We start from the raw sequence: 71,635 nt of genomic DNA, 5'->3' as shown, positions 1-71,635 counted from the left end.
TGCACATCATGCCAGAGGCATCTTCAACATGGAGGTGGACTGACTGAGCCACCAGGACCTCGACCATGCTGTGTGAAGCCAGTTCCAAGACATCTTCAGAAAGATTCTCAATTTCTTTGCATCACCTGTCAATGTGAAGCTCCTTTGGTTCTTCTTTTGCTTTTTGACTGAGGAGACAGAGGTTATGGACACTCTGATAGTTCCTTGGCCCAACTAATTGCTCTATGCCTTTCCTCCAATTCTAGTCCTGGGACACCTTCTTTGAAGGATTAGACTCCTTTGCACCAATGTCCTTCTAATCAGTCTGTATTGGTCTCGCCACCCTTGGTTTTCAGAGCTCCTCCATCTCACAAAGACACCGCCATGGCCTCTTCCCACCATGCAGATCTCCTCTCCCAGCTTCCTTTTCACCATCAAAATGCAGAATGGCTTCAATTAGCTGCATGAAGGCTGAACATCATCTCCCAGGCTCCATTGGTTACTCTCCAATTGTCCTCAACACCATCCTGGCATCCTGTAGGCCAGCTGCCAACAGAATCTGTAATGCAGTCTGGAGAGCATTTCCCAGATGGTATCAGAGGTCAAAGACAGGACTTTCTTCAGTAGCTTTAGAGGAACTGCTGGTCTTGGGAGAGGAGAGCTGGTCTTGTGGTAGCAAGCATGACTTGTCCCCTTATCTAAGCAGGGTCTGCCCTGTTGAATATGAATGGGAAACTACAAGTGTGAGCACTGCAAGGTATTCCCCTTATGGGATGGGGCCACTCTGAGAAGAGCAGAAGGTTTCAAGTTCCCTCCCTGGCAACATCTCCAAAATAGGGCTGAGAGAGATTCCTGCCTGCAACCTTGGAGAAGCCGCTGCCTGTCTGTGAAGACAAACTGAGCTTGATAAACCAATGGTCTGACTCAGTATACGGCAGCTTCCTATGTCTTCCTCCAAGCGGCTCTAAATCAATGTTTGAAGCCAAAGATCCTGAAGCAACGGGTATCACTGCCATGCTGTCCAAACCCAGCAAGAAACCCTTGAGTTTGCAGCCACATCTTCAATGTTTCCTAAGGAGGGCAACTCTTCTCAGATCACCCACACTTTCCAACTGGGAACTGCATAAGGTTTTTAGGGTTCTTCGTGCTCCTCCTTTGGAAGGAATCAAGGTTCTTCCCTTAAGGTTACTTTCCTACAAACTGGCTTTTCATATCCCTGTCCTGTCCGCTAGACCAGGGCTGCTCAACCTTCAACCGTTTAAGGGGAGGGGTTCTTAGTGGTTTGTAGCAGAGAGCTGTGTGGCTCCCATTGCAGCACCCAGCTGTGGGGAAATGGGCTAGGCTCCCTTAGCCCGCTTTCCTGTGGTCGTGAGAATAGCCTCTAGGTAGGTTTTCAGTTTTTTCCAGGTCCTACTCTCATGCTTTTAACAGCAGCCTCACCCACAGATATGTAGCATGAAAAACATATTTCCCATGTTTTGTAGTAGTAGGAGATGAGCAATTATTTAGAAGAGCTTCAGGCATGGATAAGAGAGGAGAACTTCTCATTCTCCCCATTAGTCAAACATCCAACAATCTGTGGCCACTTGGAAATTGAATGCACCTTATCTGTCCAAGGTCATGGTGGATTGAAGGTGATATTGATTATATCCAGTGCTGCTGCAACATTTACTCACTCACTACAGCCAGTGTGTGTGTGTGTGTGTGTGTGTAGATATAGATATATATTTAGATATAGATATTTACACTATGGTGCCAGAGAGATTCAGTAACTGAGTTGGTATGAACAAAAGACTACTGCAATTTATCTTTTTAATGTGTAATATCACATCTTATTAACCATGATCCCCACCGCCCATTAAGATCATCCGGAGAGGTCCATCTACAGTTACCAGCTCATCTGGTGGCTACTCGGGGACAGTCCTTCTCCATTTGTTCCCCGAGGCTTTGGAGTACGCTCCCTGTTGAAATAAGTGTCACCCCATCTCTAACAACTTTTAAAAAGCCAGTCAAGACGCATCTGTTCCCCCAGGCTTTTAATTAGATTTACAGTTTTAATTGTTGTTAAACTTTTAATATGTCTTAATTTTAAATTGCTTTAATGTTTTGTTTTGTTTTAATTGTATTTTATTGGAAACCACCCAGAGACGTAAGTTTGGGGCGGTATAGAAATTTGTTAAATAAATAGATAGGTAGATGATATAAGCAGTTTATTTGTAAATCACATTTTAATTGTAATGGCTTTTGGCTACAAACAAATTATTAGTATGATGATTCAACAGCCCCCAATGCCTCGCAAGTTTTGGTTGCATTATTAACATTAACAATCAGAACTGAAGCATGCAATAAGATTCTAAAATTTGTTGGATGCTCTTTGTCAATTCAGAGAAAATAAAAATATGTCTCAGTTCTTTAGAGACTTCATAATAAAATGAGTAAGAAAGTCAGCTTTAGGCTAGATTTGACTCAAAGCAAACATGGGAAATGGTGCCTTTGTTAACATGCCCCTTGTGACAACCCACGAGATGGGATGGCGAATGTGTAATTACCTATTTTATCTGTATGTGAGCTGTCAACATAAGCAGGTGGTAAAACAAGAACCACCCAGAGAACAAGAGACCATACCAATGAAAATGATATTTATTATCATTAAAAATAGCAGCTTTATAGGATGGGGCACTATAACCTCTGAGCAGCTGCCAAAGGATATAAAGATCAGAATTATTGTAGAATTCCCCAAGAGGAAATACACTCTCAGCTTTAGAACAGAACGATTTGGTGAAACAAAAATAAATGGATTCTGTTCTGCATTAGAATAATGTTCTGCATTAAGATAAGAATTTGGTTTTCAGCTTCTGCGGGGGGAAATTAATCTGTCCTAATAAAACAGAAGTGAGAACTCAACAGCTCAGTGAGAGATATCATTTTGAAAATATCATTTAATAATTAAAAATTGAATATTAGAATAATATTTAAAATCATGCAATCACTCTAAGCTTTGCCAGAGAGAGTTCCTTCATTACTGTTTATGAGGACATTAAGAATAGTCCCCCTAGTCCCACTTTCACTCAGAAGGGGGAAACACTGGATGGAAGATGGATTGCATGAAAAATAGTATATCCAGGGTGGGCAACCTTCAGATGTTCCGGAGTCTATATAGATGCCTGTCAGACTCCCTGGGGACGGGGTGGGCTCCTAGCCCTTCTTGGACTCCAGAATGACTGGGTAAGCACCAAAAAAAGGTCAGCCTCAGGAACAGCCAGGGGAGCTGGTCTTGTGGTAGCAAGCATGACTTATCCCCTTAGCTAAGCAGGTTCCACCATGGTTCCATATGAATGGGAGACTAGAAGTGTGAGCACTGTAAGATATTCCCCTCAGGGGATAGAGCCGCTCTGGGAAGAGCAGAAAGTTTCAAGTTCCCTCCCTGGCATCTCCAAGATAGGGCTGAGAGAGATTCCTGCCTGCAACTGTTGTAAATATGTTGGCACGGCTGACCCCACAGGATTTATGGTCCCTCTAGCTCCACTTTGGTGAGTCAAGATAGAAATTCTGTAGACAAGAAAGTAGCAGCTTACCTGCATAGATGCAAGTGAAGGATGACTCTCAAAGATAAAGTAGTAGTAACCAAAATAAAGTCCCCTTGAAACTAAACTAGGTATCTCCCTCAATGATATATGAGCAATAACTGAAATAAAGGAGCAAGGAAGGAACAGAACAAGGACAGGCTGAAACAAGAAATGTTGCACAATTATAAGCACGGGGTACACTGTCTCCGGTAGGCAACGTTGCTGACAGTACCATCTCAGGAACAGCGTTTGCTTGATATAGGGCTCAAGATAACCGGCAGCCAATCAGGCTGTCCTGACTCAGCATTTCTATTCCCTCTCCTGCAAGATCTTACACCTGTGTGTCTCCCACTGAGCCTTTCTCTTGAGACGTCTTAACACAAGTGAAATTCCAGCTTCCTTCTGATCAGTCTCCTCAGCCCTAATCTCTGCCAGCTGTTCAGATTCCCCTGTCTGCTGCCGTTCCATCTCAGCTTCAGAATCTGTTCTCACAGCCAAATCCTCCTGCTGTGCTTCTGAGCCTGCTCTCCCAACCAAGTCCTCCCGTTCCTCCTCTGACTCTTCTAACTCAGAGGTCTGGGCCATTACACCAACCTTGGAGAAGCTGCTGCTAGTCTGTGAAGACAATACTGAGCTAGATGGAGCAATGGTCTGACTCAGTCTATGGCAGCTTCCTATGTTCCTATGATATAGCATGGAAACTACCTTGCTTCCACACAATCACTTCTACTCATGTTTCCTCTTACCTTGTTTCCACACAATCGAAAACTGGGAGCACACACAGCTTCCAAACCCATGTAGAGCACAGTTATTGATTTTGTGAATGACCTCAGATTTTGATTGTGTGAATGACCTCAGTGCATTGACTAAATACTGAGCCTCTTTTCACAATCCATGAGGAGGGCTCTGGGGAGGTCTGTGGGGAGAGCAGGTTACATAGATGATCTAATCCCCTTCCTTGGGCAGATGGATCGCCCACCCAGATGACTAGCCGCTGCTCCTAGCAGCTCCAAGGGTCAGAGTGCCAGTATGTGCCACCGCATGTTGCCCCACTCCCCAGAGTTCCGATAATGCACCACATGAGTGCACATTGCATTATGGGGATCCTCCATCCCCGAGTGTGCCAGTCGCAGCAACAAGCAGCCGCGGCTGGCACACAAACAAACACTCTCTCCCTTAACCTCGTTTAGTAGGGTGGCCACTGATCCCGATCCTGTTGGTTCACAAGCGTGTACAAAACCTGGCTGGGTTCCTTTAGCTCAGTTTTGCATGTGCATGTGAATAGCCTCAATTTCTATGAGAGTCAAAATAAAACTGGTTACTCCTGGTTTTTCAGTGTAGGGTGTTCTTCACTGACCCATGTAATCCACCTTTACTCCCAGTCCTTACGATGCTGAAGTACCTCCCTGGGAGGAAGTAGAAGTGACACGGTCACAGAGGACAGCTCACTCCACTTGTAAAAGCAGTACCCCCATCTACACTTCATCACCATCTTACTACCTTATTGATGCATGTTTGACATCATTGGTCCCAATGGGATGGAAAAGGAAGAGTTGGTCGGACCAAACTGTCAGCCTTCCCAGTCCAGGGAGTAACCACACAGCCCCAGGAGCAGGTAGAATGCAGTGCATGATGGGACATCTGCCACAAAACATGAAGATTTCACTTAGCTATCACTGCTAATGACACTCATAGATCTGTCCTCCACATCCCCCCAAATCTCCATATGAGAATTTTAGGAAGAGAGCATTTCCTAGATGCCTCGAAATGGCTTCTGCATGATCTGATAAATATTTCACTAGAATAAATAATACTTCCTTTGCCCTTTCGGTTCCAATGTTCCAAGTCTCCATTTACAACCTACATAAATATTATTGCATAGAAGTACCACAGGTGGGTCCTATTTGTGGTTCACTCTTTGGGTTTATTTTGAGCATGACTTGCCTAGATGTATTTCTTTCTTCCTTTTTTAAAAAGACAAAGCATACTTCTCCTGCAGCTCGGATCCCCCATCGACACTCTCAGCTAAAAAGCACAGCTTGAAGTCCTGAATTTTTAATCGGCTTAAGAGAAACGACATGTAATGCATATGGACTCAAAGCAGAATTACTGTATTGCAGGGCCATTGATGCAGCTGTGTTGTTTTGCTCTTTGTGCTGCTTCTGGCAGATTCACTAGCTCCCTCCAGCTGGCAACTGCAAGAATATGTTACCAAGATATGTATGCACCCATCCAGCAGGGAGTGAGACAGGGATGCATTTTGGCCCCCTCCTCTTCATTTTTTATATAAACTCATTGACACACTCTCTATTAGAGTCAGATTTCCATCCTCTGAAATTAGGACAGCAGCCAGTTCCAGCGCTGTTGTATGCAGATGACGCAACAATTCTCTTCTTCGCAGGGCGCAGAGCCCTTTGAAAACTTGTGACATCCTGCCAAGAGGAAGAACTAGAAATTAACTCTCTGAAGTTAATTTCAGATCCCGCTCAGGTTGAATTAGGAAGGCCCCACTCTGAATACATCTGCACACACAATGCCTTGATACTGCCACCCAGAACAAAACATTCTACATAGAGATGAAAAAAAATTGAGGGACCACTGATTCTGACATATGTAAACTTGACTGCTCTGGTCCAAATGTTATGGTAGAGTTGGTGGCCCTGTGAGACATCTGCATGGGCCTTCCAATGCAGCCCAGGTCACCCAAGAAGCACACAGGACTGCAACTGCCTTCATTAGATTTTTCTTTTCTAAAGGAGATAAATATATACCTGCAGTGATTAAGGTTTTCAAGGGTAAGGTAATGTCTCAATTAATGTATGGTGCTCAAATTTACATACATTCTAATTTTTGATCTCTGGAAGCAGTATATTAGATCATTTTCTTGGTGTTCTTAGATCATCTCTTACATACATACATCTTAGATCATTACTTGGTGTTCCACGCTGTACCTCAAATGCCACACTAAGAATTGGAATGGGTTTAATTTCAATAGAGGCTTGTATTTGGCTTCTTATTCTTCGTTATTGGATTAACCTAAACGATAGCTCTTTTGGTTTGGCACCTAATGGATAATTTCTCCTCTAAGTGGAAACATGCAGTGGAAGAGAAACTTCCAAGCTATGGTTTTCTGATCCTGGATCCGGTCCATTTAGGCCTTTTGAAGTTCAAAGAAAGAATTTGTCAGTGTGTACGGGATATTGCGTTCCAAAATGATAGATCCCGAATCACGCACTGTATGGCTGTGGGGAACACTAGACAGATCCTCTCTCTGGCTAATTATTTTTATAACTTTACTCTCCCTAAGCTTCAGCGCATATTTACTCTGGCCTGACTAAATGTGCTACCTTCGGCACCTTTGGAAGGAAGATTTAGCCATACGCCACACTCTCAGTGACTTTGCCCCTGTCATTCGGGAATGATTGAATCAGTCAAGCATGTGTTATTTTATTGCTTATTTTACAAAGATATACACTCCTCTTTTACAGGTCCAAGAAATATGCTGCAGAATAGCACTTGGTAGGGTTGCAATGAAAGCCTTGGAAAAGATATTTAGATGCCATGATGTGTCTATATAACTACTAGAAAGATTAGAATCGTTCTGACCATGGTTTTTCCCGTGACACTCTATGAATGCAAAAGCTGGACTTTGAAGAAGCAACATAGGAAAAGGATTGATGCTTTTGAACTTGGGTGCTGGAGAACATTTTTGAGGATAACATAGACAGCCAGAAAAACAAACAAATGGATCATAGAACATATCGATCCAGAATTTTCACTCGAGGCACAAATGACCAGACGCAAACTATCATATTTCAGACACATTATGTGAAAACTCAGCTCCCTTGAGAAATCCATATTCCATAATGTTGGGAAAAGTTGAAGGAAAGAGAAGGAGAGGACAACCAGCAGCCAGGTGGATGGACTCAATCATGACAGCAATGAATGCACCACTGAGAGACCTCAAAGGCCAAGTTGAAGACAGATCATCCGGGAGAGAATCTATCTATGTGGTCGCTAAGAGTCGACACTGACTTGACGGCACTTAATCAATCAATCCAGGCAGACCGGATGATTTTTATGTGACTCTTCTCTCTGATGCAGATTCTGAGCTTACCTATTGCTTGGCTAGATTTTGTACCACAGCCTGTATTATCAGAAAGCAATTGGTTAATGTTCCTGTTGGTATGTCCTTCCGAGGTCGGTAAAATGAGTACCCAGAATGTTGGGGGCAATATGCTAAATCATTGTAAACCGCTTAGAGAGCTCCGGCTATAGAGCGGTATATAAATGTAAGTGCTATTGCTATTGCTATTGCTATAAGTTATTTTGGTGCTGGGTTGGTATAGTTTAGCAACATTATTATTTGAACATTTTCAAGTTGGTACTGCTGGAACTTATTTTGTTGTATGTTCTGTTTGGTCTTGAGCCGTAATAAAGGAATTCTGAATGTCAGGGTAACCCATTAAAAGTGTACTACTTAATTTTTGAGACATTCATTATTTTAAATACTGAGTTATAATCTGTGGGGGAAGCTTTATCTACTTCCAATTGTTGATGAAATGTGGTGGGAAGCTACAGCAGGAGGCTCCGTATTAGTCCCTACAATGGAAAGGTGGATTTTCTAAACAAGTAAGTGTTCCCTTTATAAAAATTAAAAGCTTTCCACATTATAACAATAACAGTTTGTACCAAAATCATTTCTAAGCTCTTTTCTGAGATTTGCCTCTAGACTAAGCGATGTGTATGAAGTCTCAGAGCTTGGTTTCTACCATTACTATTCCATTATGATTTGCCTTCAGCATTGTCCTTTTATTAGTAAGTTATGCCAAGGACACTTCAAAGCATTATTTAAATGAAATTTTTATTTTTTTAAACACACACATAACCTCAAAATATTTTATGGACTTATGCAAGCAGGCCCTTATTTTCACACCATTTTCATGATCATTTTTAGTTGAGGAAATTTTTAAGGAACAAAATAAACCACTCTTTGGGTTTCTTATTCATTATTATTACTAATCATGACTCATTGATGTTAGTGGGGCCAGAACAATTTATTTTATTTTATTTTATTTTAATTAAATTTATACTCCGCCCAAACTTACTTTATTACAAGTCTTTGAAGCATGTTTGATGTAGAATCTTTCTTTCATTGGGTTAATGGGAGTTATATTTCCCCTCCTTCCTCTAGAGCAAGAATAGCCAACTTTGCATTCTTGGGATCTACTCTATTCTCTTTATGGCTGGTCTTGGGGCTGCAAGTCTCTTTCTAAATACAAACTGGACATGAATCATCCCCTCATTCGTGGTGAGGCTCCCTACTAAAGTTGCTAAATTTCCCCAATACATGGCATGACATACAGTAAGCTAGTGTTAGGCTGCGTGTATGAAGAAGCGCTGGGAGGGAGGTCGCTCCTGGTGCTGCACACGCGGAAGCGCCACTTTCAAATCTGACATTTAGTCAAGGGTAAAGCAAACCTGTGGTTTGCTTAAACTCGGCCAGCGACTGGGCAATGGCTGCCATGTGAGCTACAGGGAAGGAGGAGCCACACTGAGTGTGGCAGCTGCACTCATGCCTTGGGGTGGGGACATCCTGGGATGTGGGAGGGTGGAATGTGGGAGGGTGGAGTCCTACCGCTCCCAGCATCCCCCACCGCTGCTTGTGCGGTGTGGCAGCTGCTCGTCTGTTGGGCAAGGCAGGCAAGCATCTGCCTTCCCTGCAGCCCACACCCCCTCCGGTGAGGGTAGGTGAGCCCACCCTGCCTCCCCTTCCCTGCAGCCCACCCGCCTTCCCCTGTACACTCGCACATGGTGAGGCCATGTGCACAACCTCAATATATACCTTTGAGATCAACAAAAGGCTCCTTCTATGGGTTGTCATTTTGGTGATCCCCCAGAAGGAGAAATACCATATTGTTGAAATCTCCAGCCTGCTGTCACCCTCCCTCCCTCTGTCATACCTTCAAGTATATAGGGCTATTACCTCTCCATGGAGAGTGACTGTCCATACCACACTGTTAAGGCAACTCGAGAACTTTATTTGTAATGTGACGGACATCCTGTCTAATGTACTAGAGAAAAGCCTTATTATTATTATTATTATTATTATTATTATTATTATTATTATTATTATTAACATTTTATATCCCGCTCTTCATCCAAGGAGCCCAGAGCAGTGTCCTACATACTTAGGTTTCTCCTCACAACAACCCTGTGAAGCAGGTTAGGCTGAGAGAGAAGTGACTGGCCCAGAGTCACCCAGCTAGTTTCATGGCTGAATGGGGATTTGAACTCGAGTATCCCTGGTCCTAGTCCAGCACTCGAGACACTACACCACGCTGAAATGTAGCACATTTTTTTAGACTTGCTCCTGGGTAATTGGGCGCAGCGGGAAAATGACTTGATTAGCAAGCCAGAGGTTGCCGGTTCAAATCCCCACTGGTGTGTTTCCCACCTATATTTGGCAGCAGCGATATAGGAAGAGGCTGAAAGGCATCCTCTCATAGTGCGTGGGAGGAGGCAATGGTAAAACCCTCCTGTATTCTACCAAAGAAAACCACAAGGCTCTGTGGTCACCACGAGTCAACACAGACTCAATGATACACTTTACCTAATTTGATCAGGTTGTCAGCAAATATACCTAAACCAGAACTGCACACATTCATCCCTCCAACTGTTGTTGGACTACAACTCCCATCATTCCCAACCATAGTGGCCAGTAGTCAGGGATGGTGGGAGTTGACATCTAAAAACAGCTGGATGGTCCAGGTTGGGCAGCCATGAACTAAACCATGGCTAATGCTAAATTGAAAAGGCAGTGTATTACATAATAAAAAGTATCAAGAAGCACACAATTCCTAATCTAACGTACCCACTTTTACTAGACTGTTATTCAAGCAGCCTTTTCTCCTTTTCACAGGTTCCATTCTTTTCTAACTCAAGGGTTCCCAACCCTGAGTCCCCAGATGTTGCTGGAATACAACTCCCATCATCTCCAGCCACAAGGTTGGGAAACCCTGTTCTAAGTGACTAGCTGTCAAGCTCTGACTTGCTGCTTTAATTCCAAACCAAACATCTCCTTCATCTGTTGTAGAAAGGAGTTCCCTAGTTTCCTTACCCATTAGGAAGAGCAGGTACTTAAGCCTAGGGGGTTGCACAAACCAAATTTTGTAGTTTGGATCTGAACCTAATTCGAACTGAACCGCTGGTCCACAAACTAGTTCGGTTGACCTGACTGGGTGGTCCAGTCCATTTGACCCAAACTGGTTTGGCAATTCGAGAGGCTATGCTTTTAAAGGGTAATCTGCTTCCCCCCTGGCTGCCCTTTAGAAAACGTTTCAATGATTCTCCCATACCTTTGCTTGTAATGGGTGGAGGAATCCATTACAAGTATAGCCCCACAAACCGCCGAACCGGTCCACTCGGTTTGGTTCGATCACACAACGGACCGCCTTCAGTTTGCAATTGAGCTTATGATGGCTGTGTGTGACTCTATTCTTTCTATTTGTATTGATACATGTGTAAAAAAGGAGTAGAAGCGGAATTATTATTTTTGTTTCCTTTTCACTGACGGATTAATTTTCTCCTTTGGCAATAGCTTGGGATAGATTCTAAAATGTGCACACACACAAAAGACTTTCAGGAAGAATGAAAGCCTTCTGTTGGCTCTGGCAGGTCATCCTCCTTTGGAGGGTCATAGCTCTTTCAGAACTGCCTTAAGGGGGCTTCATGAAAAATTGAAATTATTGAATTAATACTGAAGCACTTGAAAGTAATCAAGATTAGATGTAAAGAGCCCCTGGCATAATCTCTTTCCAACTTTCTGTCTTATTTTAATAGTAGCTGTCAAGAGTAATGGATAATCTGCGTGGAGTTTTATTTTTCAAGATGGAAAAAGTAAACTAAAATAATGTTTGTTTTGGGACACAGGTCAAAGGGAACAAAAGAAGAAAGCAATTATTCTGGATTAAAACAGACATATATTCATACGTCCAAAAGGATTAGCTCTTTCAAGGTTCATATTTTCAAAAGTTAACATGCTGGGATGTCTACTCTATCAGGTCTTGTGTTATTGGTTATAGATACCTTGCAGCATCAAAAGCTAAATTTGGGAATAGTGCATGTTTATGAGCTTAAGCAAATTGCACTTGAAGGCAACACCAGTCTTTTCAACTAAAGGCATGTAACAGAGGAAAACAGGCTGGAAAGGTTAAAATACCCTATTTTATTTAAGTGCGAAAATAAAAACTGAGCATACTTATTCTCAACTTATTCAGACATCACAATGTCTGAAGCCAGTTTGATTGGAGTAAGCAGAACTGGGACATATGTGGCACAGAATCCAGAAAGATTACTATGAACTTATTTTCCATCTGTGTTCTTATCCTTCAAAAGTTTGCTTGGCTCGACCCTTGGCTTTTCCATGAACTCCTGCCTGATTCTGCCTCCTGATTTGTCTACCCAGTTTCCTATTCCTGCTTATTCCTGAACCAAGATCTAGCAATTCAAGTCCGAACGTTAGGACCTACACATTCCAGAGGTAATGACCCAGCCTTGACAGTAGGCCAGGGTAGAGTTTCCCCATACACATATGCAAATTCATGAGATGGCAATGGTAAACCCCTCCTATATTCTACCAAGGTCAACCACAGGGCTCTGTGGTCGCCTGGAGTCGATACCGACTCGACGGCACACTTTACTTTACCTCTACAGCCACCCATGCTACATCTGTGCTGAGCAAAATACAAAGTGCTGGTTACCTATGAAGCCCTTGGCTCCAGGGTATTTAAGAGTGCTTGACTAACAAACAGAAAGTTGCCGGTTCGAATCCCCGCTGGTACTATATTGGGAAGCAGCAATATAGGAAGATGCTGAAAGGCATCATTGCACACTGTGCGAGAGGAGGCAATGGTAAACCCCTCCTGTATTCTACCAAAGAAAAACATCAGGACTCTGTGGGCGCCAGGAGTAGAAATCGACATGACAGCACACTTTACTTTTACTTTACTTCTTTGTCATGAATCCCGCCACTTACTGAGATCACATCGGGAGGTTCGGTTACGGCTGCCAACAGCTCGTTTGGTGGCTACACAGGACCGGGCCTTCTCTGTGTCTGCCCCACGGCTTTGGAATGGACTCCCTGTCAATATAAGAGCTTCTTCTCCGGCTGCCTTCAAAAAAAATTACTTAAGACACCCCTGATTTCACAGGCCTTCTGCTAAAACTATTTTAAAAATGGGTTTTTGTTCAAACCATTTTAAAAATTTTATGACTTTAAAATCATTTTAATTGGTTTTTATTGAGCTTTATTTATTGTTTTAAGTTGTGTACTCCACCTTGAGATTAAGGTGTTAGGTGGAGTACACAAATATAATAAATAAATACATCTCACATTGTTCCCAAAGGTCCCTCAACCCTCAAGAATGCCTTCTCCGGAGACATCAGGAAACACAGTGACAAGGAAGGGGCAGAAAATATTGCACATGTGCAACTGTGAGAAGGACTTTGGTGAAACAAGAGAGAATGAAATTTATTTCATTACCTATGGCAGAAATACAGCAGCACCAGTTGACGTGAAAATAAAGGATTTCCTTAAATCACTGCCTCACAAATTAAACTCGATCTAATAAATAAAATTGGCCTCTACCGATCAATCAGCAAACGCTTCCCTTGATGAATCCACCAATTAAAGGTTGCAGTTGAATGGAAGTTAACATATGGCATTTCGTGGCTGTTCTGGAAGAGTGGCTGTTGAGGGCAAAGATTTGGAACTGTCTGAAATACAATCACGTTAATAGATGTTTTGCCTCTACATGCTTATTTATATGTCTCTCAGCTGAATATTAGCCCTCTGCAGGCAATTTGAAAGAGAAATAGACATATACATTATAAGTGAGCCGCCCTCCTACTCGTCCTGACCCCCCACCCCAAGCAATTCACAAAGAATTCTTTCATGACAATGGATGGAGAACAACGTCGTGAAAATAAATAGCCAAGAAGCAATATGGATTTAATTGCCTGTGCTGCTGCATTGCTAAAACAAAACAGCTGTGATCACATACTGAGATAGAACCATTGTTCAACAAAATAGGTCTTATTAAACATCGCTGCAGTGATGATGAGTTCAGCTGTCCAATGGCAAAGTGGACCCCATTTCCTAGACCACCCATTGTTCCAAGGGTGTAACAATATGTGAGTTGCTCTCGCCTGGGTGGAACGTTCAATACTGTATTTGTGGACATAATGGATCCTGTAGTTCATCCGTGGGTTATACTGTGGTAACCTGATTTACTGATTAAACTAAGCTTTGCTCGGCTTAGTCAACCATCATAAAGGGTACCCCTTCCTTAAGACTACAAATAAGTCTTTTTCTTCTACAGGAGGGTAAGACAAAGGAAGAGTTGAGTTGACCCGTTTACTACGTCTCTCTCTTGTTCATCAAAAACTGCTCTAATTAGCAAGGACCATTAAAAGTCAGCAAAAAAGACCCTGCAAGTCTATACAAACATAAGAAAAAGAAACATAAGAAAAAAGAAAATTTAATCAGCGGTGTCATTCTTTATCAAACTGAGTCATTCTTCATCAAACAGATGAATCCAATCATTAAAAAATTATTAAAATGGTTATATTGGAGAGAACCAAAACAGATAAATTGACGGAATAAAAACAAAATTATAAAATTAACAGTGAATGATAAACACAAACCAGATGGTGTTTGGACGACTTTGTAATGTGGAACCCACCTCCCATAAATGCTTCTGGCTTATACTAAGTTAAACCCAACTATGTTGGAAGGATCTATTTTCCCACTAAATATGTGCCCCAAATTTGCATTTAGTTAATGAGTCTGAGCATTAAAAAGTAAATGAATAGGCAGGAGCATCCGGAGGCTGGCGGTGGCCCGTGTGCGGCTGCCACCATTGCCCCCTGGCCCCACCCCCGTGTCTGATGTCAGACACAGGGGGCTGGCTAGCCACACCCCTCCATCTGATGTCAGATGTGGGGGCGTGGTCTCCCTCCCAAAATGCGCCATGCGGCCCCATTTGGAAGGGAGATCAGCCCACGCTGCATTGGGCAGTGAGGGCCGGAGTGAGTCTCCGTGCTTCCGGCCGCACTGCCAATGCAGCGCGGACCGAGCTCCCTACTAAACAGAGCTGCGTAGCCCCGCTTGGGAGGGAGACTGAAAGGCCCCGCTGTGTTGGCAGCGAGACCAGGAGCAGTTTTCCTTGCCTTTCAGGCAGGGAGAGCCACTCTGGCTGTGCTGCCAATGCAGCACGGGCCGATTTCAGGCCAATTTGCAGGACCAAAATAACACCCCCCCAGTATCTGACATCAGATGCGGGGGGCATGTCCAGGGCCGCAGTCACAGCCCCGATTGGTGGCAGCCTGGGTTCTTTGGACCCATTTGCCCAATGGTGGCTCCGCCCCAGTGAATAGGTTCTAATGAATTTCATGGATTGACAGTAGTGCTTGAAAACGGAAGTTGTCTGTGTTTGAACCATCATCATAAGCATGAAATGAATGGAAAAATGAAGCTGCAGTATGTTGGCCTAGAACTACATGGCTTTTGCTTCCCTCTGGGTGTCCCCTTTGGATTGTTCTGGAGCTTTTTCACACAAGGCTTTGAGTTCGCATCTCTTCCGGAATGGAGGGTGTGTGTTCACCTATCTGTCAGATTTACCCCAAAGTCCCTGCAAGCTATCATGGAACATTTCATTGGATTTTTCATTAGTGTGTTAAGAGTATAGCCCGATTTATATATGGGGTTTTAAAAAATCTACTTTTTGCATCAGTTTTTTTGGGGGGCAACTTGGAACTCACAGGATCCTCATGATTAACAGAGAGGCAGAGAGGGCATTTGCCTATGGCGTCAGAATTTGAGGAGCAGCAAATTTTGCCTTTCCACAAATTTTGCTGCCCCTCTTTGTGGGCAGCAGTGGCTACAGCAAAGGTAGAGTGGGATAGGAGAAAGTCCACCCCTTTTACCTTATTTTTTAAAAGGCAAACCTTTTTCGTTTAATGTTAAAGGGCAGCAAAAGCCTTTTTGCCTATGGCGAGCAAAAAGCTTAATCTGGAGAGGTCCGTCTCCAGTTGCCGCCAGCTCGGCTGGTGGCCACACAGGGATGGGTCTTCTCGGTTGCTGCCCCGAGATTGTGGAATAAGCTCCCTACTGAGATACAATCCTCCCCATCTCTGACAATTTTTAAAAAGCATTTGAAAGCCCACCTCTTCGCCCAAGCTTTTTCAGCTTTTTAAAATTTTAAGGTTTTAATCCATGGTTGTTTTGTAAATTGTTAAATTGTTTTAAGTTTCTGTATATGTTTTATTTTAACTTGTTTTATGCTATTGTTAACTGCACGGAGACAAAAGTTTGGGGCAGTGTACAAATTTGATAAAGAAGCAAATAAACAAATAAATAATCCGCCCCTGCTGAGAATGCTCCTGGAGATTTTTTTATACTGATGGGTGGGATATAAATCTTTAACAGAAATAAAATGTGGAACAATGTGGCCCAGTGCCCATCATTATTATTTAAAATGCTTGAAGACTTATTCACATAATTATATGATGAATGTGACGAATATTTACATACCACTTTTCAACCAAAGTTCCAAAGTGGTTTACATAGATATGAATAAATAAATAAAAGGGCTCCCTCTCCACAAAGGGCTCGCAATCTAACAAAGACACATAAAAGAGACACCAGCAGCAGCCACTGGGGAGGCTATGCTGGGGGTGGATGATAAGAGTTAGCACCAAGGCATTGATCCAAGGCTGCAGTTGTGAATCACCAGCACTTTTCTGCATGGATGGGGAAACCGCTGAACACTCTGGCATTGCCAAACTTCCTCCACATGAAGCCACTTCATATGAAAAATCTGCAGCTCTTTTACACAACCTTTCTTCCAAAATTCAACAAGAGGAGAGGGAAGTAAGATCACACCACAAAACATTTATATACGGCTTTTCAACAAAAGTCCTCAAAGTGGTTTACATAGAAAAATGAATAACAAATAAGACGATTCCCTGTCTCAAAAGGGCTCACAGTTTAAAAAGAAGCATCAGATAGACACCAGCAACCACCACTGGAAGGATGCTATGCTGGGGAAACATAGGAAACTGCCTTATAGAGAGTCAGATCTATTGTCTGCTTTGACTGAGAGCAGCTCTCCAAGGCTTCAGGCAGGAGTCTTTCCCAGGCCTACTTGGAGATGCTGCCAGGGATTGAACCTGGGACCTTCTATATGCAGAGCAGATGCTCTACCACTGAGCTATGGCCTCATCTGTACACTTAGAGTCTGTTTAGAAGACCTGGCCAATGCATAGAAGTCAGAGGCTGGCCTAGCAACTACAGTCCTGCTCCCTTCTCCACACACTGAATGCATGCAGAATTGTGTGAAAAGGATTCTTCTAATCAAGATACACATTGAGCTGGTTTTTAAACCATTTTAGCCTACTTTCCAAAGGGGAAATGACTTATGGTATGCCTGTGCATCCGCCCTCTAAAAACCTTTGCATATACAGTCCAGTACATGCCAAATGTACAGTGCACAGTGAAAAGGTGGGATTACGACTAAATGTAAAGAAGACTAAACTAATGACTAAACCGTTGTACAGCAACCAGCCTCAGAATTGATGATGAAGACGTTGAAGTGGTGGATAGCTTCTGTCTTTTAGGATCGACCATCAACAGTCAAGAATCCAGTAGTCAAGACATACGCCACAGACTAGCACTTGGTTGGGTTGCAATGAAGGCCTTGGAGAGGATATTTAGATGCCATGATGTGTCTATACCTACAAAGATTAGAATCGTTCAGACAATGGGTTTTCCCTGTGATGGATGCTAGACTTTGAAAAAGCAAGATAGAAAACGTATTGACATTTTTGAACTTTGGTGCTGCAGAAGACTTTTGAGGATACTATGGACAGCCAGGAAAAGAAACAAATAGATCACAGAACTAATAATAATAATCATATTTTTTATTATTATTATTATTATTATTATTATTATTATTATTATTCAATTTCAGTCCAGAATTTTCACTCGAGGCACATATGACCAGGCTCAAACTATCATACTTTGGACATATTATGCAAAGATCCAGCTCCCTTGAGAAGTCCATCATGCTGGGAAAAGTTGAAGGAAAGAGAAGAAGAGGACAACTAGCAGCAAGGTGGATAGACTTGATTATGGCAGCAATGAATGCACCACTGAGAGACCTTGAAGGCCAGGTTGAAGACAGATCATCCTGGAGAGAATCTGAGAAGCTCTGCTTTTTTTTCAAATTGAAAAGATGAGTTTCTAGCCCTTACAGCTGAGAAATCTCAGGGGCCAGGTGTGGGCAAGAGCTAAGGAGAATACCTGGTGCTCAGAGAGAAAGACCTCCATAATTCTTTGGCTTCTGACATTATTCTTGGTGAAAAACAGAGGATTTTTAGCTCATATTGGAGTTTCAACTTGATGCTTCATTCCTAGATCACCTAAATGAAGGTGTCTTTTCTTACCCTTCATATCCCTCCTTAAAGCCAATCTTTGCCATGAAACCTCCTCCCATGGTCCCCATTTCCTATTGCAACTAAATCTAAGTACATACACATTAAATATCACATATTCATCCCCTGTTTACCCTATCGTCACTCCCCTCCCTTTCCTCTGTCATCGCCTTTGTATCTGTTTCTTGATTGTGACCTTCTCAGGACAGGGACCTCTCCTCTCATCGGTTGATAAGCACCGAGTACATAGATGCTAATAATAATGAAATTTTATGCACTGAATAAGAATTAAATCTATCTCTTGTACCTTCTACATTTTTGAATAACAGGAAAGAACTGGTGTTTTTTCATTAAATTCATCTTTTGTGCAATTATGATAATATTTTGTCTGCATGATCCTCACCTTAGAAACAACAAAACAAATTCTGTTTAAACCAAAACAGAAGGGTCCTTATGCATTTCAGAAGTATATGTTAGGATGAAGTCTCCCCTCTAGTGGATGTATGAGGTATTATTTTAAAGTCATTTAATTAGCATTTGGGTTACATTTGCCCAATATTTATTATTATTATTTATTTATTTACACAGTCAGACAGGTGTTATTGACTGGTTTGTTTTATCCAGACATCGAGTCCTTCCCAAGGACCTAGGATGGCTGAATTTTATTGTCAATGTTGTTGTTATAGATATCATTGCAGAATATAGGCTGTTCCCAGTAAAGTTGCTTTTTGTAATTGGCTGATGGTGATTTCTGTGGCCCCTATGGTGTTGAGGTGCTCTTCAAGGTCTTTTGGAACTGCACCCAGGGCGCCAATTACCACAGGGATTATTTTGGTCTTTTTCTGCCACAGCCTTTCAATTTCAATTTGTAGATCTTTGTATTTGGTGATTTTTTTCTATTTCTTTTTCTGCTGTTCTGCTATCCCCTGGTATTGCTATGTCGATTATTTTGACTTGTTTTTCTTTCTTCTCGACTACAGTTATATCTGGTGTATTGTGTGGTAGATGCTGCTGGTAGATTATCATCATCATCATCATCATCATCATCATCATCATTATCATCAACATAGTTTAGAATTATTCTATGTGAATAAATGGCAGTCCTAATAGATTATTAAGCAAAGAGTTTTATTTAAAACCAATTTCTTTAAGAATCTGTAATTTGAACATGTTTCATGGACAACTGCCAAGCCAATAACTGTACTCAGACCAATTTCTCCCCCCTCCAAATGTCTCTTTCATCATTTTCTCCTCAACTAAGAACCTGCAAACTGCTTCATATACCAGACACACCATGCGCTATTTACGAGAAACAGTTTCTCTTTCCCAGTACCTATTCCTGGAAAACTACAGCCTCTATTTTTGCCTTCTGCGGGGGGGATCATAGTTAAAATGTTATAAGCATCAGATGCTAGCCTTGCCAATTTTCAGGGTTCATTACCCTCTTTCTGGTGTTTTTTTCTCCAATCCCCCCCCCCATCTGGTTCTCTTACTCAAATCCTGTGCAAATCCTGTGCTGCATCCTCTGCAAATTGTGGGGGGCGATGGGGGTCAGTGGGGTCCACCCAGTGACGTGGCTGTGGGAAGCAACTGACAAGGTGAGGGGCACCTCCCCGCCCATTGAGCCCCTTAGTCAAGGGAAGAGAGTGGTAAAAAAGTTGGCCATGTGCAAATTCACCCAGGGAAAAGAGGTGTGGAAAAGCCATCAGTCACCCACCCCCTCCTCCTCTTCTCTCTCTTTCTCTCTCTCTCTTGCTCCCTCGGGGAGGAAGTGATGTAAAATCAGTCGGTGGCGTCAAAACATTAGGGTAAAAGCCATGGGATTTCACACCACTTCCTCCCACAGTCTGTAAAGCACCCTCACACATCCATTGGGAAGATTCCCTCTAATTCTGCTATTACTTGCATATCAGTCTGTGGAGTTCCATAGAATTGGGCCAGGTAGCTAGAAGCTGCCATATACAGAGTCAGACCCTTGGCCCATCTAGCTCAGTATTGTCTTCACAGACTGGCAGCGGCTTCTCCAAGGTTGCAGGCAGGAGCCCTATCTTGGAGATGCCAGGGAGGCAACTTGGAACCTTCTGGATGCAAGCATGCAGACGCTTTTCCCAGAGTGGCCCCATCCCCTATGGGGAAGATCTTACAGTGCTCAAACATGCCTCCCAATCCAAATGCAAACTAGAGCAGACCCTGCTTGGCAAAGAGGACAATTCATGCTTGCTGCCACAAGACCAGCTCTCTCCCCAAGGGGAGCAAGCCAATTCCCCTGCTAACTTGGCTAACCCCTGCTAACTTGGCAAAGAGGCACCATTTAATGTGGTGATTCTCTTTATTTAGCAGGGGGCAAATAAATGGCCCTATCCACCCCCAGCACAGTACCTCCAGTGACTTTTGCTGGTGTCTATCTTATGTTTCTTTTTAGATTGTGAGCCCTTTGGGGACAGGGTTCCATCTTATTTGTTTGTTATTTCTCCATGTAAACTGCCCTGAGCCATTTTGGGAAGGGCGGTATAGAAAGCGAATGAATGAATGAATGAATGAATGAATTCCAAGTGGGAACCTTAGACCAGGTAGGTAAGCCTTCCCAAAGGAAGCAGAGCAGGTGCCTTATAGGAATAGGGTTGATTGGTGAAGCCTCCTCTGTGCAAAGGAGTAGGTGGATCTCCCCAGAGGGAGTAAGCCCCTTGAATGCTCTGAGAGGTGGCTATAGTCCAATCAGCAGAACTGGTAAGGTCCTCCAGGTGCCCCTCCTTGGCACATAAATAAATAAACAAACATTATTTTGCAGCAGAAAGTGTTCCTCCTCCATAGCTTGCTTTGAGGAACGGGTTAATCCAGCATGGAATACTGCTTCTGAATTTTTCGGAAAGCTCACTTTTGCAAAGATTGACAGTAGGATATACTACCAGAGGGACATAGGAAGAACCCTGCGCTGATATGTGCAGCTACAATAGATGTGCACACAAATTTTCATCAACCCAACACTTCCTTTGTACTCACAGCGCCAGAGTACAATCAATCCTGTTTGCTCCCACAACATTGTTCAAATTTTATCCATATTAGCTCCAGTGGCATCTCCCCACCACCCCAATCTCATTATGTTGACTGATTGTAGATAAGCCAGTAATGATTTTCTTGATGGTTAATCTGCCTAAGTGATGGCATGGGATTGTGATGTCAGTGTAGCTGAGCCTGAGAAGCAAGGGCTGTCGCAAAGAGCAGGGCAGAACTGACCTGTGAGAGGCAGGTCATAAGCTGAAAATAGAGCAAGACAAATTGCCACTGTAGAGACCAGCCCTTCTCAGTCACTAGAGCTTTTGAGCAAGGCCATGGCTTCCGGACTGCAGGTAAAATATTCTCTTTACATTGCTGAGATTATTGTAATAGGGAAATCATCTAGGAGTCTTTCAAACATCTGATTGGATTTAGGTTCCTAATCAGACCTGCAAAAGCAGTGTGGAAAACAGGACAATAACTACATACGAGATAGCGCTGTATTTATTTATTTTATTTTATTTATTAAGAGATTGGGCCTGATCCAGCAGGGCTGTTCTTATGTTCCTAAGTGTCCCCTTTGCTAAGCAGGATCTGCCCCATTTGCATTTGGATGGGTGACCATGTGTGAACACTGTCTGTTGTTGCTTGTTTTTCTGTTTCTGGTTTCTTCCCAGACTGTCCTGTGAAGTATTGTACTTGAGAGGCAGGATTTAAATGTGTAAAATAAAAGAACTCAGAAGCCGCTGCCAGTCTGTATAGACAATACCGAGCCAGATGGACCTATGGCCTAACTCAGTATATGGCAGCTTCTTATGTTGAGAGAGAGAGAGAGAGAGAGAGAGAGAGAGAGAGAGAGAGAGAGAGAGAGAGAGAGAGAGAGAGAGAGATTTAAAGGGCAAATGTCTGGCGGAAAAGAAACGTCTTCAATAAGATCTTAAAGGCTGAAAGGGAAGAGGCGGACCGAATGGGGGCGGGGGGGAGAGAGAATTCCAAAGTGAAGGGGTGGCAACAGAGAAAGCCCTTCCACAGGCCCTAGTTCTACAGACCTCTCTGACACAAGGGACCAAAAGAAGGGCAACCTGAGAAGATCTCACAGGATGGGACAGAACAGACCGGGAGAGGCGGTCCTGAAGGTAAGCAGGTGCTAAGCCCTGAAGGGCTTTAAAGGTGAGAACCTGAACTTTGAATTGGACCCAGAAGCAAATAGGTAACCAGTGCAGTGACCTCAAGAGAGGTGTCACACTATCATATCTCCTAGCGGCCATAAGCAGGTGGGCCGTCGCATTCTGGAGCAATGGAAGCTTCCAGGTCGTCTTGAAAGGCAACCCCAGGTAGGGCCACAACTGGCAGACCAGCCAAAGCTGGGCAAAGGCACTTCTGGCCACGGCCTCCACCTTCTGCTCGGCTGGTGTTGTTAACGCGCCTTAAACCCGCAACTGATTTTTGTAAATAGTGTAGAAGATTAAAAAGTCGGCTACTTTCTATATTAATGTATATGCACGTCTTTCTCTCTTTGCTAAGAAAAGCTGAGAAACCTCCGCTGTGCATTTACAGCTGCCAGATATGATTATTCGGAATTAACAAAGTAACTCTCGGAGCTTCCAGCTTGCAATTTAAATCTTTAATGGCTCCGCACAAGGACGCTTTAGCAGGTTATTTTATCGTAATGGCCTGCTGTATTATTTCTCATTAGCCCTCCACCAAGTGCTTTTTAGGAAGCTAGCTGGCATGCAGCATGTTGCTTTAGAGATCTGATACTGGAAAATGACAAGGTCCTAGATGTTCAGCTGTCATATATTTGTTACCCCAAATCTTGTGTTTTTACATAAAATGGCTGGGGGGAAATGCACATCTGGCAATTAGAGTTGGGAAGGAGGCACTGCTTTGTATGTATATTTTGCAATTGATCTGCTTATTAAGGAAGTCCAGAATACTGCAGCTCAAGCCTCATAATAAGAGCATAGCAATAGCTCATCATCACTAAAGGATTTCCCACTTGTCACTATTACCATCAATCATTGATTTATTTTTACATTTATATCCCACTCTTTCTCCATGGAGCCCAGAGTGGTGTACAAAAAAACACACTGAGCCATTTTAACCACCCTGAGCCGTTTTTGGAAGAGCGGTATAGAAATCAAATCAATCAATCAATCAATCAATAAAACGTGGTGATGTTTGTCCACACAACAATCCTGTGAGGTAGTTTAGGGTGAGAGATAAGTAACTGACCCAGAGTCACCCAGCGAGTTTTGTGGTTGGATGAGGATTTGAACTCTGGGAGGAAAGCTGGTCTTGTGATAGCAAGAATTTCCCTTTGCTAAGCAGGGTCTGCATTTGAATGGGAGACATGTGAGCATTGTAAGATATTTCCCTTAGGGGATGGGGCTGCTCTGGAAAAAGCATCTGCCTGCTTGCATGCAGAGGGTTCCTAGTTCCCTCCCTGGCATCTCCAAGACACAGCTGAGAGAGACTCCTGCCTGCAATTAGGGATGTGCACGGAACCACGGAGGTGCAGTCCGGCACTGGGGGGTATGTAGTTTTAAGGGCGGGGGGTTGTACTTACCCCTCCCGCCGCTTCCCCCCCTCCGGCGCTCAACTTTTAAGCAAAGTTTTTGGGATGGCAAAAGGAGAAGTTTAGTGCACACATGCGCCCGTTGTGGCGCGCATGTGTCTGTCGCCGCCGTGTGCACCACACACATCACATGTGCCGTGTGCACACAACGTGTGCCGTGTGTGGCGCGCGCATGCATGGTGGCGACAGGCATGCTGAAATGGGCGCATGCGTGCACTAAACTTCTCCTTTTGCCAGGCAACGACGGGGACAGGGGCGGTAGGGAGGAACGCTGCCGTCCAAAAAACTTTGCTTAAAAGTCGAGTGCCGGAGGGAGGGAAGCGGTGGGAGGGGTAAGTACTACCCTTCCCCGCCCTTAAAGTTACAACCCACCCACCCCCGCCGGACCGCCAGACCGGCCCCAATCCGGACCGGTTCGGAGGCCTCTGACATGGCCCCGGACTGGTCTGGTGCACATCCCTACCTGCAGTCTTGGAGAAGCCGCTGCCAGTCAATGTAGACAATACTGAGCTAGATGGAACAATGCTCTGACTTAGTATAAGGCAGCTTCCTATGTTCCTATGGTCCTAGTTCATCAGTCTAACCACTACACCACACTGAAGCAATAACTAGCTCATGCTTGTGTCATGTCTATGACACCCCTGAGGGGGAGAGGTGTGCCAGTTGAGAATGTATGTTTTATCCCAATCGGGTCTCCTGCCCCAAAAAGTCAATGCCAATGGGCTTAGGCTAAGCTAAGCCCAGGATAGTCCACACACAAGTTAAAAAAAATATGAAGAAGAGGGACTCTTTTCTCCCCTAATATATCTTTTATTGCAAAATGAAAAAGCACCATCAAAACTCAATTATTGGCATCAAGTCAAGGCACACACTTCATTTGAGGTTTTCAGTGGCAAGAACAGTAGCAAGAATATTAAAAAAGCAGAACAAAAAGAAAATACAAAAGCAAGCTCCAAAATACAAAGTATTCCGTCCTCTCTCTCTCTCTCCCCTGGAGGGTCTCAGTAAAGGAACAGCTTGTAGAGTTGATATTTCCATTCCCAGATTCAAATATGCGATGTATGGTAATTATTCAACAAAATGAACAATCTTGGACTTTGAAAACTTACAAATCTAAAACTTTCCTTTTGCAAGCACATTAATAAAAAACACTATGAGGAAATGTATTTCTTGAATTCTCCCATAAGTGTAATCTACACAAAATGACTTTGCCCAGTCAACAACGGGCCTCATCTCCTAGTATAATATAAATACGCCCACACTAAAAAGCTCTATGGGGCAGCCTGAACTCAAAGCTTACAACAGAAGAGGTGCACTTGTTTTTAAAAACACAATGAGTCACTTCACATGCGTTGTGTGAAGCGCCTTCCAGTGGTTTGCGGGGAGAGCGGGCTTAGCTTAGCTTAGCGTAGCCTGCTCTCCCCACAGACGATCAAACATGTAGCCCTGGGTGTCCGGATTGTCCCAGAGCCAGTGGGGGCTGTGGGGATAGGGGGCCGCTCAGCCCCGGGAAGTCCCAGGATGCCCTGTGTGAGCGTGCAGGGAATTCTGGGGGGACCCCCAGAACCAGAAGGCTGCTTGTAGCCTCCCAGCCAGGGGTCTACTCGTGTGTCACCAGGCGCCGTGGCAGCACAGCAAATAAATGAGGTTAACGGAGAACTCGCTCCCTTAACCTCATTTAAGAGGAGGGGGATTTAGGCGGGCTAGCCACCTTGGAACCACTGGGCTCGCCTGCAAGCCCGGTGGTTCCGACAAGCACCAGCAAGCGGGCTAGGCTCCCTTAGCCCGCTTTCTGGTGATCGTCAAAATAACCTCAAAAGGGTTTATTTTGTAACAGTGTAATGGTTAAAGTGCTGGACTAGGACTTGGGAGACCTGAGTTCAAATCCCCTCCCCATGGAACTCACGGGGTGATTCTGGGCCAGTCGCTCAACTCTCAACCCAACCTATCTCACAGGGTTGTTGTGAGGACAGAAATAACCATGTACACTGTTCTGGGCTCCTTGGAGGAAGAGCAAGATATGGATGGATGGATGGATGGATGGATGGATGGATGGATGGATGGATAAAGGCTGGGAATTAGTCTGAGATCAAGGACAGAGCTCAATGACACTGTGTAAAGATGGGAGCATCTATTTCAGACCAGTTCTTGAGCTAGTGAAGGAAGCGGACATGCTGAACAACCTGGTACATGTCCCGGAGAAGGTCTTCTACTAGCAGTTGTGCAATACTGCAGAGCTCCACAACTTTGTACAGCTCAGCCTACATAAGGGCTCACAACTTCTCTTGTTCTGGCACAACACTAGTCTGGACGCCGGCCCTCGATTTGTGGAGAAAAGCATTAACAGCCCCCAGCATAATCATAAACATCTAAGAACCAGCCAGCAGCCGACATCCCGACTCAATGGAAGTCCTATTCAAATTAAGTTGTCCTTTAGAGTAACTCCTGAGTAGTACTATTAAGTAACAGTCTGGATGGCGGCCAGCTCATTTGTTTACATAGCCCTCTCAGCCCAATTGATTTCCAGCAGCCTGACAGAGAGAAAAGAGAACCATTTTTCTGTTGGCAGAGTCAACCCCTAGGAACAGAAAGATTAACAAGTAAAGCTGTCTTGGAATTTCTGTGTGATAAATGATGATGGGATGCCAAGCTCTTATTTTAATGGTCCCTGTTGCTAAGCCAACTGCATTACAGGACAAGTGGGAGGCCATTACAAAAGAAAAATAATTTTCGGTTCAACAAATTGAATTTAACATCCAAAAAGATGAACGATTCCATTAATCAGCAGTCTTTCGTGCTGTCTTGACTATTAGCCATGATATAAAATATAGCTAACTGTGGCTCGTTTAGCAATCATGAAGTACCCACCGCCCACCCGCCACCACTTAAAGTTAGTATTGGAATATTTTAAATATTATAAAATCATAGATTTGTTGTTCTGGAAAGAATACAAAGGAGGTTCTAACTTCTAGTCCATCCCTGGAGAATGCCAGAAAGCAGCATCCTTACTTAACTTGGTTACTTCACTATATTTCTAGATTGTCTTTCAGTTACTCTCAGTCAAGGTAATTTATATAAAAACCGATAAACAGCATGAGGAATCTACCAAAGGTATGCCACAGACACATTTTCAGAAGGAATCTGGCTGACTGTTACACTAGAGCTGGACCACAACTCCCATCATCTACCATCATCCCATCATCGATCTAGATCCCATCATTGATCTAGATCTAGTTCCCAATCTAGTTCCCGATCTGGTTCCCATCATCGCTCTAGATCAAGTTCCCATCTAGTTTCTGATCTAGTTCCCATCATCGATCTAGATCTAGTTCCCGGTCTAGTTCCCATCATTGATCTAGATCTAGTTCCCATCTAGTTCCCGATCTAGTTCCCAATCTAGTTCCCATCATTGATCTAGAGCTGGACCACAACTCCCATCACCCCTAGCCACAGTGGCCAATAGTCAGGGATAACTTAAGGGCCACAGTTGTACAGCCCTTCAGTACAGCAAAGGTTCCCAACACTGGGTCCCCAGGTATTGTTGAACTACAACTCTCATCAACTTTCAGTCTTTGATCATTGAAGCTGGAATTATGAGAACTGAAATTCTTGATCATCTGGAGACCCAAGGTTGAGAAACCCTGCACTAGAGGAACCTCTGCTGTAATTCTGCCAGGCAATTTTAAGTTTTTTAAACCCATTAAAATGTCAAGGAACTACATGCGTGGTTGTTTCTTGCCATTAGTCTTGGACACACTGTTGGCATAACCAAGCACTTCATGACTATTTCATAGTTACAGAGGTCACCCCTTGATGTTGTTCTGTTATTATTTAATTATCTACATATATATAATCCTCCTAAACGTACCCATTGCTAATCCCATGCATGGCAGCTCTTGCGAGAGTTCGTGAGCAACTGCCCGTATAGTGATGGAGAAGGAAACAGTAATGGGCAGAAGTGATTGTGTGGAAGCAAGGTAGGAGAAAAAGCTACCAAAAGCTCCTCCTACCTTGCTTCCACACAACCGAAAATTGGGATCACACACAGCTCCCAAACCCAGGTAGAAGACAATTTTTGATTGTGTGAATGACCTCAGTGTGTTCTCACTTTTAACCCATGGTTTTCTCTCCTGCTCACTTACAGATAAAAGATGAAGACGACGGCTACAATAAGAATTTGTTTTGTGTCCCCAAACACTATGAGGATGATCTAGAGAGAGTCTTCATACCTCATGGGCTCATTCTTGATAGGTACAAAAGGTGGTTGGAAGTGGAGTAAAGTAAGGAGGCAACCCTAGGCACACATACCTCAGACACAACAGGACCTCAATCAATCAATCAATCAATTTATTTTAGTCATTGACGAAAAAACATTACATTACACAATAGCCAAACTTGGCTACTACAATTGTGTACTTATAATTAAAGTTTGCTAATAAAAAGACTAAATAAAATTCATCTGAATGTCCTGGAAACCTCTCAAGCACACCCAGAATCCTGGAGACCTGCTGCCAATGAGTGGAGACAATAATGACTTTGATGGGCCAATGATCTAATGCATTAGGAGCTGAACAGCTTCACATGTCCATGTGTTTAGAATGCACATATATCTCCCTAGAGCAGCATTTCCTAACTTTCTTTTTAATCCCACAGCACACTTACATTTAAAAGGGGGTGGGTGGGGTACACTGTCTCCACAACACAGATAACTCCTTTTGAGGGTTTTGTGGTGGCAAAAGCATCACACAGTTGTATGTATTTCTGTTGAGGCTCAAGGGGCCATCCACACTTGAGGTGGGTGCTTGCCTCCCTCTTTCCCCAGAGGCTTCAGAACACACTGGGGAGAGAGTTAAGTCACCATGACTCCTCCTCCAGCTAGGTGTCTCTGCTGAGCCTCTAACCGGAGAACCTAGCCCCTCCATTCTCCAGACACCTCATCACTCAAGAGGCCCAGCCTATCTCTCGTAAATAGTCCTGTGCATGTTTGGTATCCAGATGGTTCTGGTTTGTCTGTTCCTTCTGTTTGCCCAGCTAATCTGGTGCTGCTATGGAAGCTAAAAGTGCCTGAGGTTGCTATGTCTAGGCAAAAGGGGGGGGGGGACTATTCTGGTTCTGGCCCCTAATGCTATTATGGCATTGTGATGTGGCAATTTTAAGGGGGCAACAAGGACAAAGTAGTAGTGAGTGGTAGTGGTGGAACTGAATTTTTCATATTGAGTTAACCAGCAAATTCAAGGTATCAGCATCTGAGCAGGGTTTTGATTTCAAACAAGGCCACTCCCCACAAGAGGAGTGATTGATTGATTGATTGATTGATTGATTGACTAAGTGCCATCAAGATGGTGTCAACTCCTAGCGACCACATAGATAGATTCTCTCCAGGATGATGTGTCTTCAACTTGGCCTTTAAGGTCTCGCAGTTGTGCATTCACTGCTGTCGTAATTGAGTCCATCCACCTTGCTGCTGGTCATCCTTTTCTTCTCTTTCTTTCCACTTTCCCCAGCATCATGGACTTCTCAAGGGAGCTGGGTCTTCACATAATGTTTCCAAAGTATGATAGTTTGAGCCTGGCCATTTGTACCTCGAGTGAAAGAGGAGAAGCACAAGAGGAGTAGACCATATTTAATTCTCTTTCTTGCTCCTAGGACAGAACGTTTGGCCAGAGACATCATGAAAGACATGGGCAGCCATCACATCTTTGCTCTCTGTGTACTTAAAGGAGGGTATAAATTCTTTGCTGATTTGATGGATCACATAAAAGCACTAAATCGAAACACGGATCAATCTGTCCCTATCACTGTCGATTTTGTGAGGCTAAAAAGCTACAGTGTAAGTATAGTTCTTCTAGAGGTGCACCTAGGTAATTTTGGATCCTGGACCTAAAGACCTTTGGAGGTGTCCCCCACACACACACACCGCTGGAGGGACCCCACCTAGAAGTTAATAGTATATTATTGAGAGCAGAGTTGCACCTAGGTAATTTTGGATCCTGGACCTAAAGACCTTTGGAGGTGTGTCCCCCCCCCCCCACCGCTGGAGGGACCCCACCTAGAAGTTAATAGTATATTATTGAGAGCAGAGTTGCACCTAGGTAATTTTCAAATCTAGACCTCAAAGTCTTTGGAGCCCTGGACTCCAGCCCCCAAGTCCAGGGGTAATAGCACCTCTGAGTTCTTCCTACAAATTAACTTCTATTGCCTGTTTGACATCTCAGATATTCCATTGTGTTATATTACTGCGGGTCAGGAATACCCCTTTAACTACTACAATTGTGAGCATGGTAGGGTGCTTAAGGTAAGTTGTTCTCAATAAGTCAGTAAGCTATTGAATGTAACAGTAACTGTTCTTATTTAACATAAATGCTTCTGATGTTAAAAATTTAAACAAAAAATATATATGTAGAAAAGCTCAAACTTGGAGCCCTTTCTCATGATTGGAGGAAAGGGCTCAAAAGGGGCAAGGGGAGGAAGCCTCAAAATGCTTACCTCCCCCACAAACAATCTCCCTGCCATTTCTGGGTGGTGGGGGGATGGCCCACCCAGACAACTGCCGGTTGGTCCCAGCAGCATGGAGGTTTCGGGGCTGGGAGGCACAGTGCATTATGGGGAACTTTAGCTATGGAAGCTAAAGGTGCCTGAAGTTGCTGTGTCTAGGCCAGGCCTGCTCAACTTAGGGCCCCCAGCTGTTTTTGGACTACAACTCCCATAATTCTCAGCCACAGCAGCCAATAGCCAGGAATTATGGGAATTGTAGGCCAACATCTGCAGGAGGGCCGAAGTTGAGAAGGCCTGGTCTAGGAAAAAGGGAAAGTATTCCAGTTCTGGCTTCTAATGTTAAGATGGCATTGTGATCAGGCAACTCTAAGGGGGCAAGGCCAAAGTAGTAGTGAGTGGTAGTGGTGGAACTGAATTTTTCATATTGATTTGACCAGCAAATACAGCATCTGAGCAGGGTTTTGGTTTTAAACAAGGCCACTCCCCACAAGAAGAGCAGGTCATATTTAATTCTCTTTCTTCCTAGCTTTATCTTCCTTCACACATTCCATTTCCCCTTCTAAGTCATTCACACAAATTCTCAAATCCTCCCAAGATTCATATACATGCATAACTGTAGTAAAGCAAATTGACGTGCTGGTTTACTAAGCTTGTGTTCAGCCCCATTAGCCTCAACCAGCCCTTTAAGAGCCTCTAAATTCAGGGCTTTTTGCCTCACCCTTTCCTCCTTCCAGGGTGAGTTTCCTGTTTCAGCCAGGACCGGAAGTCAAATGGGGTTGGCTCAGACCCCGAAACAGGTTGGTCTGGACTAAAAGGAGGAGGTCTGCTCTTTTCTATTAGCATCTTATTTTCCTTCTTCTCTTTCTTTGCCTTTCCAAAGAGAAATGGCATTTTCTTCAGTAAGTGTGTGTCTGCTGACCAGTGGATACTCCTGAGCGTCCCCAGAGGAGCTATCTCTTGGGCATCCCTGAGGATCTCCAGCGTCGATGACCTTAATTATTTATCAGCTGGTACATGGTCACCTTAAGTGGTGCAGCGGGGAAATGCTTGACTAACAAGCAGAAGGTTGGCGGTTTGAAAACCCGCTGCCACTATATAGGGCAGCAGTGATATAGGAAGATGATGAAAGGCATAATCTCAGACTGCATGGGAGGAGGCAATGGTTAACTCCTCCTGTATTCTACCAAAGAAAACCACAGGGCTCTGTGGATGCCAAGAGTCAAAATCAACTTGACAGCACACTTTACCTTACAGCATACAGTAAGTGACCTGGCCAGCTGGTCTATTAAGTTCTACTGTATATAAGCATGCTGTAAAAGAGGTTCTTAATCTCTTCCCAGAATGATTCATCAATGGGAACTGTCAGTATCATTGGAGAAGAGTTGACCGCCTTTAAAGGAAAGGTACATATCAACTTATTTTATGTTAAGTGGTTTTAAAACAAGTTTCCAGTTCTTACAGAAATTCTAGATGTCTTACAGTCCAATCCTGGTATGGTTCGGATGATACCATCTTGGCCCAGGTGATTAGAAAGCTGATGCACCAACAGCACACCCATTGGGATATCTCCAGACATCCCAACAGCCTCCTGGCACATCCCTGTGTCACATGGATGGGGGGGTGGGGCAGTTCGCCCAAGTGGCCCCTCTGTATGCACACAAATAACATCCATCCAGAAAGAACAATACCTGATCTAAAACACCTCCACCATAAGGGATCTGCTACCACAACACAAATATTTCAGTTTCCTGTGTGAAGTTGTTAAATTAAAATATGAAAAATATATTTCTGCTAGCAATCAAATCAATACTCTCCATTCTGAACACTTTTTCAAGCAAGCACTGAAAGGGGAAGGCATCCTGAAACTCAACACATTGGGGGGGGGGGATGTTTTTCTGCTCTTGCATGCCTGTAGCTAGAACTCAATGTACTACTGCGAGAATAATCCTTAAAATTGCATATTTTGTGTTTCTCCCCCCACCCATGTGAATTCCGTGAAACAGAATGTCTTGGTAGTAGAGGTGAGTGTTCCATTAATGATGCACAATAGCACAACTGTTTCTCAACAGAACAACTCTCAACACAACAGGCATCTTAAGACTTCCAATGAGACATGAAAAGAAAAACACAACAGTAGCCGGGGGCAATCAAAGATATTTTGCTGCCTGAGGCAAAGGACCATAAGGATGCACATGCAACTCATCTGTGTGGTGGATACTCAGCATTCTCAGGCCATAGACACTTGGTTTTATTTATGGGGTTGCTCAGGACAATCCCCAGCAGTCCAGGAAGCCTTTATAAATAATCCCTTCCAGGAGGAGAAATGCAATAGGCCTTCTGGTGGACACCACAGGACACAGAAACGTTCTGATCTGCAACTCTAGCAGTCTTCCATATGCAGAGCCAAGAGTTCCCCAGTTTCTGAGCTGGGGAACATTTTCAACAGCCCATATGATTTATTTGCCTGGTGGCGCAGTGGTAAAACTGCTGCCCTGTAACCAGGTTACAAGTTCGATCCTGACCAGGGGCTCAAGGTTGACTCAGCCTTCCATCCTTCCTAGGTCGGTAAAATGAGTACCCAGAATGTTGGGGGCAATATGCTAAAATCATTGTAAACCGCTTAGAGAGCTCCGGCTATAAAGCGGTATATAAATGTAAGTGCTATTGCTATTATCAACAGATAACGAGGCAAGTCTCACAATCAGTGAGATTCGCTGGAACGGGGTTTGCGGGGAGAGCGGGCTTAGTCCGCTCTCCCCACAAACGATTGGTAGGGAAGCCCTGAGCGGCCAGATTGACTGCTCACACGACTGCCAGCTCCATCATGGAGCCGGCAGGGGCTGCAGGGATTGGGGACTGTGCAGCCCCCGGAAGTTCCAGGATGCCCCGCGCAAGCGTGTGGGGCATCCCGGAGACACCCCCAGGGTCGGGAGGCTTGTTTCAGCCTCCCGGCAGGGGTCTCCTCATGTCTTGCCACGGCGCGGAGCCACACCGCAGCAATACACGATCAAAAAGACGGGGTTAGCGGAGTGCCCGCTCCGCTAACCTCAGCTAAGGGGAGGGGAATTGGGAGAGTTTTCTGCCAGGAGCCACGCAGCTCCCGTGGCAGCAGAGGGTCAGCAAAAAGCGGGCTAGGCTGATCATTAGAATCTCCTCAACATGTTTTCACATCCTGACAATCGCAGCTGGGAAGCAACCTGCCTAGAGAGCAGGAGGCTGTTGGTTTTAATCCCCGCTGGTGTGTTTCTCAGAATATAGGGGACTCCTATATGAGGCAGCAGCGATATAGGAAGGTGCTGAAAGGCATCATCTCATACTGCGCGGGAGATGGCAATGGTAAACCCCTTCTTTGGTAAAACCAAAGAAAAACCACATGGCTCTGTGGTTGCCAGGAGTCGACACCGACTCGACGGCACAACTTTACCTTTACCTTACAATCAATTCTTCTTTCATTCCTTGAGGACATTATTGAAACGGGTCAAACCATTCAGACTCTTCTCTCCAGAATAAAGGAGCACGAACCACAGATGGTGAAAGTAGTAAGGCAAGCATTCTTCTCCTTGGCTTAAGGGCAAGTAAGAAACCACGTCAAGACTTGGAATTGGGGTCAGGTACACTACCCAAGACTGACTGTGCTCATGTCAGTCTTCTTCAGTAATGGAAGGGGTGTATATCACCAAAAAGGGGCTATGGAAGGAGTTTACACCATCAGTAATGGAATGGATTTACATCGTCATGTTGTAAGCTGCCTTGAATTCATGTATGAAGAATGGCGGCATAGAAGTAATTTATTTAGGATATACATCAGAGAGATAGACGAGCCTACATGCCTTTCTGCTAGCTACATACCAAAAGAGGGGGGAGCAGGAGGGAAGTCTCTCTCTCTCTCTCCCCAGGTGGGAGAATGAAACTTGAGACTATCAGACTAAGAAAGAGGAAGCAGAGTAGAGAATTATCTTGCTCACTATCCCCTCATTTCTCTAGTGGTCAACAGGCTTGCTAGTGCTAAGAATCAATGCCATCAGGAGCTACATCTTCAACAGAAAGTCTTGCAGTATGTTTAAATACTAACCTTATTTGTATTCTTCTTTTTTAAAAATTGACAGCCTGCTCATTAAAAGGACTATCCGAAGTTCAGGATACAGACCTGACTGTAAGTTTGGGCATTTTGGATATCAAGTCTTTCAGTACTAAATATACCTTAACATTGGAACAATGATCACTTGAATCTTTCTACAGCAAACCCTCGGGTTTTTTTGGGTTGTTTTTAAATGACAGGAAATGTGGTTTGAAATGCGAGTTCAAAACGAAATGCAAATCTCTTTCGTGCACATCTCTACTTCACTATACTGAGCCTTCCTTGGCTCAGCTAAGGACCTGGGCGCTTTCCAGACTAGCTGCTGGAACAGCAGCAAAATGCCTCTGTTCGGGCAAGTCATATTTGGGACGTAAACAGCAGGGGGAGCAGTCTCGCAGCAACTAACAACCAGGAAAAAAGCAACTTTTTCACGCTGGATGTACAACGTCCTAGCTCTATATCACAGCGATTAAATTTGCAACAAGGCACTGGAAATGTGAACGGCACCCTGCTGTCCGTGCAGGGACTGCGGTGTCACGACGCAGGAAGTGTGGAAGCACACTTCCGAGATTCGTCCTGACCTCATTGTAGGGTCTAGTCTGGAAAGCACCCAGGTGCACCAATCTGATTGATATCATTAACCCTCATCAATATGCTGGGTTGCAGACAACAGCACTAGTGACATAAGCCTGCTCTGCATCACATAATGTGGGTCTGGAGCAGTGTTCCCTCTAACAGGGGTTCCCAGATGCTGTTGACTACAGCTCCCATAATCCCCAAGCAAAAGCCATGGCAGCTGGGGATTCTGGGAGTTGTAGTCAACAACATCTGGGAATCCCGGTTAGAGGGAATACTGGTTGGGAGTGTATGGAAAGTAAGCAGAACTATGCTGTCTTAGACTCCATAGATACTTGGCAATCCACAAATGGTACAACCATCTTATGTTGAAACATAAGTGTGCTCGAAGTTCAGTACAGAAAGATGTTGTTGGTGGCAACTTTTGCAAACCAAGGGAAAAAGCCATAAGGGTGTATGTGGATTTCTTTTAAATTGTTAATGTTAATGCTGTTAAACTCATCACACAGGCTGCAGCTAAATATGTATCCTAAGGCCATTTTTCTCCAGATGTATAATTATTATTTTTTAAATATAGATACGCTGAATTTGAAATGGGGTGACAGTAGCAGATGAGAGGGGCAGATCACTGGAGCCATCTTCTTTCACAAATAAAGCCTTGCATGAAGCAACGTGTAGCAACATCCCTCTGCTACACTGACCGACACTAGTATAAATTCTGATTTATTTATTTTTACAGATATAGGGTTTGAAATACCAGATAAATTTGTAGTGGGGTATGCTCTTGACTACAATGAGTACTTCAGGGACCTAAATGTAAGTACATTCATTTTTAAAATACTTCATGAAGCACCAAAATGCTTAATGTGATATTTAATACAAGATGGCCCGGGCACAGAACATCTGAGCCTCTAGTTCTCCCTCATTCTCAGGCCCTCGTTCTCAGCCCTCCCCACTCCTCTTCCCTCTTCCACCCTCCAATGTTTTTTTCTCTGGCTGGCCACCCACCACTTTCTCTCCTCCCCCCCCCCAGCCACCGCCACTTTTTCTTCCCACCACCACCACTGCTGCTTTCACTTCCTCACCCCGCTCCACGGCCACCACTGCTGCTTTCTCTCCCCGCCTGCCTGCCCATTCACTGGCCTGTCCATTGGCCTTATGTTCCCCATAACCGTTGCTTTCCTCTTCCTCTCCCCTTGCGAACTCTCGTGAGAGCAGCCACATGTGGGATTAGCCATGGGTACGTCTTAGAGAATTATATAGATAGATAGATCTTTTCTCTTTCAACTTTTCCACTCCCCTCCTCATTTTTGTCTCCGTCTTTCTAATGCCTTTCCACAACCTTTGTTTTCCTGGTTTTACTTTTTTTTTTGTTCATCTATGTCTGTATTTCAGAGCAACTAGAGTAGAAATGCAGAGCCTTAACTGAATTGGCCTCTCTGTCCATTGTTGTCCTATCCATTCTGGGCCAAGCCCAAAATGGTCCAAGATACTGAGGCGGGTCTCACAATCAGTGAGACCCTCCATAATGGGGCTCGATCGTCCAGTCTGCCCTGGGCGGCCAGATTGGCCACCCACACGACTGCCAGCTCCGTTACAGAGCCAGTGGGGGCTTGGGAGTTTGGGGGTCACCCGGCTCCCAGAAGTTCCAGCATGCTCTGCATGAGTGCGCAGAGCATGCTGGAGAGACCCCCCAAGCCAGGAAGCTGCTTTTTACCCTACCGGTCAGGGGTCTCCTCGTGAGTTGCAACACATGATCTGGAAATCCCGGTAAGCGGAGGGGAGGGCTTCGCAAGCAGGTTACCCGCTTGTAAACTCTCCTAGCCCAATTTTTGCTGGTCATGAGAATAGCCTCACTCTTGGGCAGCCATTTATTGTCAAAGCTTATTTGCTAATCAAGCACAAAGTAACTGTAATTTCTCTCTGTGTCTCTCGAAGCATATCTGCATTCTGAATGAGAAAGCTAAGGAGAAATATAAAGTCTGATCGTGTCATCAACTGGAATAATGGACCAGCAAAATGGCAAGGTCACAGTGGCAGTGCATTTTGCAATATATTTTTTCCTGATGAATGTGGAGAAAACTATATTTTATAAAATTTCCAAATACCCATTATTAATTATTATTATCATTATTATTATTATTTAATTATAAAAATTATGGTAAGGCAGGGGCAACCCAATTCATCCAAATTTGAAAAGATGTATTTGTTTAAGAATGACCTCAATGTTGTCGAGTGTTATGTATCTAATGTTTTGTAGTCATAGGTGTGGGCTTATTTTTCTTCTTCTTTCTTTTTCATGATGGTTTTTATAAATGTATTGTAATGGTGTCTGGTGATTTAAAAAAAAAAACACCTTTATTTTTTTAAAAAAACCCTTGTAAATAAGAACAGAACTTATTCTCTTCAAGACCCTGCTAAACTGAATGTAAATATGACAGAGGGAATTCTTATGTATTTGCATTTGGAAGGTAAGCAGTGATAAAATGGCATTTGATTCAGCTGACCTGTTGAAATTCTACAGCCATGTTCATTAGCTGTAAACGAGAATGCCACGTTGAACAAGCTGTTTGCTGAACGACTTAAGGTGCTAGAAGTTAATTAAATCCATTTTGCAAACTGTATACATTACACAGAAGCCCCCTGTTTCGTGAAATCAACAGGGCTGTAAAATAAATTTGAAGCTAATTGGACAGCCATATCGCACAAACATTGCCACAGCATGCCTTCCATAATCTCTGCTAATTATCTCTTGTGTTACAAAATAACATCATTTTAAATGGTTATTGGTGACTGGGCCTGCTCAATGAGCCACTGAAGGAAGATTATAGTCCAGTGAACATTGTTGGAACCATTACAGCAGCAGCACTGACATACATAGCACTTTACAGGGTAAAGAGGTAAAGCTGTGCCATCAAGTCGGTGTCTTCCTGGCAACCACAGAGCCCTGTGGGGTTTTTTGGTAGAATACAGGAGGGGTTTATCATTGCCATCTCCCGCGCAGTATGAGATGATGCCTTTCAGCACCTTCCTATATCGCTCACACTGCTGCTCGATATAGGTGTTTCCCATAGTCTGGGAAAAGTTGAAGGCAAGAGAAGAAGAGGACAACCAGCAGCAAGGTGGATGGACTCTATCAAGACAGCAATGAATGCACTACTGAGAGACCTTAAAGGCCAGGTTGAAGATATAACATCCTGGATAGAATCTATCTATATGGTCACTAATAGTCTTGACGGCACTTAATCAATCAATCAATCACAGTATTAGGAGTATTGCCTTCCAGAGAGACCCCTTAAAGAAGCCATATAATTTGCATGTTTGATCACTTTCTCAAGGAGGCCCTGTCCATCATTCATTTTCCAACAGTGACCAGCCGGCTGCTTCTCAGAAAACTAAAAACAAGGTATGAGGAGGAAGGAAGGACTGTAGCTCAGTAAAGGAGAATGTGTTTTGCATGCAGAAGGTTCCAGGTTTAATCCTTGGCATTTCCAGGTGGGGCTGGGCAAGACCCATCTGAAACCCTGAAATTTAGGACCACGAAAAGGAAGCAGTTTTTCACACAACACATAATTAACTTATGGGATTCTCTGCCACAAGATGTGGTGACAGCCACCAGACTGGATGGCTTCAAGAAGGGCTTAAATGCATGGAGGACAGGTCATGGAAGGCTATGGAATAACTCCTGCCTAAGAGGCAAGACGCCTCTCAATACCAGTTGCAGGGGAGCAACAGCAGGAGAGAGGGCATGCCTTCAGCTCTTGCCTGTGGGCTTCCCAGAGGCATCTGGTGGACTAGATATGCCTTGGGCCTGATCCAGCAGGGCTGTTCTTAAGTGTTCCTGGAAAGAGGTTGACAGTCACTGCAGCTAATACTGAGCTAGATGGACCAAGGGTCTGACTGAGTACAAGGCAGCGTCCTATGTAAGCCTTTTCCTATTGTTTGTCCACAGCATCTAATACAGTATGTGGCCCCTGAACATGGAAGTCCGATTTAGCTAATAATTATTGAAGTATCACTTGAATTTGTGTGATTCCTTTTAAAGTCATCTAAGCTAACAGTCACTCAGCCACACTTTGGATAGTGAACTCCACAAGCTAATCAGATGTGAATAATTACTTGCTTTTGTCTGAACAGAACTTGCTGCTCATCCATCACTGCGTGAATCTGAGATGTAGTATTATGAGGAAAAATTATGTCCCTAGAATGGTCTTTTGGGAATGACAATTGCTCATGTTAATTGCTAGGGCTATCATTCTTCCAAGGCCCGGCTCTCTCCCCAGAATCTGTAGAAGTTATATTTCTGGGTTAGTATGGGAGAGGAAAGGTCGAGGTAGAGGCATCTTGTTTCAGATGCACACGCGTGTGTCCGTGCACACAATTACTGTGCCATCATAGAGCGCACACCGTCATTTCAAAAGTAACTCAGCCACTGGAGTTTGTGGACTGTTAACATACTGTAAGTCAATTGTGTCTTGCTAGGATATCTGACGCCAAATGAACAAGCACTACCTTTGGGTTTTTTAAACACCTTAAGTGGCACAGCAGGGAAATGCTTGACTAACAAGCAGAAGGTTGCCAGTTCGAATCCCCACTGCTACTATATCAGGCAGCAGCGATATAGGAAGATGTTGAAAGGCATCATCTCACACTGTGTGGGAGGAGGCAATGGTAAACCCCTCCTGTATTCTACCAAAGACAACCACAGGGCTCTGTGTGCACCAGGAATCGAAATTGACTTGATGGCACACTTTACCTTTGGTTTTAAATCAGTAGGACAGGCTATCACAAAGCAAATAAATACAGCATAAAGCAAGCAGAGTGGCGTTTTCTTCAGTGTGCCTTGCGAGATATAAAACTTTGGCATGAGAATCAGTGTGTTACAAGCCTGAACTTATTTAAATATGAGAATTGCTAGAAGCCATGGAATTTTCCCTCTCTTGCTACATCATTCATAACTGTTTAAACCTCTAGCATATTTTCACAACTGCCTTTCCCCCTCTAAACTAAAAAGCTCTATTCTCACTACCTATATATTGCTTTTCAACAAACGTGGGTTTTTTTTAAGCAGTTTGCACAGAAAAGGAATAATAAAGTGGTGGTATCCTGTCCCCAAAGGGGCTCACAATCCAAGGAGAAACACAAGGCAAAAACCATCTACAGGCACTGCATGGATACTCTGTTGGGACTAAAGTTGTGCCATCGAGTCGGTGTCGACTCCTGGCGCCCACAGAGCCCTGTGGTTCTCTATGGTAGAATACAGGAGGGGTTTACCATTGCCTCCTCCCATGCAGTATGAGATGATGCATTTCAGCATCTTCCTATATAGCTGCTGCCTGATATAGGTGTTTCCAGCGGGGATTCGAACCAGCAACCTCTTGCTCACTAGGCAGCTTACACCCCAATTGCTCTCCCATGGCCAAATATAAGAATCACCACTTTGAAAGGTGCCTTTTTGCCCAGTTAGCAGAGACTAACACTTCCATCCTTTTTTGGAGAGTCTACAAAGAAACCCATAATTAAAGACTGAAGAAAGCATACACGCAGCTAGACCAAGTAATTGTTTTTAATGCTGTTTGTGGCATAAACCCCTGTATGAAGCACACAATAGTCTTTTCAGCCCTATCGTTTTTCACTCAGCATACAGCCTGACAAAGATTTCCTGAGAATTCAAGAAATAGCTGCCTGGTCTATGACATTCCAGCTGGTCCTTGCCAAAAGATTACCCTACTTGGGCTCCAAAGAGCTTAGTTAGAGAGCAATCTAAGGTCCCCATTAGCAAATTGCTCATGCCCTGTATGTTTTGTCTGGTCAGTGACTGCAAGAAAGATTCTGATTATGCAACACCGCGAAGCCTCCTGACTAAAAATTGCAATCAACCAAACACCCTCCTCTAAAAGCCTCGCAAAAAACTCGGGCAGGTTTGTTTTGTTTTTTTCCCCTCCGCCTACTTTAATTGCCCCGCCCCAGCTGGCTCCTGGTAGGTGATAGGCTCAGCCTTTCTCTCTGGCCAAGGCAACGCTCCAATCAACTCCCTTTCCGCAGGGGGCAGGCATTCGCAGCTCTGATTCCGTCACACTTTCGCCCCAGGTCCAGCCAATAGGAACGCAGCGTCCGGCAAAGCCGTGTAGAATCCCGGCAAAACTCAATGGCGTCGGGGGAGAGAAGGGCAGGAGTCAAGAGCTGTCAATTAGCCGGGAAAGAACCAATGGTGGCTCTCTCTGGGTGGGAAGCAGCGAATGGGGGAAAGGAGGCGGTCGCTCGCCGTTTGAGAAGTCTTCCGACGCTTTCACTCCAAGATGGAGGCTGCGCGCGGCGCTGATAGCGGCGAGGAGGGAAGGTAACCTCAAGGCAAAATCCCACCCCCTGAGGAAGAGGGGTGATTGACATACGGCTTCCCCTATCCTCCTCGAGCACTCACTTCCCTCTTTAGTCCTGGGGTCTCCAGTGATGGAGCCTTTCCTTCTCAGTCGACCAGTATTTGGTTTTATGCTATAAAAAAATTGATGTTGCATGCCTCTGTCTGCATGTGTGTTTACTCAGGAGTAAGTCCCATAAAGCAGGGGTCCTCCAGGCTGGATCCCCATTTTTTGCTCGGCTGGACTACAACTCCCATCATCCTTGGCCACAGATCATGGGAGTCGTAGTCCAGCAACACCAGGGGACCCTGGTTTGAGAGCCCCAGCTATAAAGCATAGTGTGGGGTTACTCCAAGGTTAGTGTGCACTGAGTTTTAGGGAATTTACTCCCAGGTGAGCAGAAGGCTCTTGGTTCAAATCCCCGCTGGTAGGTTTCCCAGACTATGGGAAGCACCTATATTGGGCAGCAGTGATATAGGAAGATGCTGAAAGGCATCGTCTCATACTGTGTGGGAGATAGCAATGGCAACCCCCTCCTGTATTCTGCCAAAGACAACCACGGGGCTCTGTGGTCACGACTTGACAACATGACCTTACCTTTGCTTTTCAAGCTTTCATTGGGTTCAATGGTGCTTACTCTCAGGTAGGTGTAAATCCTGCTGGAGTTTTCCCTGGTACTTGAGTTCCAGGTAAGTGTGGATCCTTGAAAGTCAGTGGCGCTTGCTCCCTAGAAAAAGTGTTTACCAGGGAGTAAGTAAGCCCCACTGAAATCTGTGGGAACCCCAAGGATGTTCAGCCTGAGGTTCTGTCGCAGGTTATTGGGCTGCTGCAGGCAGTCATCTGTTACAGCTGGAATGGGCTGCACTCGCCTCTCTTATGTGGAAGCAAGGTTGCCAACTTGTGGACAGGACCCTGTAGCTGTGCCATCAGATCTGAAGCTATTAAGAGGTGATCCAGTTGAGTTGCATGCTGTGAAGGGGCAGGAGGAGGCCAGCCCTGAGTGGGAGTAAGTCCTATTTGAATTCCATGGACTTAAAGGTAAAGTGTGCTGTCGAGAGTCAGTGTGAGCCCTGCAGTTGTCCTTGGTAGAATACAGGAGGGGTTTCCCATTGCCTCCTCCCGTACAGTATGTGATGATGCCTTTCAGCATCTTCCTATATCATTGCTGCCCAATAGAGGTGTTTCCCATAGTCTGGGAAACAGACCAGTGGGGATTCGAACCGGCAACCTCTCGCTTGATAATCGAGTCCCCACTGCGTGGACTTAGATGATGTTTAATCTTGAAATGCATCTGTTTAAACATGACTAAGGCTGCAATCCTATGCACACTTACTTTGGAGTAGGCACAATTGAACGTAATGGAATTTACTTCTGAGTAAGCATGCATCCGATGTCCTTTTAAGAGTCTGAGCCAGTGTTCCCTGTAACAGTGCGTTAGGCGTTCTGGGAAGCCCCCCAGTACCGGGAGACTTGCAGCCTCCCCATCGGGAGTCTCCTTGTAAGTCGCCATGGTGTGGAGCTCCATTAACCTCGTTGGGTGTGGGGTGGAATTAAGCAGGCTTGCCGCCAGGAGCCACACAGATCCTGGTGGTTCACACGTGCACTGGAAAACAGGCTGGGCCCCCTTAGCCCGGTTTCCAGTGTGCGTGAGAATAGTTTCAATGACGACCCATTGCTTGTTAGGGGAACCAAGCCCTCTGCTCACAGAGTCTGCCCTTTAGTTCTTCCTGGTTGACTGCAGACCATAGGTTGCCAGGGTTTGTAAACCATGGTTTCTCTTTGCCTTGCAAAATGCCCTCTAAAACTGGCTCACAAACCATAGTTTGCCTGCTCTGATGTAATAGTAATCAAATCTCTTTATTTCGGTCAGCGACCAGCATAAGGTTAAAACAAATGAAGAAGAGAAAATAGTCAAACTTCTACTTCTGATGTAATAGTAAACTGAAGTAACTAATTAAGCAGAGTGTAGTGGAAAGGTTGTGCACCACAAAGCCAGGTGAACCATCTCCTCTCTTTCGTAGGTATCTGCTTTTCATAAGGAGGGAATCCTGCGCTTTCAAGTGAGTCAGCCTCAAGGGCACTGATCCATATGAACATAGCTCTGTGCCTTTTCAAACAGTCAGTATGGAACCAGGGGTGACCATTATTCCATATGTCTTAACCTGGGCTGAAATGATAACTTCTTATATGGATAGGAATACAATGAATATTTATATACCGCTTTCCAACAAAAGTTCCCAAAGAAGTTTACATAGATATAAATAAATGGCTCCCTGTCCCCAAAGGGCTCACAATCTAAAAAATAAATATAAGACAGACACCAGCAACAGCCACTGGAGGGGTGCTGTGCTGGGGTCGGATGGGGCCAGTTGCTCTCCCCCTGCTAAACAAAGAGAATCACCACTTTTAACAGTTGCCTCTTTGCTCAGTTAGCAGGGGAAATGCTTAGCTATAGTTCTTATGGCTTAATCCTTTTGGTGAGACTGCAGAAACATGTTTGTTACTACTACCATGTGCAATTTAGGATTTGCTGTAGGCGGTAGGGTATAAGAAATCAGTTCTCTAATGGAACAAATGAAATGATTATGTGCAGCAGGGCCTAAAACTGATAGGCCCTGCTGCTCATAATCGTCCCACTCTGCTTCATGTAATGTTTTATACAAGGTTTATTTTGTGGTATAAAGAAAATGTTATTGGGTTGCTTCAATATTTGTAGAGAGAGAATTCCAGTTTATTTGCCTTTGGGTGCAGATACAGAGGTTGTAAGCCTATGAGGCTTCATAGGCACACAATATTTATCTCGCTGCATCTACAAGAAAATGATCAGATTTGTTTGAAAGTATATATTTACATATTCCAGCTTTGAAAATTAACAATAGCTCTGGGGTGAAAAGTCAGTTTTTATGAAATGTATGTTCTTTTTATTTGGTTTAGAATGAGCGTGAAAGATAAAGCGAAACTACGTTTAAAGAAGTTTGACGTTGGAGACCGATTTTCCCATTTGCCACTAGCAAAAGCCTCTGTTCTTATACCGCTGATGGTTAAAGATGAAAGGCTGTGTGTACTTTTCACTGTCAGATCAATGAAGGTATGTAAATCTGAAGGTCAGAATTAATTCCACCATGTCTGAGGTTATTGGGGGGGGAAAGGTTGCCTGATAAAAATGTGTGAGAAGTGAACTCAAGATTAAGGGTAGCCACGTAAACAACTTAAATTTATATGCCAAATATTCTTCATTATATGAAACACACAGTTGGTTTATGCGTAACATTGAGTCATGGTTTGCACAATTTTGATTTAGTCTCGAAATCATTATTTGTGTTTCAGGCATACAATCAAACCAGAGTAGATTTCCTCTTCCCTTGTCTATACTATGATGGCTGCAACGAAGAATATTATATACTGCTCTTCAACCAAAGCTCTCAAAGCAGTTTACATAGAACAATAAATAATTAGCATCTGCGCCTCAAGCCGGCCCCACAGCTGCCTCCCCCACCCCCACCGGCCCGGCCAGCTTTCTGAGTGTCCGGCCGCCTGCTTCTCTACTCTTCTTCCCCCCCCCACCTTCTCCGCCCACCTGCCCCCCAACGCACAACTATCCCAATCAAATTATGAGCCAACTATCTGCTACCCATCTGGCATACTTACAGTGGAAAATACACTCAAACTACATAGCAAGCCAGTGTGGTGTAGTGGTTAGAGTGGTTAGCACTCTAAGGGGTGCGCATGTGCGCACGCTCACACATTTTTTGATGTCCGCTCAGTTGATTTTAGATCCCGCTCAGGTTGAATTGGGAAGGCCCCACCCTGGATGCATGTCCAAACACACTGCCTTGATACTGCCACCCAGAACAAATCTAATTCTGCACACAAATGAAAAAAAAAAAAAAATAGAACACTGGTGGTTAGAGTGTTGGTAAAGGACCTTGGACATTCTTGTTTAAATCCCCACTCAGCCTTGAAACTCACTGGGTAACTCTGGGCAAATTAGTTATCTCTCAGCCTAAACTAACTCACAGGGTTGATGTGAGGATAAACATAACCATGCACACCGCTATGGGCTCTTTGGAGGAAGAGTGGGATAGAAATCTCCCTGCTGCCGCACTTCGTGATAAGGCTGGGGATGAAGTTGTGTGCCCCACCCCATTGACAGGCACGGGGGCTGCCATTTTGTTGCCCCGGCATGTGATGGTGGCCATCCAATGGGAGTGGGGGAGCAGCTGCTTGAGCGGGTGAGACACCCGCATGCCCATCCCTTTTCAGTGAGGTTTTTCCAGTTGCCTTTTCCAAGTAGGAATTTTTTGGGTCACACCCGATTGGCTTTGGGGGTGGCCTTTTTTCACCTACTTCTCACTGATTCTCATTGTTTAGGATGTTTGGTCACTTTGCAGAAGAGTGTGGGGTTGGGGTAGGTTGTTCCATATTGTTGTTTGACTGGAAGACTGATTAAGGTGAGTAGGAAGCCGAGGAACAGCCCTTGAAGGATTTGCGGCCCTTGGGCTGAGATCTGCCCCTTCCCGGAGGCTGGCTGGGCCCACTTCTCAGTGTTTTGCAGCCTGGGTCAGGTGAGGTAGGTTGGCCTCCCCAAGCGGGGATAAACCTCATGGTTGTGGTGATGTCTGGACTTGGAGCCGGGCTGAATCAACACCCAGTCCTTCGCCCTGTTCTGGGCAGTCTTATGTTACAGATGTTCAGTTATAACTTCAGAATTTAACATTGCTGGGTGACTCTGGGCCAGTCACTTCTCTCTCAGCCCAACCTACCTCACAGGGTTGTTGTGAGGATAGACTTAACTATGTACACCGCTCTGGGTTCCTTGGAGGAAGAGCGGAATATAAATATAAATGAAATAAATAAATAAAATAACATCAACATTGCAGAATATATTGGAGATTCCTTATGAGGCTGACCCTCATGGCGGGTACCTGCACTCTATTTAGTATATTCCTTCTTGCAGGTTATTTGTAAATATGATCAAGAAAATGGCCCTAGTTCTTCCAATTTGTTCATGTCCTGTCATTATTGGTGCTTGGGTGTACAACACAGTCCACAATGACAGTGACACAGGAAACTCTGTCCACAAGTATCTTGAACTAATCCAAGTGAAAATAATGATACTCTACAATAATGTTCTTTTTGTTCTTAGTTGAGGAGGTCACCTGGAGAAGTGTGTTTTCCAGGAGGCAGGAATGAACCAACAGATGCAGACGAAATAGCTACAGCTCTCCGAGAAGCCAAGGAAGAAGTGGGGCTCAACCCAGAACAGGCTGAAGTCATCTGTAGGCTTGTACCTTCAATAGATAAAGTAAGCTTCATTTGTCGAAACCATTCTTAAACAAGCAGCAGATCTGTATACAGTGGTCCCTCGACCTACGAACTACTCGACTTACGAGGTTTTCGAGGTACGAATGACAAAAAAGACCGGAAGTCGTTGCCGTTTTAGATGCGGCTTACTCGACCTACGAATTTTTAGATGCGGCTTCCTCAACTTACGAATGTTTTCAGACCTCCGTGGATGCGCTCTTCGACTTACGAAAATTTCGACCTCCGAACGTGCGTTCGGAACGGATTAACATCGTAAGTCGAGGGACCACTGTACCTGTGACACGACCCCTCCACACCTTGGTGCTGTGACTGCAAGGGGAAGGGTCATGACCATTGAAATCTGTTGGTTTTAGCACTTGGTAATCTATCTTTTACCACCTTAAGTGGCGCAGTGGGGAAATGCTTGACTAACAAGCAGAAGGTTGCCGGTTCAAATCCCTGCTGGTATGTTTCCCAGACTATGGGAAACACCTATATCAGGAAGCAGTGATAGAGGAAGATGCTGAAAGGCATCATCTCATACTGCGCGGGAGGAGGCAATGGTAAAGCCCTCCTACCAAAGACAACCACATGGCTCTGTGGGCACCAGGAGTCGGAATCGACTTGACGGCACGCTTTACCTTAATCTATCCTTTAATGTAGGGTGAGTTGCAAAGCTTTTTTCCAAGCTTCTGTATTAGCCAAATAGTGGAGCTCCTCAGAGGTATGTGGGGAGAATGGGTTTGCCCAGCCCTCCCCTCGGACCAGTGTTCCCTCTAAGGCATGCGCATGTGTGCACGCTCACACATTTTCTGATGTCCGCTCAGTTAATTTTAGATCCCGCTCAGGTTGAATCGGGAAGGCCCCACTCCGAATGCATGTGTGCACACACTGCCTTGATACTGCTTTCATCACATACAGATGAAAAAAGTTAGAGAGAACACTGCCGCAGATGATCACTTACTCTTTGCCAGGCGGGCGGATCAGCCACCCAGATGAGCGGCGACTCACCTGCAGCTCTCCTGCACCTCACCTGGCTGCTCTGCAGTTTGGGTGCAGGGAAACACCGCCGTGCATCACCCTCCCCCCCGGAGCCCCAATAGTGTACCGCACAAGTGCACAGTGCATTACTGTGATCCTCTTTCCCCCTTGCTCCCTTAACCTCATTGAAGCAGGAGGCTACTTAAGCGGGTTTGCCACCGTTTAGCCACCGGGATCGGCCACAATCCCAGTGGTTCACATGAGTATGCAAAACCAGGCTGGGCTCCCTTAGCCCGGTTTTGCACGCTCATGTGAATAGCCTCGGTGACAAAAAGAGCCCATGAAATGTAGAATTTAAATACTAAAGAGGGGGAAATCTAGAATTGACCCCTTTCTTCTCATCTTCAGTAATTGAAATTGTCTGTCTGTCTATTTGTCTGTCTGTCTATCTAATTTGTACACCGCTCCAAACTTTTGTCTCTGGGTGGTTAACAGTAACATAAAACAAGTTAAAATATCTATTAAAAAAACACAAAATTAAATAATTTAAAAGTCAAAACAGATTAAAACCTAAAAAAATCTAAAAAGCTGAAAAGCTTGGGTGGGTGAAGAGGTGGGTTTTCAAATGCTTTCTAAAAATTGCCAGAGATGGGGAGGATTGTATTTCAGTTGGGAGCACGTTCCACAATCTTGGGGCAGCAACCGAGAAGGCCTGCCCCTATGTGGCCCCCAGCCAAGCTGGCGGCAACTGGAGACGGACTTCTCCAGATGACCTTAATGGGTGGTGGGGCTCATAATGAAGAAGACATTCTCTTAAATACCCAGGGCCCAAGCCATTTAGGGTTTTATAGGTTACTAGTATTTTTAAGCCCGTTAAAATAACGGGCGCTAGTACCTTTTGTTGTTGTCTCCTTTATTCCTTCTCCCTCTCTCCTTCGCCCTCCTTTCATTTTTTATTTTTCTTTCTCTGTCTTTCACTCCTCTCCTTCCTTTTCTCTCCCTCTTCCTCTGTTTCCTTTCCTTCCTTTCTTCTCTCTCTCTCTCCTTTCCTTCCTTTCTTCCACCTCTTCTCACTCCTATCTTTCTCTTTTCCTCTTTTATTTCTTTAACGGGCTCGCTCTTTGGGGCTGGCTGCTTCTCCCTCCCTTCTGTCTTTTTTTTTGTCCTTCTCCCTCATTCCTTTCTCCTTTTTCTTTCCTCTTCCTTCTTTCCTTTCTTCTCTCTTTCCTACTTTCCCTCTCTCCCTCCTTGTTTCTTTTGCCTCTCAAGCTCCGCTCTTGCCTGCGGGCTCCCTCCTGCATGGGGCGGCAGGAGGCTGGCCTGGAACGGGCCTCCTCCTCGGGCCTGAGCCAGGAGGGGAGAGCGCGGCGAAGGCAAGGCAGGCTTCTTCTGTGGGTAGACGGGCGAAGAGCAGAGCTTCCAGCCGCCAGCGCTGTCTTGTCTGCGGCAGCTGAGCCGAGCCCAGCCAGCCACCCTTCCTGGCGCTCAGACCGGCTACCGGGCTCCGTTCGCTGCATCTGTCTCACAGACACGGTCGGGATACGGCCCAGGAGGCAGGCGGGTGGGCGGAGGCGCTGCAGCTGCAGGAGGAGGACAAAGAAGCGGCGCTCGCAGCAGCAGCATCCCGCGCCACCCCCCCCCCCCCCGGCCCTCCCTCCCGGAGCCCCTGAGCTTGGCGCAGCTGAAGCGCCTGGACTGCACTCCACCAGCCAGGCCCAGTAGAGCTGCAGCGGCGGCTCCAGCAGCGAGCGCCCGGATGCGCTGTAGCGGTGCTGCTCCAGGCGCAGCTGAAGCGCCTGCTCCGGCGGCCCCATGGTGGCCACTCAGCTGATGCCGCCCTGCCTGGACCCGGGGACTCCATGCTCGCGAAGGCGGCTGCAGGAGGAGCCCGGCCGCCTCTGCGGGCTGAGCTAGGGCGGGGAAGCTGCTCGGGCTCTCTGTCTAGAAGAGGCGGGCAGGAAGTCGCGGGGAGCGAATAAGGCGCGGCGGCCGTCCCGTCCCGCTCAGTGCAGCCAGCAGGGGAAGTGTCGTGTCCGGCCGCCTTTACGCACACGTGTGTGGCAGGCAGGCAGGCGCGGCGCTTTCGCTGAGGTCTGCCTGCTTCTCTTTCCTGCTGCTGAGCAACACACGTTGAGGTGAGGCAGGGGAGTCAGGATCCAATTCTCACGCCTAAGTCATCGATTCTCTTCCTCCTTTTTATCGGCTGGGCTGGGCCCACGGCTGCCGCCTCTGCCCTCCCTGTAGCCCGTTATTTGATCCCCGCTCTTGGCAACATGGCCGCCGTTTTTTTCTCCATTCCCCCTGCTGCCCCCTCTGCCCTTCCGGTCCCCTCGCAGCTGCCTCTGCCCTCCCATTCTCCACGCTGCTGCCTGTGCCCTCCCCATAGCCTGTTCTTTGATCCCCTCTCTTTGCAACATGGCTGCTGTGTCCCTGCAGCCGTATCTTTCTCGGACGTTCTGGGCATGCACTCTGCGCATGCCCAGAACAGCCGAGAAAGACACGGGCCGAGAAATGATACAGGATCACGCTGTAGCACTTTATTATAGAGGATAACCAGCACTTTGTATTTTGCCCGGACACCTATTGGCTTTCAGTGTAACTCTATCAGCAAAGGAGTGATATGATCTCTCTGAGATGACCCAGAGACCAACCTGGCTTTCGCTTTCTGTACCAACTGGAGTTTCTGGACTACATACAAAGGCAGCCCCACATAGAGCACATTGCAGAAGTCAAGTATGAAGTCAAATTTTGCCTTCATCACGAAGCTAGTCTTTAACATGTTATAATAAAAGGAATATGTACACCACCTGCTGAACAGGTCCGTTATCTCTCATCCCCTTATACTGCTGTTAACATGTTCGCAGAATATAATTAGAAGTCATGATTCATATTCATGATGATATATTTGACCTAGCTTCTTTATGAATTTTTTAAAATCCAATTTAAATTTTTTAAAAATCTGATTTTTAAAAAATTTAATTGATTTTTATCAACTCTATTTCCCACAAAGGTTCTCAAAGCAGTTTACACAGAAAGAAATAATAAATACTTTAGTGCAACCGTAGTCTGAATGCTGCCTGTAATCTTCATAGTGGCCCATCAGCTGTCACCTTTGGATGCTTTGAGGAGTCTAATGCCTTTCTCTTTTTCAGACTTTTTCTTTAGTAACTCCAGTAGTCGCCTTTATAGAAGACTCATTCCAAGCCGATCCTAATCCAGAAGAAGTCAGTGATATGTTCTCGGTGCCACTGAAGTATTTTATTAGTCCTTCGAAGCATACAGCCCTGCCAGTGAAAAATACTTCATTTCTTATGCATTCCTTTGAATATGAAGACCCAGAACACCAGACCTCGTTTAGGATATGGGGGCTCACAGCACATTTTGCAGTGTTTCTGGCTCTTGCCATTTTTGGAGAGAAGCCAACATTTGAGGTTCAATATGATCTTGACAATTTGATCTCTTCAGCTGAGAACAACCTCATGGATCTATACAACATGGGAAGAAGCAAACTTTGACTGGAAGAATCGTTAACTTTCTTAAGCAAATGGGGCTATTCACACATGCGTGCAAAACCGGGCTGAAGGAGCCCAGCCCTGTTTTGCACGCTCGTGTGAACCGCCAAGATCACGCCGGTTCCCAGCAGCACCACAGCAGCAAACCCGCCTATGAAGCCTCCTCTCCAAACGGAGCAAGCGCTCTCCTAACCCTGTTTTTCTGCTCACGTGGCCGCCACGTGGAGGGGAGGGGGGATTCCCTTAATGCACAGTTTATTCTTGGGGGCAGGGCAACACAGGGTGCCACACCCTGGCGCCCTGACCCTCGGAGCTAACAGAAGCAGCCAGTGCTCATCTGGGCAGGTGATCCGCCCACCAAAGGGAAGCAAACGGATTGAGGCGAGTCTCACGATCAGTGAGACTCGCCGGAAGGGGGTTTGCGGGGAGAGCGGGCTTAGGGAGAGATGATCAGAAGGCAGCCCTGGGCAGTCAGATCAGCCACCCACACGGCTGCCGGCTCCGTCACGGAGCTGGTGGGGGGTGTGGGAATCGGGTGCCATGCTGCCCCCAGAAGTGCGTGGGGCATCCTGGAGAGACCCCTGAGCCCGGGAGGCGGCTTGCGAGTGCTCCGTTAACCTCTTCCTTTTGATCATGTGCTGTGGCTCCACACTGCAGCAATGCATGAGGAGACCCCCACCAGGAGGCTGAAAGAAGCCTCCCTGCCCTGGGGGTCTCTCCAGGATGCCCCACACGCTCGTGTGTGCCACAACTCACGCGCTCGTGTGGGGCATCCTGGAACTTCCTGGGGCCATGCAGCCCCCAATCCCCGCAGCGCCCGCTCTCAAAGGGCTGAAGCTTTGGTAGTCTGCGGGGAGAGCTAAGCCCCGCCCTCCCCACTAACCCCATCTGGCGAGTCTCACCGATCGTGAGACTCGCCTCAATGTGTGATGTCCTTAGAAGAAAGATGTGGTTGTGGTAACGATGTGACAAATGGCAAATATAGAGGCGCTGCCCATGAGCCGTGTGAAGCGCCATGAGGGCTTTTGGGGGGAGAGTGGTCTTGACCTGCTCTCCCCACACACGAGCAGGGAGCTTGCCCTGGGCAGCTGAACTGGCCACCCAAACGATTACTGGCTCCGTTATGAAGCCGGTTGGAGCGGTAGCTATCGGGGGCTGCTCGGCCTCCAGAAATCCAAGAATGCCCCATGCGAGTGAGCAGAGCATTCAGGGGAGCCCCCCCCCCCCCCCGATGCCAGGAGGCTTCTTGTAGCCTCCCAGTTGGGGGTCTCCTCATGAGTTGCCGAGTTGCAACTCACAGAAAATGGGGTTAGCGGAGAGCTGGCTCCGCTAACCTCATTTAAGGGGTGGCATTTTAGAGGACTTGCCTCCGGGAGCCACATGTCTCCTGTTGTGGCAGACGACCAGCCAAAACAGGGCTCGGCTCCCTTAGCCCAGTTTTGGCTGGTCGTGGGAATAGCCTCGTTGTCTACTTTAGTACAGCACCAGGCACAACAGAGCTTGCAGTCTTGGTTGAAGCCTCTAGGTGGCGCTGCTGGACTCATAACATCCGCTCAGTAACGTTACACATAACCACTTGAGGAGGGGTTGGTAATTTTTTTTGCTTGTTATTGCTGGTACTCAAATTTATGTTACTTGAAATTAATATTAAAGCAAGAGTATGCTTAAAAAGCTTTCTCACTGCTCTGATGTGCTGAGTGGGCGAGGGAATGCATTCTTCTCAATTAGTCTCTCTAATGACATGCCTTGATCATTCATACTTCAGAACTAGATATTTGGTTCTCACGAGTAGCCGAGACAAGGCTAAGGAAGCCAAAACCGGGCTTGGATGCCCATGAGAACGGCCAGGAGGCACACGGCTTTTGGCATCAGAACCATTAGGCTAAGAAGCCTGGCTGTTAAACAGGGTTAAGGGAGCAAGCTTAACTGATTGTGTGCTGGTGCCTGACTGCTTTCAGCCGGTGCTGGGACAACGGGGCACCTGCCTGTTGCCGGGAGGGGGATCCCACAATGCACCGCACACTCGGGTGGTGTATTGTGAGATTTTCAGGGGCCAGGAGAACCAGGAGGAGAGCTGGTCTTGTGGGAGCAAGCATGACTTGTCCCCTTTGCTAATCAGGGTCCACCCTGGTTGCAGCTGAATGGGAGACTTGATGTGTGAGCACTGGGAGATATTCCCCTCAGGAGATGGAGCCGCTCTGGGAAGAGCAGAAGGTTCCAAGTTCCCTCCCTGGCAGCATCTCCAAGGTAGGGCTGAGAGAGATTCCTGCCTGCAACCTTGGAGAAGCCGCTGCCAGTCTGTGTAGACCAGATGAGCTAGATAGACCTATGGTCTGACTCAGTATATGGCAGTTTCCTATGTTCCTATGACACATCCGGGGCCCCGCAACTCTGTGCTTCCTGGGACAGCAGCAGATCATCTGGGCGCGGGATCTGCATGCCAAGCAACTGGGACCCAGCCATCAGTGGGCGAGGCAAGCTTCTGTAGCCTTCCTCCCCCTGGGCCCTCCCGCACGGGTCCCTGATCGTGAGAAAGGGCCCACTGTGTCGTATGTATCACAGAGTATTGCAACCATAGCTACAGTGTTTGTGCATTTCATTTGGATAATATTCACATTTATAAACTGCTATTGAGGACACTAATCTGATAAGTATTAATCTTTCTCCACATCCAATATTTTTTTAAGCCTTTACTGGAAAAAAAATCTAAACAAATTCTAATATTTATATAAGGGAAAAGGTCTTTGTTCAGTAACACCTGTTGAGGAGTAAATATGAGCAGGATGCAGGAACAGAAGTTTACACTCCCCCAAGGGACACTGTAGGTCAGTTTTGAAGAAAGCGAGTGATAGTTTCCACAAATTAGATTGTAGCTATGAAAGTTACCACCTAGAAATGTGCACAGGAGTGAAGCAGGGAGGATCTTCGTTATGGATGAAAATCTACATAAAGTAGGCTGGTTAATTGGATTTAAGTAATTAGAACTGCATGCCTAAAATGGCTGATGTACTAATAGGTTCTGCCCCAAAGCATATTTAGATTAGTGTTTGCTGACCAGAATGTCTGCCATTTGCTCTGAAGATCTGCTGATAGCTTTCTGCACAAATTAAAGAAAAAAATATGGTAAATAAGCTTCAATCAAATATATGGTACCAAATAAGTGTGTGTAGCTGCGTTTCTCTAAAAGTCAATACCAAGAGTAAAGAATACAATCATAGGCACACGGTTGACATAATATATTGACACAGTGATAATCAGTCCCAACACTGATTATCATAAAACATGCGAATAAGCAAGCTATATTGTACATGGACTAAAACAAAACAAAACATGCAATTTATAACATGATTTTTAAAAAAGCCCTATATGTGTCTCCTTTAGCGGCTCATTAAAAAAACCATAGTTTCCTGGGTAGCACTGCGGTGACACACAATTTTAAAAAACAACGTTAACGGAGCGATCGCCTGCGATCGCTCCGTTAACCTCATTTAAGGGGAAGGGGATTTAACGAGATTAGCTGCCGGGAGCCACATGGCTCCTGTTGCAGCACACGATCATGCAAAAGCGGGCGGGGCTCCCTTAGCCACCTTTTGGGCAGTTGTGGGAATAGCCTCAATGATTACTAACGCATCCAGTGGTAACTTCTCCGAAAGACAAACAGATTGAGAGGAGGGGAGTCGGTGGGGGGTGGGGGAGTGTGTTCATTCAAAAAATGGGAATGATCATGAGAATCAAAGATGCCCCAAGCCATAGCACCTAAAATCAAGAACCACAAACAGCAAGGCGCTTCTCACAATCAGTGGAAAGCGGGCTACGGGAGCTTAGCCCACTTTCCACGGACCGTGGAAACCACTGGGCTCACAATCGAGCCCAGTTTCCCCAAAGTAGGTCACCCGCTTAAATACCCCTCCCCTTAGCCCAGGTTAGCAGAGCACGCGCCCCGAGTGCTTACGTGGGGCATCCTGGAACTTCTGGGGGGGCACGTGGCCCCCGATCACCGCAGCCCCCGCCAGCTCTGTGACAGAGCCGGCGTTCGTGTGGGCAGCAGCCTTGATGGTCCGCGGGGAGAGCGGGCTAAGCCCACTTTCCCGTAGATCCCCCTCCAGCAGGTCTCCCTGATTGCGAGACTCGCCTCACCATCTTTTAAGAGCCTACAATAGGAATAGGAATTAGTTGCTGTGATTACTTTTTGTTCTGCTGAGGGGTTACCATAGTAATTCAGCCTGTACAAAGTATACACAAAAAACCTCTGATAAAACCATCATAATATTTAGAAAGTTCTTTAAACTATATAAATGAGTGCCCATGAACCAGAACCTGCAAGCGAAAACGCACTTTCCGACCATAAGAAATGCGTGCAGGCTGGCTACTGGTTATTGCATTAGCTGAAGATTCAGACTTCTTTGACAGCTGGCTTTTCATATGAGTACCAATGATAGCAGCATATGATTTCCCTGCAAATGAGAGAGATCCTTCTCTCCAACTCCCCTCCATCAAAGCACAATGAGATGACATTTCCATTCACACCCTAGTGCATGGAGTTTTAATTGTTACAATGACGTCGATTCCAGGGTGGAATCTTATGTTTGCTTGAAAGGCCTTTTTAGTTCTTAGGAAGAGCTCATGGGAATGTAACAAGGTCATTCACACAATCAAAATTCTGTGTTCTACCCGGGTTTGGGAGCTGTGTGTGCTCCCAATTTTTGGTTGCATGGAAGCAAGTTAAGAGGGAAAGCTGGATAGAAGTGATTTGTTGCCTGTTTTGCAGGAAGGAAGCGGCGGAACGATCATATGTGGTGCATTAAAAGCTATTAACTCACCACAAATGATTGTTCCGCCGTCCCTGGGTGGGCGGATCACCCGCCCAGATGACCACCAGCTCCTGCCAGTATCTCCGAGGGTTGGGATCAGTGTTCCCTCTAAGAGGGATTTCCAGAGGTTGTCGACTACAATTCCCAGCATCCCCAACTGCAATAGCCTTTGCTTAACCCCGGCTAACTGGGCAAAGAGGCACCTTTTTAATATGGCGATTCTCTTTATTTAGCAGGGGGGAGAGTAACTGGCCCTATCCACCCCCAACACAGAACCTCCAGTGACTGTTGCTGGTTTTCTGTCATATGTTTCTTTTTAGATGCTAAGCCCTTTGGGGACAGGGGTCCCTCTTAATTTTTATTTATTATTTCTCTATGTAAACCACTTTGGAACCTTTTGTTGAAAAGCGGTATATAAATATTTGTTGTTGTTGAAGATTATGGCAGTTGTAGTCAACAACATCTGGGAATCCCTGTTAGAGAGAACACTGGTTGGGGTGCCAGATGCAACGCCCCAGATCTCACACACACACACACGGAGCTGCAATAATACATTGGATGCATGTGCAGTGCATTATGGGGATCCCCCCTCCAGTGTTCCCTCTAACACAGGGATTCTCAACATTGGGTCTCCAGATGTTTTTGGACTTCAACTCCCATAATCCCCAGCCCCAGTGGCCTTTGGTTGAGAATTATGGGAGTTGAAGTCCAATAACATCTGGGGACCCAAGGTTGAGAATCCCTGCTCTAACAGGGATTCCCAGATGCTGTTGACTACAACTCCCAGAATCCCCAAGCAAAAGCCATTGCAGCTGGGGATTCTGGGAGTTGTGGTCAACAACATCTGGGAAATACTGTTAGAAGGGAACACTGCCCCCTCCCCTTCCCAAGTCTTGCAGTCGCAGCTGACATATGATCTACAAAACGAGGTTAGGATTGCATTTTGAAGGGTGGCTTCATAGGCGGGTTTGCCACCATGGTGCCGCCAACATTCAACCTGATCCCAGTGGTTCACAAAAAGTGGAAATAGTTGGTCCTGTTCGCCAAAAAAAAAAAAAGGTATCTAAGAAGTCTCCATTTTGCATATAAAGAGACATAAAATTTACATAACCTAATTGGTATACTATATGCATGCTTTGCTAAAAACAGGGTGATTTGAGAATAAATACAACTGACACACCCCTTTTCTCACACAGTCCAAGCACCAGCCTTTCTCGGGTGAAATAGCACAGAATCCGATGGGACAAATGGTGCAATTTTTTTTTTTTCATTTTCAAGGGGGAGGGAAGCCACCACAGAACCCTGTCCACACAGCTCAAACGCCAGTAACCTCCGGATCGCAGAATCCCATGAGGCAAATGGTGCATTTTAATTTTGGGGTGGGTGCACCCTTTCTCCAAAATTCAACATGAGCCCCCTCTCCACAGTGGTGTATATGGAGGAAGCATAAGTTTCCTGACCTGGAGGGGGCTTGCTGGCCGTGCATTGCAGCTCTAGAGCAGAAGACACACAGGACACAGACAGAAGAAGAAATCCCTCCTTGGAGACACTGGGCCAGTCACAATGAGTCACTGAGACAACAAGGAGGCAGGCTGCTGCAAAAAACACATGGCTAGGGAAATGGGTTCGGATGGGAATTGCCAGCACAGCAGCAGCATACAAATAGCCTTGCCATGTCCCCTGGAATTTACGGCAGCCCCTGGATTTTGGCTCCTCCCCCCCGGCTGCTAAATTCCACCCGGATTTACACGGACTTCAGATGTGCTGCCCAGATTGCCTGGATTTTACTCTGGATCCGATCACATGGGAGGGCAGAGGAGGAGGGGAAAGTATACAAATCTGTCAAATTAAACAAATGAAATGTAAATTAGTTGCTGCATAGTTTGCATAATATGCAAATTAGTTGCTGCATAATTTGCATGATATGCAAATTAGTTTCTGCATGATTTGCATGGTATGCACATTAGGCCACCGGGATTTGGGGCGCTTGAATATGGCAACCCTACATACAAGTGAGCTCCTGCTGCTGCCACACAGCGAACATTAAACATGAGTAAGCCTATTGTTTCCAATGGGTCTACTCATGGGCAACAGCTGCTGAGCGGTTTGAGCCATTAGGCACTTGCAGCAGGATCTCTGGAACTCCAGCACAGAAATAGTTTCAGGGGTGGTTAGAATAGTTGGAAATTTGAGGTGAAAGTCAACATCTGGGAACCCTATCTGCAGGCCAACTCCTTCAGCTGTTCCTCGTAGACTTTCAGACCCCTTGCCATCTTTGTTGCTATCTTCTGAACCTGTTCCAGTTTATCAGCATCCTTACTCCTTACGTTCTGTGACTCTGCCCTTGTGGCTCAGGTGCTATTGAGTCCACTGCACATTTTATTCTTTACTCTGACCTCTACAGGGATGCCCGTTTAGATTTTATTTCAGCCTTGCTGAAGTCTTTTCCTGGCCGTTCAGATGACTTTTATCTTGATTTATTACTGTCTAAATTTGATAGTATGAGTACTAATTCTGTGGCCAAGTTTTGTTACATTGCATGCAAGCTGCGTATTGCCATTTTATGATCTCTCTCTCTCTCTCTCTCCCCCCCCCCTCTTTTTTGTGTTCTGGTCATTGACCGAAATAAAAGCTGATTTCAATGTAAAGTAAAGTAAACCTGTTCCAGTTTATCAGCATCCTCCTTAAAATGGGTGCCCCCCAGAACTGGATACAGTATTCCAAGAGAGGTCTGATAAGTGCAGAATAGGTTGGAATGAGTACACTATGCTTCAGTGAATATATATATAAGAAAAGTTCTGCTGCCTGTCTCACACCAAATGTCCATCAAGTCCCGCATCCTTTTTCAAAGAGTAATCAGCCGACAGCAATCCACAAGCAGGGCATGAAGGCAATGCCATATTTACTCAGGTAGAAGATGACCCTGGATTTTAGATAACCCCCTCTTAAGCTTTATAAAAAATGGTTAGATATAGGTTGTACTATTTACCCCAAAGGAAGAGGACCTTAAATTTAAGACAGCCCCCCAATTTCTAACATCAAAGAACTTGGGGGGGGGAGGATCTAGTCTTGGATTCAGGTAAATTCAGTAGTAATCCCCCCGCCCCGCTAACTGCATTTTGGTAGCCCCTCCTAGCAACTGGCATTGAGTAAGCTCTGTTTTGCTGGCATATCTCCCCGGATAGAGTTTCAGGTTACAAGTGCTACAAGATGTTTATTTCTTATTTTGAAAGAGCCTGAAACAATGCAACTGATAGTGGAACAAAGTACATTCTGATTTGCAAGAGCCAAAATGCTACATCTGTAATAAATAATAATCAGTAAAGGTGGATGTGCCTGCAAGAGTCTACATCATCCACACATTTATTGAAATTATTTTTGCAAGAGTTCATGCAAGTCAATTATGAATACAATTTACAGAGCAGAACATTTAAATAGCATTCGGACTTAATATATCAGAATCCCTAATCAGCTTTGCTTACAGCATTGAATTAGAGGAAATATGATTGGATGTATATGATTCATCCAATGATTCATATGATATTTAGAGACATATGATTGGATGAATATGATTTGATGAGGAAAACATGGGTAGCTTTTCCTCTGACCTTGCTTCCACACAACTGAACATTGGGAGCACATACAGCTCCCAAACCCATGAAGAGCACCGATTTTGATTGTGTGAATGACTTATGTATTCATTCATTCATTCATTGAATTTATATACCGCCTAGTATAAAAATCTCTAGGTGGTGTACAGAATTAAAACATAAAATATAACACAATTAAAATTCGTAAAAAGATAAAAATCAGATAAACACATTAAAAACACTCTCCCCATCGTGAGAACTCGTGGGCGAGCCTGGTGGTTCTCTGGTGGCTAGCCCGCCAAAGTAGCGCTCTCCTTACCTCAGGTTAGCGGAGCAAGCGCTCCACTAACCCGGGTTTTCTGACTGTGTGCCGCCATGACACGGCTCCGAGTCATGGTGGCACACATGGAGACCTCCATCGGCAGGCTGCAAGCAGCCTCCTGGGCTCGGGGGTCTCTCCCGTGCTCTTGCGTGGGGCATCCTGGAACTTCCGGGGGTTGCGTGTCCCCCGATCCCCGCAGCCCCTGTCAGCTCCGTCACGGAGCTGGCAGCCGTGTGGGCAGCCAATCCGGCCGCCTGGGATGCTGCCTTGATCATCTGCAGGGTGAGCAGGCTAAGCCCACTCTCCCCACAGAACCCCGTCCAGCAGGTCTCGCTGATCATTAGACTCAACTCTTTGTTGTTCAAAAGAACCACTGGAAGCCGTGCAAGAGAGCAAGTGCTCGCTTAACCCCATTTTTAATTGTCCGCAAGCAGCTGGGGGTGGAAGACTGCAGGGTTCCCGGCCGGCATCGGAAGTATCCCCATAATGCACCACGCATTCATGTGGTGCATTGTGGGAGTTCTGGGGGCCTCAAACCTCCATGCTGCCGGGAGCAGCCAGCAATCATTTGGGCAGGCGATCCGCCGCCCAGCAACACCAGGGAGATCATCTGCGGGGGTGGTAAGCATTTTGAGGATTCATCCCCTCACCTGTTTTGAGCCCTTTCTCTGCTCATGAGAAAGGGCTCAGTATTTTCTAAGAGGAATCTGGCTAATTTTCTGAATGAATCCAAAAAGGCGAAACAAGCTCCATTAATAAGGCGAATGAACGAACAAAGTTAATTCCCGTAGCTCTCCAAGTCTTGAATGCATAGCAAAATCTTCGCTTTCCTAATAACATACTTTGCCATTTCTTTGCTCCCCTAAACTACCTTGTTTCCCCGAAAATAAGACAGTGTCTTATATTAATTTTAGCCCCCAAAAATGCACTAGGGCAATTAGCGGTACATCAGAAATTACTGCTAGGTCTTACTTTCGGGGAAACAGGGTAGCTGTTCTAGATTCACACCTGGGTTTAAAGAAAAAGTGAAAGATCGAACTACATATATACTCAGGGAGGGAATTCCAGAGGTGTCACCTTAAGTGGCTCAGAGGGGAAATGCTTGACTAACAAGCAGAAGGTTGCTGGTTCGAATCCCCACGGCTACTATATGGGGCAGCAGAGATATAGGAAGATGCTGAAAAGCATCATCTCATACTGCGCAGGAGATGGCAATGGTAAACCCCTCCTGTATTCTACCAAAGACAGCCACAGGGCTCTGTGGGCGCCAGGAGTCGAAATCGACTTGACAGCCCAGTTTACCTTTACTAGAGAAAAGAACAGATTTAATCAGGGGAAAAGGCTATTGGATGTTCAAAGGTTGGTAGATGCATGCATTATGCATAAGTGCTCCCTCGTCACTCTTTCCACTAATAAAGAAAAATCCAAACATTCCCTTTTTATTCCGAAAAGAAGAGAGATGTAAGTTTTGAAAGTAACTGTTTGCATCATTGTGCTTTGAAGAGGGAGTTGTATGCCCCTTAATAGACTTCTACAAGGATCCACATACTTTTTACATTCAAGAGCTCCACCTACCAAGACCGCATTCATTTCAAAGTGCTGCTTGCATAGTTGGAATATTTATGCCTTCCCATGTGGTACCATTGTTTGGGGCCCAGCTTTTTATGTCTAATTGAGGGAAGTGCCTTGTTATGACGGTGACAGTGCTTTGATATCAGTATCTTTCACAAAGTCCAAGGACAGGAAGGTTCCAACATCAATTACAGTCAAAAATAACTCGAAAATTCTTTTTTTGAAATACAGTTGTGCTCTTAATCAGATAGCAAAGAAGCCACCGGCCCTGCAGAAGATAATGCAAACAAGAAGCTTTGTATTAGACAATGGGTTGGATCAATGGATCGTTTCTCTGGGAAAGCAAATAAACACTGCACTTTATCAGCCTTATCCTCCAGAGTGCTTTATGAGTTAGACTGACCAAAGTAGAGGTTTGAGGCACATATTTGAAATAAGAGCATCTCCTTCTCTGCTTGCTTTTAGGAAGAACCTCAAGAGCTACCTGTTTTCCCAGGCATTTAACTGAATATATATATATATATATATATATATATATATATATATATATATATACTCTGTATATATATCTTTTTTGATTGCTTTCAATTGGTTGTTTTTACTTGTTTTGTGAATTTGAACTGTTTGATATCATTTTGCATTCGCTATGTTTTGACTTTGTACAACGCCTAGAGATGTCTCTATCAGGGGGTATAGAAATATGATGGATAAATAAATAATAAATACATAAATATGTGTTTAAAAGAGGCCTGCCCCCATTTGCTCATAAAGCGCAGGTAGGGTGATCTACTTTTTAATATCAGAAGGAGTGTGCGGGAAATGGGATTCTGCCTTGCTCAGCTGCTTTAAGGCGATTTTTAGGAATATCGGAAGCTGCATTATATGGAGTCAGACCCAGGGGCAGAGTGATCTTTTTGCTGCCCATAGGCAAGCAAAGATTAGCTGCCCCAGGGACAGGAGTAAGGGGGCTTGGGTGGGGGGAAGGAAATTTAATTATTTTTTTTTAAAAAAAAATTAAATGCTGCTATGTGGCTCTGCCCGCCTCATAAACCATTCCAGGAGGTGAGGTCCGGCACTGGAGAATGGTGGCGAAAGAGCTCCACACTCAAGCCCGGCTTCCTTGCAAATGACAGAGGCCTGAAATTGCCTGCACTGTCTCATTTGTGAGCTAGCCGGGCTTGAGTGAGAAACACTTTAGTCACCGTCCCTGCTGCCTGCAGTGCCCGACCTCACCTCCTGTAATGGTTTAGGAGGCGGGCGGGGGGCATTTTAAAAGGTTTTTAAAAAAACAATTAAGTTTCCCTCTATCCCAAGATGCCGCTCCCCAAGATTTGCCACCGTGGGCAGTTGCCTATAGTGCCTATGCAGTAATCCTCCATGGCTCCATCTAATTTAGCATGATCCACACTGACAGGCAGCAACTTCTCAAGGCTTTCAGGCAGGAGTCTTTCCCAGCCCTACCTGGAGATGCTGCCAGGGATTGAACCTGTGACCTTCCACCACTGAACTACAGCCTAATCCTCCTTAGAAATAAGAGCATATTGCAGAGGAACATAGAAAGCTGTTAACTACTCACTCAGACCCTTGGGTATGTCGAGATCAGTATTGCCTGATTTGATGAGCAGCAGCAATTCAGACAGGGCTTCAGGCAGGAGTCTCCCGGTCCAACCTGGAGATGCCAGGGATGGAACCTTGGACTTTCTGTGTGCAAAACCGATGCTCTGCCTCCGAAATATGGCCCGATTTTCTTGACCTGCTCATGTCTGCTGTAGGAGCCAGAGTGGGCAAAAGCTGCTTAAAAGCAGCAGGACATGGCAAGGTAAGGCCAGAAGGGGTGGATTTTGCTCTCCTCTATCCCCACTTTAAAGCCAAACAGCACGGGCATAGGAACATAGGAAGCTGCCATATACTGAGTCAGACCATTGGTCTATCTAGCTCAGTATTGTCTTCACAGACTGGCAGCAGCTTCTCCAAGGTGGCAGGCAGGAGTCTCTCTCAGCCCTATCTTGGAGATGCTGCCAGGGAGGGAACTTGGAACCTTCTGATGCTCTTCCCAGAGCGGTTCCATCCCCTGAGGGGAATATCTTGCAGTGCTCACACATCAAGTCTCCCATTCATATGCAGCCAGGGTGGACCCTGCTTAGCTATGGGGACAAGTCATGCTTGCTACCACAAGACCAGCTCTCCTCTATGTAACATATATTTGTTATTTCTCTGTGTAAACCGCCCTGAGCCATTTTTGGAAGGGCGGTATAGAAATAAAATAAAATAAATAAGTAAATAAATGGTTGATTGATTTTAACTCTTTTTGTTTGATCTATAAACCACCCTGAGCCATTTCAGAAGGGCAGTATAGAAATTGAATAAATAATAAATAAATAATAAACAAACGATGATTTATTCCCCCCTCCCCTGCCAACACCAGCATGAATCATCAGTTAAAAGAGGGCCAAAGTTGTGCACCCCTGTTACAGAATGACCTTCCTCGGAGAGGCATGCCTGGCATCTTCATAATTAAAGTTTTTGGTGCGAGGTTAGTTTTATTCACACTAGCTTTCAATACGACAAATATGAATATGACAAATATTTATATACCACTTTTCAACAAAAGTTTCCAAAGCTCTATACACAGAGAAATAATAGATAATTTATTATTATTTATTTGATTTATTTGATAAGATGGGTCCCTGTGCCCAAAGGGTTCACAGTCTAAAATGAAACATAAAATAGATACCAGCAACAGCCACTGGAGGGATGCTGTGCTGGGGATGGATAGGGCCAGTTGCTCTCCCCGTGCTCAATAAAGAGAATCGCCACTTCAAAAGGTTCCTCTTGCTCAGTTACCGGGGCGAGCAGTGATTCTGACTGTATCTGCTGTAAATTGTTGTTTTATCTGCTGTTTTAATTACTCTATTATTACTATTCCAATTTATTAGATTAATTGGAATTTATTCCTCTATATCTTTACAATTTGATGCTTTATGATCCTTAAAAAAATTTCCATGTGGTTTGATAATCTGTTGATGTATTTTCAAGGAGGTTAACTTTTTTATTTGTTATTTTAAAATATTTTTCTATAATGTAGCAATCCAGTGCAAAAGGTAAACATATATAAAATCCATGAAATGCAGTAAGTCTCAGTCGTGCTATTTTCAGTAAGTTTTTCATTCCTTTTGTGTATGTTGCTTGTTTTAAAAAAATAAGTAGGATATAAAATGTTTGAAATAATTTTTAGAGGAAATAAGGATTTGTTTGGATAAGCAACATCTCTTTATTGCATACAATACAAAATTGCTTTGTAGAGCCTGTATACAAGTGGAGAACTGAGCCAATAAATTGCTGCTACAGATGTGAAAGTATATGGAGCGTGTGATGTCTCCCATAAGGGAAAGCTATTTTCAGTGTCAACCCGCTACTGGAATTCCTTTCATTGTATAACAAACTGAATTTGCAAGATTTCTGCCTCACAAAGTAAACCAGGCAGGATCTCACCCCATAAGGCATGCATGTTGATTGCCCAGTCAACCAACTGTTTGCAAGAAAAGGAATTTCAGAATTCCCCTATGGTCTTCTCTGTTTTTACACACAACTGTCAGAATGCTTGTCAAACTGTAATTGGCGGCTTCACACAACCCCCAGTAAGTACTTTCAAAGTAGGTATCAGAGAAATCAGGTGAAGGAAGCACACACTTCGAACATGTCTGAACCCACTCACATACTCCTGCTAACTTGGCAAAGAGGCAGCTTTTAACATGATGATTCTCTTTATTTAGCAGGGGGAAAGTAACTGGCCCTATACATCCACAGCACAGTATCTCCAGTGACTGTTGCTGGTGTCTATCTATGTTTCTTTTTAGATTGTGAGCCCTTTGGGGACAGGGATCCATCTTATTAACTTATTATTTCTCTCCGTAAACCACCCTGAGCCATTTTTTTGAAGGGCGGTATAGAAATCGAATGAATGAATGAATGAATGAATGAAATTAGTGCCATCAAGTCGATGTCGACTCTTAGCAACCACATAGATAGATTCTCTGCAGGATGATCTGTCTTCAACTTGGCCTTTAAGGTCTCTCAGTGGTGCATTATTTGCTGTCACAATCGAATCCATCCACCTTGCTGCTGGTTGTCCTCTTCTCTTTCCTATAACTTTTCCCAGCATTATGGACTTCTCAAGATTGCTGGGTTTTTGTATAATGTGTCCAGAGTATGATAGTTTGAGCCTGGTCATTTGTGCCTGGAGTGAAAATTATGGATTGATTTGTTCTATGATCCATTGGTTTGTTTCCCAGGCTGTCCATGGTATCCTCAAAAGTCTTCTCCAGCACCAAAGTTCAAGAGCATCATACTTTTTCTATCTTGCTTCTTCAAAGTCCAGCTTTCGTATCCATAGAGTGTCACAGGAAAAAATATTCTCCAAACGATTCTAATCTTTGTAGGTATAGACACTTCCAGGCATCCAAATATCTTTTCCAAGGCCTTCATCGCAACCCTACCAAGTGCTAGTCTGAGGCATATTTCTTGACTTCTGGATCCTTTACTGTTGACGGTCAATCCTAAAAGGCAGAATCTATCCACCACTTCAATGTCTTCATTGTCAAATCTGAGACTGGTTGCTGTACACAGTGTCATTCGTTTAGTCTTCTTTACATTTAGTCATAGTCCCATTTTTTCACTGTGCTCCTTGACTTTCATTACTAGGGCTTGCAGATTATCTGTGTTCTCAGCTATCAGAGAAGTATCATCAACATAGTGCAGGTTATTGAAGTTCCTTCCTCCAACTTTAAAACCACGCTCATGCTTCGTCTTTAGCAGTCTCTTTTCACATTCATCCTTAACAACTTCTTTGATTTCATTCCACAGCTCCTCTGGTTCCCTATCAATGAGGTTCAGAACTTCAAAGCTGTTCCTGATGTTCTCCTTGAAAATGGTGGGTGGGTACATACTCAAGATCATATCGGGGAAACTGGATAGCTTTGTTTTTCCGCTTTAGCTTGACTTGGAACTTGCTCATGATCTGTTCCACAGTTTTTGCTGTTATAACTATGTTCTTCCACCTCCTTGCACCAATAATGTAATCAGTTTGATTTCTGTGTACTCCATCTGGTGAAGTCTCTGTGTATAGGTGCTGCTTTGGTTGTTTGAAGAATGTGTTAGCAATGAAGAGATCATTGGCTTGGCAGAAACTAATAAGTCGTCCTCCTGCTTCATTTCTGTTTCCTAGGCCATACAGTCCAACTGTGTTTTCCTCCTTACCATTTCCAACTTTGGCATTCTCCAACCACCACCAGCACATTTTGCTTGAATGTTCTGTCAATTTCAGACTGGACCTGAGCATAATACTCATCAACTACCTCTTCTTCTGCATCAGTCATTGGCACATAGACTTGAAAAACTGTCATATTAAAGGGTTGTCCACAAAATTTAATTGATATTAGTCGGTCACTGACTGCATTGTACCCAAGTACTGTCATTGCTATATCCTTCCCGACTATGAAAGCAACACCGTTCCTTCTTTGGTTTTCGTGTCCTGAGTAGTAAACAGCATGATTTTCTGACTGAAAGTGCCCCATTCCAGTCCATTTTAATCCACTGATGCCCAAGATGGCAATCTGTAGTTGATTCATTTCATCTTTCACTGTGTTGAGCTTTCCCATATTCATGCTTCTTACGTTCCACGTTCCCATTGTAATTCATTCTTTGCAGCTTCGGATTTTCTTTTCCCGCATGGCACCATCAGCTGCTAGACATCCAAAAGGCTTTAATCTAACCGCGTCATAAACACCATCGGTACTCTGAGAGATCCTCAGCTCTTCCTCAGTAGCATGTTGAGTACCATCTGACCTGAAGGGCCCACCATTCGGCACTACATCGACGATCATTCTATTTTGCCTGTCCATGTGGTTTTCTTGGTATGATACAGGAGTGGTTTACAGTGTCATTGTCACTGAAGTGATTGTCCACCATGAGCACCTTCCTATATTGCTGCTGCCCATTATAGGTGCTGACTTGCTCTAGCTGGGCAGCTGGGATGACCCTTGGTGATTTGGGTGACACTACTGGGAGTATACCTCCCAGCGTACTTCACTCATCCCTCCCAGGAATACATACACACACCACAATGAGGAAGCATATCAGGACTTAAGGGGGGTGGTGTTTAATATGACTTATTATCTGCCCTTGAGAAATGTAGCTGAGAGGCAGGTTATAAATATACTAATTTTAAAATAAAGAAAAATCCATTTCCCTCAGGCCATTTTTCCACTGAAGACAACTGCTTTTGCCCCTGCTAGAAACAAATAAAAGTATTGTACCTATTACCAGAGGTGCATCTAGGTAATTTTGGAGCATGGACCTAAAAGTCTTTGGAGGGCCACCCCACTCCCAGCTTGTACAAGTTAAGCATCATCTCCCTACACACACACCATGACACACAGTCACACAGGCACAAACAGCAACTGAATTCGAAAGGAAAGGAAAGGAAAGGAAAGGAAAGGAAAGGAAAGGAAAGGAAAGGAAAGGAAAGGAAAGGTTGTGCCGTCGAGTCGGTGCCGACTCCAAACGACCACAAAGCCATGTGGTTTTCTTGGCAGAATACAGGAGGGGTTTACCATTGCCATCTCCCGTGCAGTATGAGATGATGCCTTTCAACACCTTCCTATATCTCTGCTGCTCGATATAGGAGTTTCCCATATTCTGGGAAACTCACCAGCGGGGATTCGAACCAATAGCCTCCTGCTTTCTAGGCAGGTTGCTTCCCCACTGTGCCATTAGGTGGCACAATCAGCAACTGAACTCACAAGAATGTAAGAATACATTCATCTGCTTATGAAGGGGGGGGAGAAGAGGAAGAGGAAGAGGGTGTCTCTCTTATTATCAGTAGGAGATTTGAGATGCACTGCTCTCAGAAGCAATCACAGTATATCTTTCTGCTTCCAGGGTTTAGCACTGGATCATCTGGAAACCGCAGACTCACAAATATTGCTGCCACCCAAAGGAAGCTGAATAATTTCACATGCACATCTACTCAGAGTTCCTTGGACTGTGGTGGAAAGATGCTGTGCAGGACGACAGTCTGGTTCTGCACACAGTTATGTTTATTTCATTAATGAAGTCGCCATGACAACCGCTTCACCTAAACCACGACACTGGATAAGTTGCCCATCAGCAGCTGAAGATGCCAAGAGCATGGCACGCTGACCACCGGCATCTTGGAATATGTCTTCTGTCAGTCCACAGCTGTGTTTTAAGGTGTATTCTAAATCAAAACCATTATTTATTTATTCATTCATTCAATGTCTATACCGCCCTTCCAAAAATGGCTCAGGGCAGTTTACACAGAGAAATAACAAACAAATAAAACACAGCCATAGAATTTAGCGTCTGGGATCTTCTTCAAGTCTAAGAGATATAAGCAAAGTCAAAGAGTAATCAGGACCTTTTTTTGCATGCAAACACCCAATGCACGTTGGATGAAGGGAGGAGAGCTGGTCTTATGGTAAAGGTAAAGTGTGCCATCATCGATTTCGGCTCCTGATGCCCACAAAGCCCTGTGGTTTTCTTTTGGTACAAGACAAGAGGGGTTTACCATTGCCTCCTCCCATGCAGTATGAGATGATGCCTTTCAGTATCTTCCTATATCGCTGCTGCCCAATATAGTACCAGTGGGGATTTGAACTGGCAACCTTCTGCTTGAAGCATGGTAGAAATGAGAATTGTCTCCTTTGCTAAGCAGGGTCTGCCTTGGTTTGCATTTGAATGGGAGACTAGAAGTGTGAGCACTGTAAGATGTTCCCCTGAGGGGATGGGGCCACTCTGGGAAGAGCAGAAGGTTCCAAGTTCCCTCCTTAGCAGCATCTCCAAGATAGGGTGGAAAGAGACTCCAGCCTGCATCCTTAGAGAAGCTGCTGCCAGTCTGTATAGGCAATACTGAGCTAGATGAACCATGGTCTGACTCAGTATATGGCAGCTTCCTAAGTCGCTGATGTTGAGTACCCAGTGAATGCAGGTGCATGGGAGACATGATGCATCCACTGACCCACTTGGAGATTTCACATCCAGAGACTCTGAGGAGGGAGTCAATTCCTAGAGAATTTAGTAACGTAAACTTCAGTGACCCTTAAAAGGGGGAGCAAGGCACCCACAAAACCAGCAAAAATGGGAACAGTAATTGACCAGGGACAGATTCCAGTCAACAGGGACTGTCCTTGGTAATGGCAGCTTCCTATGTTCCTATGACCTCGGCCCAGACGTCCAGAGGTATGAGCGCCTTCAGGCAGTGGAACGCCCAACGCCCCTTTGTATGGATTTTAAAATGACCACCACTAAGGTCTGGTATGGGTAGGCTGTCAGAATCTCCTGATTGTGGGTGGGAGATCTATTATGGGGTGACGTAAGCTCTAAGATGTGCTAGACCCAGAAGACTTTCAGGGCTCAAATCAGCACACGGTTCCTGAAAGCTAATTGGCAGCCTGGGCAGTTCCCACAGACTAGGTTTTATCTGTTGGCAGCTTTTAGAGCCAATTCAAACATTACAGAATACAGCCCAGGGGCTCACCCCACCGTCAGGGGGATGTGTGTGATAATCACCTTACCAGTGTTATGGCCCCTCTGCTGCCACCCATGAACATTTTCAGCAGCCTCTGCATAGGGGCTTTGAGATTCCTAATTGGCCATTACTGAACGCAGCAAGGATAGCAAGTAGCAAGGGAAACGCTGTACCGAAACTGAGCAGTGCTGTGTTTCTGAGCAAAGATCCGGGGCAGGGATGGTTCATGCATGCTTTTTCACCGCCTGGGAATTATTTGCACATGACTTCATGCTTCGGGGTAAATGTTGAGTGAAGCCACTTCGAACTGCACTTGCAGCATTGCGGGAAGCAGCCCCTCCCCTCTGCTCTTGGGTTTTGTTTTGAAACAAGTTCGCATGGCATGCTCCGTGTTTTCCTTCTAGCCAATGGCGGGGGTGGGGGGGAGGGAGAGATTCCTTAAGAGCGATATCTGCATTTTGAAAGAGAACATCCCTCTTATCATGCTAATGATTCTATGTCCGTGCCTCTCCCTCTTTGCATGTTCAGAAAAAAGTAGCTTGAAACCAACATTTTAAAAATCCGGAAATATGTCACGATAAACTAGAATTTGCATCACAACACCCGATTTGTGTGTGGAGTGGGTCCAAGAATCTTGAAGGGACTTCGAGGTAAGTTTGGCTGATGTGTGAACGCACACATTCTCCTCTGAAGTAGATTTGGGGTAGAAGCCCTGTGTGTAAAGCTTCCTGATGACTGCAATGTGACCATGAATGAGCTCAAACAGCTTGGGTCCCGGTTATTTAAGAGAGCGCCTCCTTTGTCATGAACCCTCCCACCTATTAAGATTATCTGGGGAGGTCCGGTTACAGGTGCCACCAGCTCATTTGGTAGCAACTCGGGACCAGGCCTTCTCTGTGGCTGCCCCAGGGCTCTGGTATGCACTCCTTGCCAAAATAAGAGCTTCTCCATCTCTTGAGTGTGACTCTTAAGGCACACTTGTTTCCTCAGTTTTGCCTTCATTACTTCATTTTAAATGGCTTGTTTTATTTCAGAAACCTGTTTTAATCATTTCATTCCGTTTTAGATTTGTTGAGTTTTAAATTATGTACACCGCCTAGGGAACACATATCAGGTGGTATGTAAAGATGATAGGTAGGAAGACAGACAGAGTGTAGATAAATAGATGGATGATAGGTGACAGGACTTGCTTCACAACACCACCTACTACGACGATGACGACGATGACTACTAATACCATGATTTTAGGTAGAAAGGCCATGGTGGGTATGTTATTAAAAGTGGTTTATTGCCACCTGCGGCATTTACACTAGAATTCAGAACCAAGCTGTAGTGAAATTTTAAGCGTTCAACACAACCAAAAAAATAAGGCATGATGTCCCCTTCTAACTGCAGCGTTTACACCGATGTGGCGTTTCTGCTGGGTTTCTGCAGTTTTCCAGCCTTTTTTCCTCACTGCGGCTTTTATGCCGATACAGCGTTTCTGCCCAAAATTATGGTGTTTATCTACCGCTCTTCAACCAAAGTTCTCCAAGAACTTACATAGAGAAATAAAAACATCAATAAGATGGCCCCCTGTCCCCAGAGAGCTCACAGTCTAAAAAGAAACATAAGGCAGATACCAGCAACAGCCACTGGAGGGATGCTGTGCTGGGGTGGGATAGGGCCAGTTGCTCTTGCCCTGCTAATCGCCATTTTAAAAGGTGTCTCTTTGTTCAGTTAGCAGAGGTTAGCCTGCACCTCCAAATGCAGTGCTTTCCCATTATTATTTCCATTATTTTTCATTATATAAAGCCTAGCTCTCTGCACCTTATGAGGGGGACGCTTTCATAATGACATTTTGGAAATCACACCCCTATAGGCTACAGCATCAG

At 45.0% G+C, this 71,635-nt stretch overlaps 2 protein-coding genes across 5 annotated transcripts; both read left to right on the top strand.

The window, feature by feature from the left end:
- Window positions 1-27,730: 27,730 nt before the first annotated feature.
- On the top strand, window positions 27,731-36,800 carry LOC128334474 (hypoxanthine-guanine phosphoribosyltransferase-like). The gene is made up of 8 exons (XM_053271341.1): window positions 27,731-27,864; window positions 29,260-29,443; window positions 31,449-31,511; window positions 32,112-32,129; window positions 33,570-33,652; window positions 34,215-34,261; window positions 35,502-35,578; window positions 36,701-36,800. The coding sequence occupies exons 1-8, from the start codon at window positions 27,731-27,733 to the stop codon at window positions 36,746-36,748; spliced, it is 654 nt and encodes a 217-aa protein (XP_053127316.1). The 3' UTR covers window positions 36,749-36,800.
- Window positions 36,801-40,871: 4,071 nt separating this feature from the next.
- NUDT7 (nudix hydrolase 7) lies at window positions 40,872-52,594 on the top strand. Of its 4 annotated transcripts, XM_053271616.1 has the most exons (5): window positions 40,872-41,102; window positions 43,143-43,181; window positions 44,056-44,209; window positions 46,268-46,426; window positions 50,559-52,594. In XM_053271616.1, the coding sequence occupies exons 1-5, from the start codon at window positions 41,062-41,064 to the stop codon at window positions 50,919-50,921; spliced, it is 756 nt and encodes a 251-aa protein (XP_053127591.1). In that variant the 5' UTR covers window positions 40,872-41,061; the 3' UTR covers window positions 50,922-52,594. The 4 variants fall into 4 exon arrangements, with proteins under 4 accessions (XP_053127591.1, XP_053127592.1, XP_053127593.1 ...); XM_053271617.1 differs by lacking the exon at window positions 43,143-43,181 and having other exon boundaries at window positions 40,874-41,102; XM_053271618.1 differs by lacking the exons at window positions 40,872-41,102; window positions 43,143-43,181 and adding an exon at window positions 41,287-41,307.
- The last annotated feature ends 19,041 nt before the right edge of the window (window positions 52,595-71,635 follow it).

This window comes from Hemicordylus capensis, chromosome 9 (assembly GCF_027244095.1).
Source record: "Hemicordylus capensis ecotype Gifberg chromosome 9, rHemCap1.1.pri, whole genome shotgun sequence".
Taxonomy (NCBI): domain Eukaryota; kingdom Metazoa; phylum Chordata; class Lepidosauria; order Squamata; family Cordylidae; genus Hemicordylus; species Hemicordylus capensis.
Note: the sequence above shows the minus strand (reverse complement) of the source record. Positions and strands in the feature narration are given on the sequence as shown.

Coding starts and splice junctions, on each gene's coding strand:
- LOC128334474 (XM_053271341.1), top strand. CDS start 27,731: ATGGTTTTCTCTCCTGCTCACTTACAGATAAAAGATGAAGACGACGGC. Junction 27,865..29,259: donor CATGGGCTCATTCTTGATAG/GTACAAAAGGTG, acceptor TCTTGCTCCTAG/GACAGAACGTTTGGCCAGAG. Junction 34,262..35,501: donor TTCAGGATACAGACCTGACT/GTAAGTTTGGGC, acceptor TTATTTTTACAG/ATATAGGGTTTGAAATACCA.
- NUDT7 (XM_053271616.1), top strand. CDS start 41,062: ATGGAGGCTGCGCGCGGCGCTGATAGCGGCGAGGAGGGAAG. Junction 43,182..44,055: donor AGGGAATCCTGCGCTTTCAA/GTGAGTCAGCCT, acceptor TATTTGGTTTAG/AATGAGCGTGAAAGATAAAG. Junction 46,427..50,558: donor TTGTACCTTCAATAGATAAA/GTAAGCTTCATT, acceptor TCTCTTTTTCAG/ACTTTTTCTTTAGTAACTCC.